At 49.4% G+C, this 61388-nt stretch overlaps 1 protein-coding gene across 1 annotated transcript; it reads right to left on the bottom strand.

Annotated features, from left to right (window-relative positions):
• Positions 1-9997: 9997 nt before the first annotated feature.
• LOC128973652 (macrophage mannose receptor 1-like) lies at positions 9998-61035 on the bottom strand. Its single transcript, XM_054390011.1, has 30 exons — positions 60975-61035; positions 56723-57121; positions 53463-53636; positions 51604-51768; positions 50291-50407; positions 49156-49299; positions 47095-47277; positions 43942-44096; positions 42352-42465; positions 41544-41659; positions 40362-40510; positions 39044-39243; positions 38008-38129; positions 36609-36696; positions 35318-35462; positions 34818-34853; positions 34560-34729; positions 32546-32613; positions 30428-30528; positions 29033-29175; positions 27313-27427; positions 25468-25616; positions 22762-22864; positions 20866-21098; positions 19268-19433; positions 17892-18044; positions 16987-17103; positions 12608-12775; positions 11618-11659; positions 9998-10239 (listed from the first exon to the last, which is right to left on the bottom strand). The coding sequence occupies exons 1-30, from the start codon at positions 61033-61035 to the stop codon at positions 9998-10000; spliced, it is 4338 nt and encodes a 1445-aa protein (XP_054245986.1).
• Between the last annotated feature and the right edge of the window lie 353 nt (positions 61036-61388).

Below are 61388 nucleotides of genomic sequence, written 5' to 3'. Positions count from 1 at the left end.
GGGGGGATGGAGTAAAACTGGAAGTGGGGAGATTCAGATTGGATGTTAGGAAGAAGTTCTTCCCCAAGAGGGTGGTGAGAGACTGGCACAGGTTGCCCAGGGAGGTGGTGGAAGCCTCATGCCTGGAGGCTTTTGCAGCCAGGCTGGATGTGGCTGTGAGCAACCTGCTGTAGTGTGAGGTGTCCCTGGCCATGGCAGGGGGGTTGGAACTGGCTGATCCTTGAGGTCCCTTCCAACCCTGACAATTCTGTGATTCTGTGAATCACATTTGCATACACTTTGACAGAGGCAAGAAGGAGGCACTCACCTGCCAGCTGCCAAGTGCTGTGAACAAGAGAAAGGACAAGCCAGAATCTGGAGAACACAGTTGTAAATGAGGTTTTCTTCTCTCCCCTTCATCCAAAGCTGGACAATGAGAGCTGCAGGTGATGAAGTCCAGATGGAGAGAAGACAGCAACTGGTGCTCCTCAGAATTTGAAGGCTGTGTGGTTGGAGAGAAAGCTCTGAGTCCTAAATGAGGAAACGTTCTGTCACACGCCACAGTCAAACCAGGACCACACAGCACAGATTTTGCTGTCAAAAAAGGAGGACTTCTCCCTGAGGGCAAACCATGCTGCCTTGGGAGAGAAGCTGATATGGGGACTGCCCAGGGAGGTGTTTGGGTCCTCATCCCTGGAGATCCTCAAGGTGAAGCTGGACAGGGCTTTGGGCAACCTGATCTAGTGCAGGATGTCCCTGTTGAGGGACAGGCTGGCCCCATGTGCCCAAAGCTGAGTGGGAGGGGAAGGGGCTTCCAGCTGAGAGACAGCACCTGAGGCTTCACACCACAGACATTGCCTAGCCCTGCCTGGTGACCCAAGAGCCTTTGAACCTCAACATTTTGGCAGAGGTCCAGCAGAGCACTGCCTGCTCCATGCCTGTTGACTTAGAGATGCCCTCATTACCCTTTTGTACTACCCTTTAGCTGCTTCTCGTTAGCTGAGCCTCGGCAATCATTGGGAATAACCAACCTGCATCTTTGGGCTATTGTTTAAATAATGGATTTTGTAAGGAAAAAAAACCTGCTCCAGCCATACTTCCTGGATAAGATATAGTTATAAAAATAACTGGGAAAATGCCTGTTCTTTGTATTCTCTCTCTGATGAGTCATTGTTTGCTTCCTTTGCTTTATCACTCTTTCCTTCCCTAGAAAAGAACACTAATAATAATAATAATAATAGCAAGAAGAAGATAGCACTTTCCAGAAAGAAACCCTTCTAAATATTTCCCATGGCCTAACACTTCAAGGAGCATCTGGGTGATGCTCTTGGTCATATGGTTTAGGCCTGCGAGGAGCAGTGAGCTTCTCCATTCCAACTCAAGATGTTCTATACTCTATTTATCTTGGAGAAAAGAAGGCTCAGGGGAGAGCTCATTGCTGTCTACAACTACCTGAAGGGAGGTGGCAGCCAGGTGGGGGTTGGTCTCTTCTCCCAGGCAAGCAGTGACAGAAGGAGAGGACACAATCTCAAGCTGCACCAGGGGAGGTTTGGGATGGATGTGAGGAAGAAATTCTTCCCAGAAAGAGAGATTGGCCATTGGGGTGTGCTGCCCAGGGAGGTGGTGGAGTCACCATCCCTGGAGGTGTTTAAAACAAGACTGGATGAGGCACTTGGTGCCCTGGATTAGTTGATTAGACGGTGCTGGGTGATAGGTTGGACTGGATGATCTCTGAGGTCTTTTCCAACCTGGTTAATTCCATGATGATCATTCTCTACACCCTTTGAATTCCTTTTCTCGTGCCAATTCCCTGCTACATCTAAATGCATCACTTGAACGTTGGAGAGAAGCAGATGGAAGCAGAAGGGCTGGCCAAAATTATTTGTAAGAGTGCTTCCCTCCCCCACTACCTGTGGGTTAGTGAGGTCCAGAGCACGATGCTTGCCCCAGAGCATCCAACTGCTACCTCCTTCCCTGATGAAGAGCGCTGGGCTAGCTCATTGAAACTCTGTTCTCACCCTGAAAGGTTGGACGAGATGATCCTTGAGGTCCCTTCCAGCCTAGCATTCTATGAATCTACGAAAAAAAGTGAGAAAAGTGAGGAAAAAAGTACTCACCCTGGGCACTGCAGGCAGGAAGACTGAGTTACATCTGCTGCTGTCAGGAGCCTGGGGAATTTGTTTCACTAAAGCATAGAAGAGAGGAAAAGGAAACTCAGGAACTTGCAAAGCCAAATCTTTCCCTTCCTACCTCTGCTAAGAGGATGGAAGAGGAAGAGGAAAAAATAGTTCAGCCTGTGAAATGAGCTGGGCATCTGCAGGCAGACCTCCATGGACAAACCCAGAATCTCCGTGGTGAGGAAAAAGACTCTGCACTTCCAAACCTGCTCTGATTTTCACTGTACCCAGCCACAGGGGAAGCTAAAGGTTGCTGTTCCTGTTCTCAGCTCTGCCCTTGTGCAGCCTATCAGGCCCTCCTTCTCTCCAGTCCCATAGGCTGGGGACTGACCTGTTGGAGAGCAGCTCTGGAGAAAGGTATCTAGGGGTCCTGGTGGAGGACCATGGGCCAGCAATGTGCCCTTGTGGCCAAGAAGGCCAAGGGCATGCTGGGGTGCAGTAGAAGGGCTGTGGTGGGTAGGTCAGAGAGGTTCTCCTCCCCCTCTACTCTGCCCTGCTGAGGCCACATCTGGAATATTGTGTCCAGTTCTGGGCCACTCAGCTCAAGAAGGACCTCAGGGAACTGCTTGAGAGAGTCCAGCACAGAGCCACAAAGCTGCTGCAGGCAGTGGAACATCTCCCTGGGAGGCCAGGCTGAGGGAGCTGGGGCTTGGAGCTTGCAGCAGAGGAGCCTGAGGGCTGCCCTCATTGCTGGTGATAAAGATGTGCAGGGCTGGAGCCAGGCTCTGCTCGGGGATGTCCAAGGACAGCACAAGGGGCTATGGATGGAAACTCCAGCACAGGAGGTTCCACCTCAACATGAGGAAGAACTTCTTCACTGTGAGGGTGCCAGAGCACGGGAACAGGCTGCCCAGAGAGGTTGTGGAATCTCCTGCTCTGGAGCCCTTCAAGTCCTGTCTGGATGTGTTCCTGTGTGACCTGCCCTAGGTGCTCCTGCTCTGGCAGGGGGGTTGGACTGGATGATCTCTGGAGGTCCCTTCCAACCCCTAACCTTTTGTGATCTTCTTTTGACATCTGCACAAAACAATGCTGCTGTGAAGTCTAACTGACACCTGGAGGAAGGTGTTGAGCCCCTCAAGTACAGCACTTTGTGCCATCACACACAACATTAGACACTGCTGGCATGATCTGAATGTCCTGGTAGAGATCTGGTAAGCCCTGGTCAAATCTTCAAGTCCCAACCTCTTCGTACTGAAGGCCTCATTTTCTGCAGCCAATGTCACACTGTTTTCAGTTAACATTTACACCTAACCATTCATCTGAGTGCATCATCCATCAAAGGACGCTTCGGTGGATGCTCTTCCTAGCACTGCATGCACAGAGTGCTCTCTGTTTAGCTCTGGAGCCCTCTCAGCACAGGAAGGACATGGACCTGATGGAGCAGGTCCTGAGGAGGGCCAGGAAAATGCTCAGGGGGTTGGAGCAGCTCTGCTGCAAGGACAGGCTGAGGGAGCTGGGGGTGTTCAGCCTGGAGAAGAGAAGGCTCCAGGGAGACCTAATAGCAACCTGCCAGTACCTGAAAGGGGCTACAAGAAGGCTGCAGAGAGACTGTTTGCAAAGGCCTGCAGGGACAGGACCAGGGGCAATGGCTCCAAACTAGAGCAGAGCAGATTGAGATTGGATGTGAGGAAGAAGTTCTGCACCATGAGGGTGGTGGAACACTGGAACAGGTTGCCCAGGGAGGTGGTTGAGGCTCCATGCCTGGAGATCTTCAAGGTGAGGCTGGACAGGACTCTGGGCAACCTGATCTAGTGGAGGATGTCCCTGCTGACTGCAGAGGAGTTGGACTGGATGAGCTTTGGAGGTCCCTTCCAACCCAGACCATTCTGTGATTCCATGATTCTCACTTTAGCATCAGAAGAAACTCTGCTTGCACTTTCCTGAGAGAAGCACTTCTCTCAGAATGCACTTCCTGCTTCTCTTCTGTTGTTGGTGTCAGAACACAAGAGAATCTGCTTATTCAGGCAGGATTGAAATCCTTCCTAAATTTCAAATTAGAATCTTTCTGAAGCTTACCAATGTGCTGACAGTTTGTTTTGCAGCAGACCTTAGTGTGACAAGGGAGTGACACAGCTCAGCAGGAGAACACGACGTGTCTCTGTGCTGAAGCTTTAAGTACTTGCTGATTATGTAAAGCTCTGAAGGAAAATGCAATTCTGTCAGCTAACAGCTTGCCCACTGCAGCAACACAGCAGATATGCAGAGATGCTGCATATGAAGAAGTTTAATTGACATTTGGGCAATTACAGGGTCACAGAGTGCATCAGGTTGGAAGAGACCTCCAAGCTCCTCCAGTCCAACCCTCCACCCAGCACTGCAGGCTCAACACCAATCCATGTCCCTAAGCACCAGCTCCACACAGTGCTGAAACACCTCCAGGGATGGTGACTCCAGCACTGCCCCGGGCACAACATTCCAATGGCTGAGAACCCTTCCAGGGAAGAAAGATTTCCTAACATCCAGCCTGCACCTCCCCTGGGGCAGCCTGGAACCATTTCCTCTGCTCCTGTGGCTTGACACCAAGGAGCAGAGGCTGCCCCCTGCTCACTGCAACCTCCCTCCAGGGAGCTGGAGAGAGCACTGAGGTCTCCTCAGCCTCCTCTTCTCCAGCCTCAACACCCCCAGCTCCCTCAGCCCCTCCTCTAGCCCAGGGGCTCCAGGCCCTTCTCCAGCCTCCCTGCCCTGCTCTGCACAGGCTCCAGCCCCTCAAGGTCCTTCCTGCAGGGAGGGCCCAGAGCTGAACACAGCACTGCAGCTGTGGCCTCCCCAGTGCTGAGCACAGGAGGATGATCTCCTCCCTGCCCTGCTGCCCACCCTGCTTCTGACCCAAGCCAGGATGCCATTGGCTTTCTTGGCCCCCTGGCACTGCTGCCTCATGGTCAGTGACTGCCACCCAACACCCCCAGGTCCCTCTCCAAGCTGCAGCTTTCCAACCACACATCCCCAAGTCTGGAGCTGCCCATGGGCTTGTTGTGACCCAGGTGCAGGACCTGGCCCTTGGCCTTGTTGAACTTCATCCACTGAGCCTTGGCTCATGGCTCTCACCTGTCCAGATCCTGCTGCAAAGCTTCCCTAGCCTCTGGCAGATGGACACAGCCACCCAGCTTGTGGTCCCTGCAAACTGACTGAGGATGCCTCAATGCCCTCATCCAGGTCATTGATAAAGACATTGAAGAGCACAGGCCTCATAGCTACCAAGAAGGAGGAGCAGAGAGCCTCTCTGCTTTTCTTGGCTCCCAGAGCCTGGTTTTCACTCACAGACAGCTGTCTTGGCATGGCACAAGGGTTAGCTCTAGGGACATGAAGACTCTCACTGAGTAGTCCAGGGGTTGGACGGGATGAGCTTTGGGGGTCCCTTCCATCCCTAAAGAGCATTCTTTAGGATTAAAGGGCAGTAAAATGGTTGCCCTGTGTGCACCTTCCCGAAATGAGAGCAAACATTTCATCAGAGGAACCAGAATCACCACCCAAGGCCTTCAAGTGCACAGGCAGTGCAGAGTTGTGCACAGGCAATGCAGAGAGTTGTGGCCTGCAGAGTGTCACTGGAAGGGAGAAAGCTCAGAGTCAGACAAGGACACAGCTGAGAAGGGACAAAATGAAGCCTTCCTGTGTCCGGGTGTGGTGACATGGGGACAGCTTTATGCTTACGGAGCAGCTCAAACCTTTCCCATTGACCCCAGAAAGTCTGGCTCCTGCCTGCTGGAATCTGCCCTGATGTCACCAGTTCATCCCACAACTATTTCCCTACTCCCTTGGGATTTAGAGAGCTTCCTGGCAGTTTGTTCCAAACCCCTCTTCACTTCCTTTTTCAGTTTCCTAGTTTCAGAAATGCAAATAACAAACCCAAACACTTCCACTTCACAATTTCTTACATTCCTGCTCTAGCCAAGGAGCTGCAGCTAACATTTTCTGTTCCAAGTTCCTGCTACTGATATTAATAAGGAGTTTATCTGCAGACTGATATTGTTCTAGAGGAGGAGGATGTTCCATGGCTGCTTATCAGTCCTTGGAAACTTCCCTGAGCTCACTGCTCATTAGGCAGCTTGCCAGTCTTTGGCCTATTGTTTTCTGGCAACCATTTCTCTATCCAGACTCTGGGACCTGCAGAACCAGTTTAGAGAAGTCAGAATGGCATTTTATGGCAAGGGTTACAGCAGTGGATTCATCTTTTTGATCTGCTCAGAATTGTTCTAATCTCACCTGAAACCTCATCCACTGGTACACTGCAATGCCAGAAGGATCTACACACCACAGAAGGCACTGGGTTGGAAGGGACCCTCAAAGGTCAACTTGTCCAACCCCCTGCAGTCGACAGGGACACCTCCAACTAAAGCAGGCTGCTCAGGGACACAGCAAGGCTGATCTTGAATGTCTCCAGGCATGGGGCCTCAACCACATCCCTGGGCAACCTCTTCCAGTATTTCAGCACTCTCATTGTGCAGAACTTCCTCCTGATGCCAAAGGACTCTAACCTCAGCTTTCTTCTGGTGATGGCAGGGAGCTGTGAGCAAGCATCACTCCTGAAAATGTCCTAAAGATGTCCTAAAGTTCTAATGCCCTTGTGCTGCCAAGGAGCCACAGCTCCATAATTTCTAGACATAACGCCCTGGATTCAGAGAAGCTGCTTTGCATTTCCACCAGCACCACTCCTCCTGGAGTTTGCAGTTCAGCAAAGCCCTTGCAGTTTTCTAGAAAGGACCAGCAAAAAGGATTAGAGACCTAGAAGACAGACAGTGAAGTAAAAAGGGACGAACCAAAGTTGCTGTCAGAAAACATGGAGAGGAGACGTGACAAGAGCTACAAATGTGGTGTGCATCTGTCTCAGAAACTGCTGGAGCAGCACAGAATCTAATCATAGAACCAGAGAATGTTAGGAGAGAGAGCTCCAGAGGTCATCCTGTCCAACCTCCCTGCCAGAGCAGGAGCACCCAAGGCAGGTCACACAGGAACACAGCCAGGGGGGGTTGGAAAGTCTCCAGAGAAGGAGACTCCACAACCTCTCTGGGCAGCCTGCTCCAGGCCTCCAGCACCCTCACACCAAAGAAGTTTCTCCTCATCTTCAGGTGGAACCTCCTGGGTTGTACCTTTCGGTCCTTGTCCTTTCACTGGGCACCACCAAAGAGAGCCTGGCCCCTTCATCCTGACCCCCACCCCTCAGCTATTGATAGACATTGATCAGATCCCCTCTCAGCCTTCTCTTCTCCAGACTAAACACCCCCAGGGCTCTCAGTCTCTCTTCACAGCAGAGCTGTTCCAGATCCCCTCATCATCCTCATGGCTCTCCATTGGGCTCTCTCCAGCAGGTCTCTGTCTCTCTTGAACTGGGGAGCCCAGAACTGGACACAGGATTGCAGCTGTGGTCTCAGCAGGGCAGAGCAGAGGGGGAGCAGAGCCTCCCTAGCCCTGCTGGCCACACTTTTCTTGCTGCACCCCAGGATCCCATTGGCTCTCTTGGCCACCAGGGCACATTGCTGTCCCATGCAGAACTTGCTCTCCACCAGCACTCCAAGGTCTTTCTCCATGGAGCTGATTTCCTTCAGGATGACTCTTCATCCATGCTAGTGCTTGGGGTTGTACCTCCCCAGACGCAGGACTCTGCACTTGTCTTTGTTGACTTTCATGAGGTTCCCCTTGGTCCAGCTGTCAGCCTATCCAGATCTCATTGACTGGCAGCACAGCCTGAAGGTTTCCACCCATCCCTCCCAGTTCTGTACCATCATCAATCTTTTTGGATGTGAGGAACAAGTTCTGCACCAGGAGGGTGCTGGAACACTGGAACAGGTTGCCCAGGGAGGTGTTGGGGCATTCAAGGTGAGGCTGGACAGGGCTCTGGGCAACTTGATCTAGTGGAGGATGTCCCTGCTGAGTGCAGAGGGGTTGGACTGGATGAGCTTTGAGGTCCCTTCCAATCCAGACCATTCTGTGATTCTATAATTCTTAAATTACAAAACTTTTATTAGATACTAATCAGGGCAAATTTCCCAGTGCTGGGGTGAAGAAGCAGTGAGAGACACTGGTTTAGAGGATGAGAAGGACAAATCACTGCTGCCACAGAAGAACCAGGAGTTAAACCAGGACCTGAACCAGGAGTTAAACCAGGACCTAAACCAGGAGAAGTGGCTGCTCATTTGTGCATAGACACTGAAGTATCTCAGGCCTCCCTCCTGCTCTTCTCCCCTGTGTGACAAATTGTTCTCTTTAAGAAGATATCAAAACTTTTCCTTGGAACCAGCCTTTTAATGCCCATTTGAGTGAGCCAACATGGAATAAAAAGTTATTTACACAGATTTCATACACAGGCTAAATAGTTGAATGTAAACACCATTAAAATCTGTCCAAGATTATAAAAAATACCAAATTAAATAAGGACCTTCTCTAGACTGAGAGCTTCGAGACATTTGATTGTTTATGTTTGGCATAAAAAGCACAGGAAAAGGAAAAAAAAATACCTCTCTCTGAGCCCAGCTTACAGATTTTATGAAGCCAGAGAATATCCCAGTAGAGCAGTCTGACATCCAATGTTATCAGGTCTGTCACCATGCAAGTCTGGAATGATACTCAAAGAATGAAACCAGATTTGGACAGGGCAGGGTTTGGAGAGCAATCAGAGAAGGTTTCCTGATGGGAAGTCTCATTAAGGCTTGAAAAAAAATGGTCTAAATAAGGTAGGAAATTGCCACCTGCCAGTGCCTGAAGGGGGCTACAAGAAGGCTGCAGAGAGACTGTTTGCAAAGGCCTGCAGGGACAGGACCAGGGGCAATGGCTTCAAACCAGGCCAGAGCAGATTGAGATTGGATGTGAGGAAGAAGTTCTGCACCATGAGGGTGGTGGAACACTGGAACAGGTTGCCCAGGGAGGTGGTTGAGGCTCCATCCCAGGAGATATTGAAGGTGAGGCTGGACAGGGCTCTGGGCAACCTGAATCTAGTTGGGGATGGCCCTGCTGAGTGCAGAGGGGTTGGAGTGGATGAGCTTTGGAGGTTCCTTCCAACCCAGACCACTCTGTGATTCCATGAAATCTTCAGCAGTGTTGGGAATGTCAATAATAATCCTGTGTAACTTGTCCAGATATGAATTCAGTTTAATTCATCCCTTTTGCAGAACCCTAGGAGGTTCCTACTGTGTTATTTAAGCAACAAAGTATTTCTGTTCACAACCCATCCCAAACTCTTGCTGCAGCTCACCTTTCAATGCTTACATTACTAAACTACAGCAGGAGAGAAACAATTTACACTTCTCTTTCCATCAGAGGAGGAAAATATGTTAATTCAGATATCACAAGCAACAGGAAGAGTTTCTGTGGGTACCTCAGTAGCCAAAGGGAGATGTGGAGCCCCAGCAGTGAAGCAGGCTGTCTGGCTGAGCCAGGGAGCTGGGCCTGCCTCAAGAAGAGACCTGTGCCAGGGCAGCTTGGAGGTCCCATCCAAGCTGTGCAGTTCTGAGAGTCTGTGCTGGAGATCAGGGTAGAAGTTTCAGGATATGTTTTTGGGAGATCTGAATATGCTTTTTCGAGAAGGCTAAGCTCACAGCATTCTCATAGCTGCCTGCTGTGGCCCAGTGATGCTGGACCCTGCAGAGGCTGGAAATCCCTGCGTATTCCCTTACACAGCCTAGCTCCAGCTCTACATCTAGTGCTCAACACTCCTCCCAGGTGCTACAGTCTGTGAGCAGGCCTCTGGCCCTGCCTTGCAAGACTACTTGCTCCTGCTGCTGCAGAAAGCAAGAAGCATCCTGTGCAAAACCAACAGGAATGTCCAGAGGAGAAAAATGCTGTGGCACCAGAGTTCTTGTATGCCACTGCTCCAACTCCTTCCAAAGCCAGGCTCAGCACCACCCTGCCAATTAAACTGTGGCCTGCTCGTTTTCCTCAATGTTGGTCACCAGGCAGTTGGATTCCTGGGTGCCCAGCTCGGCCCCACCGCGGTAGATGGCATTGCCAAAGCCAGATGGCATCTGTGGGTCCTGCCTCCGCTTGTAGAAGAAATAGAAGGTGAGCCCCATGCCTGTCAGCAGCAGGAACAGCAGGATCACAATCATCCCCCCCAAGGTGTTTGCAGACGAAGAAGCAGCTTCCTGTTTTGATGCTGTGAAAGGGAAAACAGAATGATTGCTGCAGGTGGGCAAGAGACTGCTGTTGTCTGCAACTAATATTTCATTAGAGAAACTGAGCTCACAGAGTGGCAGACTCACAGGGCACATCAGTTTGGAAGAGACCTCCAAGATCATCCAGGCCAACCCTCCACCCAGCACTGCAGGCTCAACACCAAACCATGTCTCTAAGCACCAGCTCCACACACTGCTGAAACACCTCCAGGGATGGTGACTCCAGCACTGCCCTGGGCACAACATTCCAATGGCTGAGAACCCTTCCAGGGAAGAAAGATTTCCTAACATCCAGCCTGCACCTCCCCTGGGGCAGCTTGGAACCATTTCCTCTGCTCCTGTGGCTTGACACCAAGGAGCAGAGGCTGCCCCCTGCTCACTGCAACCTCCCTTCAGGGAGCTGGAGAGAGCACTGAGGTCTCCTCAGCCTCCTCTTCTCCAGCCTCAACACCCCCAGCTCCCTCAGCCCCTCCTCTAGCCCAGGGGCTCCAGGCCCTTCTCCAGCCTCCCTGCCCTGCTCTGCACAGGCTCCAGCCCCTCAAGGTCCTTCCTGCAGGGAGGGCCCAGAGCTGAACACAGCACTGCAGCTGTGGCCTCCCCAGTGCTGAGCACAGGAGGATGATCTCCTCCCTCCCCTGCTGCCCACCCTGCTTCTGACCCAAGCCAGGATGCCATTGGCTTTCTTGGCCCCCTGCCACTGCTGCCTCATGGTCAGTGACTGCCACCCAACACCCCCAGGTCCCTCTCCAAGCTGCAGCTTTCCAACCACACATCCCCAAGTCTGGAGCTGCCCGTGGGCTTGTTGTGACCCAGGTGCAGGACCTGGCCCTTGGCCTTGTTGAACTTCATCCACTGAGCCTTGGCTCATGGCTCTCACCTGTCCAGATCCTGCTGCAAAGCTTCCCTAGCCTCTGGCAGATGGACACAGCCACCCAGCTTGGGGTCCCTGCAAACTGACTGAGGGTGCCTCAATGCCCTCATCCAGATCATTGATAAAGACATTGAAGAGCCCTGGTGACTGTGACATTACTGAACCTGCAGGTAACATTGATGCACATTATGCATGGAGAGAGCAAAACTAGGCTCAGACTCATCTCTGTCACTTTTCAGAGCAGTATATTGTACAGTAGAATACTACCAATAAAGCAAAAAACACCAAAAGGAAGGACAAAAAAAAAAAAATCAATAAATCAACCAGACTGAGCAAGGAGCTCTCAAACAGACTTAAAAGAAAATCATCTGTGACAGCTAACTGAGCACTTAATGAACCTTTGCTGGAGGCAGTGTTACCTGCAAACAGCAAATATCCATAGACTTATTGACATTTGTAGTTACTGGGTTTCTGAGATGCCAACTTACCTTTATTGGCATGCGATTCGTGGGCTGGCTGCTCTTCAACAACTTTAAAATGAAAACAGGTTTGTGTTATTCACAATTTGCAAGGCATCAGTCAAAGATTAAATACAGCGTGCAGAAAGCGTTTTTGCTTTGTGTTCCCATCAAATTTAGAAGAATCACAGAGTCCTAGAATGGTTTGGTTTGGAAAGGACCTTAAAGATCACTGAGTTTCAACCCCCTGCCCTGGGCAGGGACACCTCCCACCAGCCCAGGTTGCTCAAGGCTTTGTCCAACCTGTCTCTGAACACCTCCAGGGAGGGGGCATCTACAGCATCCTTGGGCAACCTGTTCCATTGTCTCACCACCCTCACTGCAAAGAATCTCCCCTCTTTCATTCTGAAGCTTTTACCTCTCATCATGTCACTGCACTCCCTGATAAAAAAGTTTCTCCCCAGCTATCCTGCAGCCCCCTTCAGGTACTGGAAGGCAGCTGTAAGGTCTCCCTGGAGCCTTCTCTTCTCCAAGCTGAACAGCCCCAACTCTCCCAGCCTGTTCCCTCAGCAGAGGTTCTCCAGCCTTCTGATCATCTTCATGGCCTCCTCTGCACCCACTCCAGCAGCTCCAGGTCCCTCTTGTGCTGGGGGCAGTGCTGCAGGTGGGGTCTGAGCAGAGCAGAGGGGCAGAATCCCCTCCCTGTGCTGCTGCTCTCCCTGCTCTGGATGCAGCTCAGCACACAGCTGCCTGCTGGGCTGCCAGGGACCACTGCTGGCTCCTGGGGAGTTTGTCACCAACTGACACCCCCAAATCCTTCTAATTGAATCTTCTCTCAAATCATTCTTTGCCCAGCCTGGATTTGTGCTTGGGATTGTCCTGCCCCAGGTGCAGGACCTTGCACTTGGCCTTTTTGAACTTCCTGAGTTCCATTTATGCACCAATGCATAATTAGTTAGGCTTGATGTATGTTAACCACTGCTTCTGAAATGACCCAGGGCATGGAAACTCAGAACTTACTCTTTGGGATTTTGCAAATGAAATTCTGGTCAACAGAGCAGTAATAATTCCTCCAGGTTCCACTTGACACATCCATGTCCACACAGTGTTCATCAAAAATTGTTGTAGGCTCTCCTTTCTCCCAGTTGACAAATTCTAGGTCACTTCTGTCTGCCCATATCCACTCCCCTGAAATTAAAAATATTGCCTGTTAGGTTAGTAAAGTGGGGAAGCCTTTCTAGGCAGCTAGGCACAATGACATTGGTCATGGAATTTATTAGTTCATTAAATCAGGATCACAGAGGGCTCATTTCTCACTCTTTGAACAGCCAGAGGTGTTCAGATGGAGTGTGCCAAATCTAAACACTCAAAGAAAAACTCCCTTAGTCACCTGTGTAAGAGACTAAATCTTGTCTCTCTTGATGTGAATCAACAAAGATCAAATCACCTTTGCTCCTCCAGACAATAGCTGATGTGTGTTGGGCAGACACCACTGAATAAGGGCTCTCTGGAACGTGCATAGACAAGATCATCTCTACCCATCAGCTACCCTGGAAAGGGAGGATGGTGAAAAGGACAATGGAGTCACCACCTGGACATAGACCTAAAAACCTGTGAGTGAAAAACTGTATAAAAGGTCTGGGCAATGCCTGCTCAGGAGAAAAAAAATGAAGAAGAAAATACAAGGAGTGAAAAGGACAGACACAGGAGAAAAGACATCTCCAGGTAGCCTGGAGGCAGCAGACCAGGAGGAACCCTCTGTCCATGTCCTAAGTTCTGCCTGCTGCAACTCATGAGCTGAAGAGGCTGCTCAGAGCAGGACTTGGACTTGGACTTTGGGATCTCTCCCTGCCCTCCTCCTGTAGAGGACAGCACAGCCAAAAAGGATGATATCTCCTCCAAGCCAAAGCAGCAGCACCCTTCCTCCACAGACCCAAACCATCTTAGGGAGTAGGGGAGTAGTAATACAATTCCTTTCCTCTTCTCTCTCCCTCTTCTCCCTCCCTCCCTATTTTCCCCCTCTCTGTTCCCCCTTCTTCTGTTCTGTCCACATTATTCCATCAATAAATCTCCTGGCTTTTGATATTTTGGCCTTATTTGTGTCTCTAATTTCATGACAGGGGAGTATTCAAAAGAATTTAGTCTTTTTCCCTCTCTGGACTGAGACAGTCTGTTGTATGTTGAGGGCAATCCAAAGTTAATTGGTGTAACCACAAAGAAAAGTCCTGCAGAGGCTGGAGAGTGCCAGGGGCACAGGCAGCTTGTCCCAGGCTATTGCAGTCTGTTATTCTATTCTGTTCCCTGTATCTCTCTGCTGCAGGCAGTGCACAGCCAAAGCTCTCTCTCCTCTCCATCTCTTATGGTGTGTGGGGCAGAGGCTTTCTCCTGGCTTTGCCTGGTAGCCAATTTCCAGCTCCACCACAAGAGCCTGGGGAAGCCTGGGGCTGGGGAGGAGCAGTTTGGCTGCTTCTGGGCTGCTGAGGCTGAGGGGGGGTGGAGGTTTCTGGAAGGCTCTGGAAGATTCTGTCCTGGTAGGCCCAGGTGAAAGACTGAGCCTAACCTGTGAATGTCTTCCTTGTAACTGAATGCCTTTTGTATAGATTTGTAAATAGGATTTCCATTTAAACTTCCAATCCAGAGTGGAGCAGTTTTATTTCATTCCTTGGGAAGGGCTAAAAGATCTTCTCTGACCTTTGGACCTGGGCAGCTCCTGGCTCAAAATTAGGACACCATCAGGGCCATGGTGTCAGAGGCTGGCCAAGGGCTTTTAGCTGAAGCTTGTGCCCAGGACTCACCCATGCCTGGGAGCTTTATTAAAAAACAGAGCATCTGTGCTAGCCACACACTGAAGTCCAGGGATTCAGCTCAGTTTTTCTTCACATGTGAATCCAAGATCAGTGAAGATGCTTTAGGAGAGCTGAATCAATTCACTTTCCAGCCAGAATCAGCTTTCTTTTATAACAACTCATAGAATCATAGAATCACAGACTCACAGAATGTTAGGGGCTGGAAGGGACCTCCAAAGCTCATCCAGTCCAACCCCCTGCCAGAGCAGGAGCACCTAGAGCAGGTCACACAGGAACACATCCAGGTAGGTTTGGAATATCTCCAGAGAGGGAGACTACACAACCCCCCTGGGCAGCCTGTTCCAGGACTCTGTCACCCTCACAGTGAAATAATTCTTCCTCCTGTTTCCATGGAACTTCCTATGCCTCAGCTTCCCCCACTGCCCCTTGTGCTGGCATTGGGCATCACCCAGCAGAGCCTGGCTCCAGCCTCTGGGCACTCCCCCTGCACATCTTTAGCACCAGCAATGAGGTCACCCTCAGGCTCCTCCTCTCCAACTACAGAGCCCTCAGCTCCCTCAGGGAGCTTGTGAGGAAGATGTTCCACTGCCTTCATAATTTTTGTGGCTCTGTGCTGGACTCTTTCAAGCAGTTCCCTGAGGTCCTTCTTGACCTGAGGGGCACGTTCCTTGCTCCTCTCCTGCTAAGGCCAGTCAGGTGGGAATAGTTGCATCCCTGCTCCCTCAGAGCCTGCTTTCACAGTAGCATATCCTGCTAGAACTCATCACTGCCTCAAAGCCACTTCCTCTGTCCCCCCGCCTGCAGCTGCTCTCGTGTCTTGCCTCTGCTGGCCCTGCAGGTGGCAGTGGAGTCAGGCAGCTCAGGAGCAAACCGCTGCTTTTGTGCTGGTAGTGTTCAACCGGAACAGATCAACCTGATCCACTGTGCAGCAAGATTTCTGCTGTTGCTGCTGGGGACGGACAGGCACTTGGGCAGCCGTGGTCAAGGCCATCACTGTAACCCCATCTAGACTCACTCTGGTGATGTACCCCCACAGCCTGCCAGGAAAAACAGGCTTCAGAATTACAATGACATGGGAAACAGGACTGAGTCTACAAACAAACAAATCCCCCAAACCAAATCCAAACACAAAACCCAAAGCAAACCAAATAATCCAAACAAAACCCACAAAAACCCAGTGACAACAAGAAAAATCCAAACCTAAAGCCCAAAGCAAACCAAAGCAAACCAAAGCAATCCAAACAAATCCCACAAAACCCCAGTGACAACAACAAGAAAAATCCAAACCCAAACCCAAAGCAAAACAAAACAACTCAAAGACCACAAACAAAAATCCATCAACAACAATGAAACAAACCCAAAATAAAAAAAAAACAAAGCAAAGCAAAACAACCAAAACAAATAAATCCCCCACCCAAACAAAAGCCACAAACAAAAAACATCGACAAGGACAAAACAAATCCAAACCCAACCTGCAAAACCACAAACAATAGCAAAACAAAAAAACAAAACAAAACAAAACAAAACAATCCAAACAAAAACCACAAACAAAAACCCAGTGACAACAACAAAAAAATCCAAACCCAAACCCAAAGCAAAACAAAACAAAACAAAACAAAGCAACCCAAACAATGACCACAAACAAACAAAAGCCCATCAACAACAATGAAAAAAAAAACAAATCAAAAACCAGAGCAAAGCAAAACAACCCAAACAACAAAAAAACACAAACAAAAGCCACAAACAAAAGCCACAAACAAAACCCCACTGACAACAACAAAAAAATCCAACCCCAAAACCAAAGCAGAGCAAAACCAAAACAACCCAAACAAAACCCAACTGAACAACCAAAACCCCATCGACAACAACAAAAAAATCCAAACCTGAAACCAAAGCAAAACAAAATCCACAAAGAAACAAAACCCCCACTGACAACAGCAAAACAAACCCAAAGCCAAAGCAAACAAACCAAACAAAAGTCAACCAACCCAAACCTCACTGACAACAGCAACAGCAAAAAAAAAAAAAATCCTGAAATTTAGATTCACAGAAATCACAGAAGCACAGAATCACAGAAAATATCCAGCTGGAAGAGACCTCCAAGATCATCCAGCCCAACCTTTGGCCCAGTTTAGGGGCAGTCCTAACCCATGTCCCTAAGTGTTGCCAGGCAGCTCAGATATCTGCTATCCCTTGAACTGTTCAGAAGTCAATTTGAGTAGGAGGCTATCTCAGCTTGTAAGTACAAGATGAGGTTTTTCTGACCTGAATAATGCTGGTTAAAGCCCAAGTAATTTGAGTTTAAAAAGGAACAGGGAATGTTTAAAACACCTCCTGCAGTGATAAGCTAGAACCTGTTCCAGACTGTAATGGACTCCAATTACACTACAGGTACACGAAAGTTAGGCTTTGTGGTGACCTCTCTCTCAAGTATTTTAGCAGGAAATCTGTTAAACATTTAGCAGTTGGTTTATCTCTGATTGTTTCTTTAATATTTAGTATTAATATTTGACATGCTAATGCTATTTTGTGTTGGATTAATTACCCTTCTTTTTTTTTTTTTCATCTGAGTGTGAACCGTGAAATAATTACCATCAACGTTTTGGAAGAGTCCTATCCACATTTTTCTGAAGTCATTTGATAGTGTGGACAAATGAATTAGGAGAAAGTTCATTTCAGCAGAATCTTCTATGGAGACCAGAGAAGCACCTAAAGAAAAGCAATTAAATATTAAACGTATCCTTCCAGCAGGATTTGCCATTAGAAATTAATTCTCTCAGTGAACAATCAGGATGCTTGGTGATCAGATTTTTCACATGGTAGAAGAGCTTGAATTGGAGTTACCTGGAGCTTAGAACTGCTATACATACACACTCATACAGCCACAGAGTCATCAAGGCTGGAAAAGACCTTTAAGATCAATCAGTCCAACCATAACCCAACTACCATGACCACTGAACTCTATCCTGAGGCACCACATCTACAGCTTCTGGAACACCTCCAGGCATGGGCACTCCACCACCTCCCTGGGCAGCCTGTCCCAACCCCTCACCACTCTTGCACCAAAGAAATTGTTCCTCCTCTCCAACCTACCCTTCCCCTGGCACAGCTTCAGCACATTTCCTCTCATCCTAGCTCTGGTGACTTGGGAGAAGAGACCAACCCCAGCCTCACTCCAACCTCCTTTCAGGGAGCTGCAGAGAGCAATGAGGTCTCCCTCAGCCTTCTCTTCTCCACACTGCACAGCCCCAGCTCCCTCAGCTGCTGCTCCAAACCCCTCAGCAGCCTCAGTGCTCTTCTCTGGACACCCTCCAGCCCCTCAAGGTCTTACCCTGTGGCACCAGACCTGACCCCAGGACTCAAGCTGTGGCCTCAGCAGGGCCCAGCACAGGAGCACCATCACTGCCCTGCTCCTGCTGGCCACACGCTCAGCTCTGGATTAAAAAACCAAACACAAAAACCACCTGTGCAGCAGCCTGGCACAAGAAGGCCCTTACCCATCTGGATGCAGGTCATGGAAGCATCAGGCCAGCTTTCCTCAGAGGTGGTGTGTACGTAGTAGCAGTGACCACGGAAGGGAATCCAAGATCTGCCACGCTTCGGTTCGGGACACTTGCCAGGAAGCTGTGGCGGTTCAGTAGGGATTAACTCTATTCAGAAGACACAGGTTTTAAGAACCCAAGGGAAACACAGAATCGCAGAATTGTCAGGGTTGGAAGGGATCTCAAGGATCATCCTGTTCCAACCCCCCTGCCATGGGCAGGGACACCTCACACTACAGCAGGTTGCTCACAGCCACATCCAGCCTGGCCTTGAGCACCACATGCGAGCTGTGAAGTATGTCAGCAGAAGCCTCCCAGTATCATATACATGTGACAAATCTAAATTAATCATTTTGGCTGCTACATTGACTAAGTTTATCCCCCAATATCACAAAAGATACTTTTACAAGTAAAAATATATCATTAATATATCAATAATTAGGCTAAATTTGATGAATTCTGCACTTCTTGACCAAATAAAAAGGTGCAGAAAAGGGTTACTGCAGGTGGCAGGAGGTATTGCACTTGTCTTTGTGATGTGTGTGTGCTGAGTGACTTGTAAAACATAACACCTACTGCACCTGGATCACAGGCTCACAGGATGTTAGGGGTTGGAAGGGACCTCAAGGAATCTTCCAGTCCAAACCCCTGTGAGAGCAGGACCATAGAATCCAGCACAGGTCACACAGGAACACATCCAGACAGGGCTGGAAAGGCTCCAGAAAAGGAGACTCCACAACCTCTCTGGGCAGACTGTTCCAGTGCTCTGGGACCCTTACAGTGAAGAAGTTCTTCCTCATGTTGAGGTGGAACCTCCTGTGCTGGAGTTTCCATCTATTGCCCCTTGTCCTATCCCAGGGCACAAGAGAGCAGAGGCTGTCCCTGTCCCTTCCCTCCTAACCCCCAGCCCTCAGTTATTGATAGACATTGATCAGATCCCTCTCAGTCTTCTCCTCTCCAGACTAAACACCCCCAGGGCTCTCAGCCTCTCCTCCCCAGGCAGTGCTCCAGTCCCTTCAGCATCCTTGGAGCCCTCCCTTGGACTCTCTCCAGTAGATCCCTGTCCCTTCTGAACTGGGGAGCCCAGAACTGGATGCAATATTCCAGGTGGGGCCTCACTAGGGCAGAGTAGAGGGGGAGGAGAACCTCCCTGCATCTGCTGCACCCCAGGATCCCTTTGGTCTTGGCCATAAGGGCACATTGCTGTCACCTGGGAGCTCCCAAGTTCCCAGGACATACAATCGTTGCATCTGTGGGGATGCTAACTTCAAACATAGCCATCAGTTTAAACTCCAGCCTCCCAAATCTAACATCTCCCATGGACAACTTACCATCAGATTGCTTACAGAGAGAGAAAAAGGTCTCATTGCAAGAGGCTGTCTTCCAAAACCCATCCAAATCTAAGTAGACACAGGCTGTGTTCTTGTTTGGCTCCCCACTGGCCCAGTTGTAATACCTGCTCCTCCTCCTGTCTGACCATACATACTGACCATGAGTCTGAAAGAAAATGGTCATGAAGCTTATTGTCAAGGATCAGGTGGGAAGAACACCCAACTTGTCCTTCAAGGTATGTCAAAATATGGGAGAATCAGAATCACAGTTTCTGAGACAGCATTAATTATCATGGAATCACAGAAGTGTCAGGGTTGGAAGGGACCTCAAGGATCATCCAGTTCCAACCCACCTGCTATGGCCAGGGACACCTCACACTACAGTAGGTTGCTCACAGCCAACAACCACCCTGGCCTTAAAAACTTCCAGGGATGAAGCTTCCACTAACTCCCTGGGCAACCTCTTCCAGTGTTTCACCACCCTCATGGGGAACAACATCCTAACATCCAATCTGGATCTCCCCACTTCTAGTTTTGCTCCATTCCCCCCAGTCCTATCACTCCCTCACATCCTAAAAATTCCTTCCCCAGCTTTCTTGAAGCCCCCTTCAGATCCTGCAAGGCCACAATGAGGTCTCCTTGGAGCCTTCTCTTCTCCAGATTGAACATCCCCAACTCTCTCAGTCTGTCTCCCTAGCAGAGCACCTCCAGCCCTCTGCTCATCCTCGTGGCCCTTTTCTGGACACCTTCCAGCACCCCCAGATCTTTCCTGGAACAGAGGCTCCAGAACTGGACACAGAGCTCCAGGTGTGGTCTCAGCAGAGTGGAGCAGAGGGGGAGAATCACCTCCCTTGACCAGCTGGCTATGCTTCCCTAAATTCCATGCCTAAATTCCTTAAATTCCGTACGCTAAATTCCATCCCTTGCTGTGGTGGGTTGAAAATTCCCCTCCAACATTAACTTTGCCAGACCAGCTCAGTTGAAAGTAAATGGAAGCTGTATTTACAAGCAAAAACTACAATGGACTGCAATGAATGTGTACAAAATATACAATATTTACAGGGATTTACAACTAAGAAACAGCACAAGGACCACCCTGGCCAAAGACCAGGGGAGCTAATAGCTTCTCCCTCCCTGCCTCCCCTTTCCCCCCTGTACAAAAGAGACAAGAGACAGAAACAGAGATATTAGACTTAGCCAAAACAAGGCAGCCAAGGTCAAGCAGAAGCAAGTTAGTGTCTCCCAGAGCAAAGAAGAAAGAGATGAGAGAGGGATTGTTTTGGGAACCAAACCTTATGGGAGATATCTCTCCAATGGATTGCTTAGAACTATCATTATATTCCTTTTTTACACCCAACAGTGATTTATTTACATTTTACTACTTTCTGCTCAAGATCTGTGAAAATTTTTAAAGGCATAGCCTAAAACTACCCCACTTGCTTCCATAGCAAATGATCTGATTGTACTCACTCAAAGAGACTCAGGTGGGAGCAGGCAGCCCCCATGGCAGTGGATCCTGCCAACCTCTGAGCTGACTCTGGCTGACCTGTGCTGAGCTGGGGTAGCAGAAGTGTGTCACAAGCATTCGTGGGACTCACCGTGTTGCTGCTAAGACCAATCCATGCAGGTTCCCCATGCTTTAGTGTTTGTAGCCAGAGGTAAGCTCCAGCATAAGGATCCAGAACGCTGGCAAGCTCTGCAAATTGCTCTCTGCAGTTCCTCTCTGCCTCTTGCCAGGACATCTTGTAGTTGATGAGTGCGTAGCGCTCGTCGCCGTAGCGGTTAAAGCCAAACAGCGGCACTGCGGCCTGGGACTGTGGCAGCTTGGGGTCTGCAACAAGCAAGGGGAGAAAGGCAAGTCAGACACTTGGGATGGGTTAGACAGAGAGAGAGAAGGCCTGATCTGCTGGAGCAGTCAAGAAGTGTAGAGAGGCAGGAACACCACATCAAGATGTGTCCCAGCTGTGCCTGCGGTGATGAGAGCTCTCATTCCGTCGTCTGTGGCTACATTTTCTCATCCTTCTCAGAAGGGCCTTTGAGCACAAATATCTGTATCATCTCCAGGAACATGCCTTGTAAGCTCTGGGTATTCCCAAACCATCCTGGGATGATGTGGGGAGTTAAAAGGAATAATTCCTCCATTTCTCCCATGCTGTGTTAGCATTTGCTTTAGTTCTGACAAGGCAGAGGGTACAGCAAGCAGCCTATGAGCAGGCAGAGGGATGCAGCTGCTGCTGCTGCAATGGCCTGGGTAAGAGTATAAAGGAAATCTGGTAGAGCAGTGCTTGACACAATCACAGAACCACAGAATGCTGGAAGGAACCTCAAAAGCTCATCCAGGCCAACCCCCCTGCCTGAGCAGGAGCACCTAGAGCAGATCACACAGGAACACATCCAGGCAGGTCTTGAATTTCTCCAGAGAGGGAGAGTCCACAACCCCCTGGGCAGCCTGTTCCAGGACTCTGTCACCCTCACATGGAAAAAATAATTCCCCATTTCCACAGAACTTCCTATGCCTCAGCTTCAACTACTGCCCCTTGTGCTGGCACTGGGCATCACTGAGAAGAGCCTGTTTCAAAATACAGAAGGTGAAGCTCTTTTAGCAGCAGAATTTCAGTGATGAGGAATTTGCCTGTGTAAAGACAAGGAACTGTTCTCTCTCTTCCCCACCTGCTTACCAGAATATGATGATTCAGAACTTTATTTACTTACTTATTGTCCTAGACCTTAGGATAGGAAAGGTGGAGAGTTTTCTTTAAAAAATAAAATGTGCTCCTTTTTTAAAAATGGTCCATGGAGTATCTGATACTGACAGGCTCACAGGATGTTAGGGGTTGGAAGGGACCTCTGGAGATCTTCCAGTCCAACCCCACTGCCAGAGTAGGGCCAGAGAATCCAACACATGTCACACAGGAACACATCCAGACAGGGATGGAAAGGTTCCAGAGAGGGAGACTCCACAACCTCTCTGGAACCTCTCTGGGAGCCTCCTCCAGGGCCTGTGACCCTCACAGTAAAGAAGGTCCTCCTCATGTTGAGGTGGAACCTCCTGTGCTGGAGTTTCCATTCATTGCCCCTTGTCCTATCACAAGGCATAAGTGAGCAGAGGCTGTCCCTGTCCCTTCCCTCCTAACCCCCAGCCCTCATATATTGCTAGACATTGATCAGATTCCCTCTCATTCTTCTCCTCTCCAGACTAAACAGTGCCAGGGTTCTCACCAGCTTCTGCTCCAGTACCTTCATCATCCTCATAGCCCTCCCTTGGACTCTTTCCTGCAGATCCCTGTCCCTCTTGAACCGGGGAGCCCAGAACTGGATGCAGTATTCCAGGTGTGGCCTCATCAGGGCAGAGTAGAGGGGGAGGATAACCTCCGTTGATATGCAGTTTACTTCCACTTAAAGACAGGATTGAGTTTGGGAAAGTCACCTTTAACTCCTCTTTTACATTGTCACAACAAATCAGCTGCACTAGAAAGCAATGCAAGAAAACTCACCAGAATTTTTCTGGCAGATGTAGCTCTTGCTTGTTTTGCACTCCTCATCTTTCCATTTCCCTGCCTGTTCAATGGGGCTCTTAATCAGAAAGACACAGTCATCCTGCAGAGGAAAGGAGATGAACAAGGAAAAGCTGTGGAGAGTCAAGGGAACCTTCCTGCCTCATCTGCCACACACAGGTGAATCATGAAGGTCATAGAATTGTCAGGGTTGGAAGGGAACTCAAGGATAATCCAATTCCAAGCCCCTTGCCATGGCCAGGGACACCTCACACTACAGCAGGTTGCTCACAGCCACATCCAGCCTGCCCTTAAAAACCTCCAGGCATGAGGCTTCCACCACCTCCCTGGGCAACCTCTTCCAGTCTCTCACCACCCTCATGGGGAAGAACTTCTTCCTAACATCCAATCTCAGTCTCCCCACTTCTACTTTTGCTCCATTCCCCCCAGGTCCTATCACTCCCTGACACCTTAAAAAGTCCCTCCTCAGCTTTCTTGTAGCCCCCTTCAGATACTGGAAAGCCACAAGAAGGTCTCCTGGGAGCCTTCTCCTCTCCACACTGAACAGCCCCAACTCTCTCAGTCTGTCTCCAGAGCAGAGCACCTCCAGCCCTCTGCTCATCCTTGTGGCCCTTCTCTGGACACCTTCCAAGTCACATCCACACAAACTCATGTAGGCAATGGTCAGGAGCAGCAACATGGCATTAAGCAGTGACAGCTCTGTCCCAGGGAAGTTCACAGCTGGATGATGGAAGGAGAGGCAAAGTGCAACACAGGGGCAGGATGTGGGATGTGTGGAATCTCTGGGTATCCCCTGGATAGGTGTGTGTGTGTGTCAGCCTGTGCTACCTTTGGCCCACAGGACATTTCAGCTCTCTTGCTGCTTTCCTGGAGGTCATGGGGAAACTCTCCTTCAGCTCTGAAGCTTGTATGGAGAGCTGAAATCTTCTTCCTGCCACACTTCAGCACTAGGAGCCAATGTTGTCACCACAGTGCAGTAATGTAGAGGTAGTGGTCAGGCACAACCTTTTGTTAGGACTGCAGTTTGGGCTCTTAACTTCTTCCTTTTCCTACCACAGCATAAGAAGCTGCTGCTTGGCTTTCTGCACCAGTAGGCAGCAGCTCTCCCCATCTCATATTAACATAACTTCATCCTGCCTTGGTGAGACCACACCTGCAATACTGTACCCATTGTGGGCCCCCCCTGTTCAAGAGAGAATTGGGGGTTGGAAAGGACCTCCAGAGATCATCCAGTCCAACCCCCTTCCAAAACAGGTTCACCCAGGGCAGATCACACAGAAAGACATCCAGGTGGATTTGGAAAGTCTCCAGAGAAGGAGACTCCACAAACTCTCTGGGCAGCCTGCTCCAGGCCTCCAGCACCCTCACACCAAAGAAGTTTCTCCTCATCTTCAGGTGGAACAGTCAAAACCCATCTGCACGTGTTTGTCTTTGTCCTGTCACTGGGCACCACCAAAGAGAGCCTGGCCTCTTCATCCTGACCCCCACCCCTCAGCTATTGATAGACATTGATCAGATCCCCTCTCAGCCTTCTCTTCTCCAGACTAAACAGCCCCAGGACTCTCAGTCTGCTCAAGTCCCCTAAGCATCCTCATAGCTCTCTGTTGGACTCTCTCCAGCAGGTCTCTGTCCCTCTTGAACTGGGGAGCCCAGAGCTGGACACAGTACTGCAGGTGTGGTCTCAGCAGGGCAGAGCAGAGCAGGAGGAGAACCTCCCCAGACCTGCTGGCCACACTCTAGTTTCACATAATGCTCCAAAACCTGTGTCTGGATTCACAGAGAAGCAGCTACAAAGCTGTGTGAAGGCTGATGCCCCACCTGACTGCTGTGCTTTTCAAGGAGCAAGGTTACAAAACTCTTCATAAAGGAGACTTTTCTAGCAAAGACAGTGGTAGCTCCACAGACAAGACCAAGTGCAAGGTCCTGCAGCTGGGTCGAGGCAATCCCAAGCACAAATCCAGGCTGGGCAGTGACTGGCTGGAGAGCAGCCCTGAGGAGAGGGACTTGGGGGTGCTGGGGGATGAGAAGCTCAACAGGAGCAGTCAATGTGCACTTGCAGCCCAGAGAGCCAAGCAGAGCCTGGGCTGCATCAGGAGAAGTGTGGCCAGTAGGGCAAGGGAGGTGATTCTCCCCCTCACCTGGAGTACTGCATCCAGTTCTGGAGCCTCTATTACAAGAGGGATATGCTGGAAGGTGTCCAGAGAAAGGCCACCAGGATGAGCAGAGGGCTGGAGCACCTCTCCTATGAGCACAGACTGAAAGAGTTGGGGCTGTTCAGTCTGGAGAAGAGAAGGCTCTGAGGTGACCTTCTTGTGGCCTTCCAGGATCTGAAGGGGACTACAAGAAAGCTGGGGAGGGACTTTTTAGGATCTCAGGTAGTGATAGGACTAGGGGGAATGGAATAAAGCTGGAAGTGGGGAGATTCAGACTGGATGTGAGGAAGAAGTTCTTCCCCATGAGAGTGGTGAGAGCCTGGAATGGGTTGTCCAGGGAGGTGGTTGAGGCCCCATCCCTGGAGGTGTTTGCAGCCAGGCTGGATGAGGCTCTGGCCAGCCTGATGTAGTGTGAGGTGTCCCTGCCCATGGCAGGGGGGTTGGAACTGGATGATCCTTGTGGTCCCTTCCAACCCTGACTGATTCTATGATTCTATGAGTCTATGATGTGCTGAAGATAGTTGGTGCTTGCCTTGCTGTAGTAGCTGCGGGAGCCTTTAGCCCAGTTGGTGTAGGAGACTGGGCTGCCATCTGTCCACAGGTAGGTGTGCTCTTGGTTGATGTCATTCAGCCCAATCCAGGCATCAGTCACTGCCTTTTTCAACAGAGCCATGAGGGAAGCTGAAGGAAAAACAAAGGCAAGTTGTACAAGGAGGGACAGGAGCACACCTTGCCCGATGTGACTGGCACCAGCAGCAGGAGTTTGGGTGTTAAAAAATGATAAGAAAATAATAAGAATAAAATAATGTAAGGAAATAGTAAGGTTTAAATAATAGGATAAAATGATAAGAATAAAATAATGCAATGAAATAGTAATGTTTAAATAATAGGATAAAATGATAAGAATAAAACAATGCAATGAAATAGTAAGGTTTAAATAATAGGATAAAATAATAAGAATAAAATAATGCAATGAAATAGTAAGGTTTAAATAATAGGATAAAATGATAAGAATAAAAAAATGCAATGAAATAGTAAGGTTTAAATAATAGGATAAAATAATAAGAATAAAATAATGAAACAAGAATCAAGTAATATAATAAAATAAGACAATAAAATAATAAGAAAAAATAGAATAGAATAGTAAGATTTAAATAATAGGATAAAATAATAAGAATAAAATAATGAAAGAAGAAGAATCAAGTAATATAATAAAATATGACAATAAAATGATAAGAAAAAATGTAATAGAATAGTAAGATTTAAATAATAAGATGAAATAGTCAGAATAAAATGAAATAATGAAAGAAGAAGAATCAATTAATAGAATAAAATATGACAATAAAATAACAAGAAAAATATCAAAGAATAGTAAGATTTAAATAGTAGGATAAAATAATAAGAATAAAATAAAATAATGAAAGAAGAAGAATCAAATAATGTAATCAAATATGACAATAAAATAATAAGAAAAAATATAATAGAATAGTAAGATTTAAATAATATCATAAAATATTACCAAAAAATAAAAATAATTAAATAATAGAACAAAAATACTGTAATAAAATAGTAAGGATTAAATAATATAATTAAAAATAAGAACTAAATAACGTGCATTTAAAAAAATAATTCATAGAATCATAAATCAACCATGTTGGAAGAGACCTCCAAGATCACCCAGTCCAAGCTATCACCCAGCCCTATCCAATCAACCAGACCATGGCACCAAGTGCCTCATCCAGGCTTCTCTTGAACATCTCCAGGCATGGTGACTCCACCACCTCCCTGGGCAGCACATCCCAATGGCAAATCTCTCTCTCTGTGAAGAGCTTCTTCCTAACCCCCAGCCTAGACCTCCCCTGGCACAGCTTGAGGCTGTGTCCTCTTGTTCTGGTGCTGGTTGTCTGGGAGAAGAGCCCAACCCCCACCTGGCTACAACCTCCCTTCAGGTAGCTGTAGACAGCAATGAGGTCTGCCCTGAGCCTCCTCTTCTCCAGGCTAAACACCCCCAGCTCCCTCAGCCTCTCCTCACAGGGCTATGCTCCAGACCCCTCCCCAGTCTTGTTGCCCTTCTCTGGACATGTTCCAGTACCTCCCCAGCTTTCTTGGAGCCCCCTTCAGACACTGGAAGGCCACAGGAAGGTCTCCTCAGAGCCTTCTCCTCTCCAGACTGCACAACCCCAACTCTCTCAGTCTGTCTCCAGAGCAGAGCAGCTCCAGCCCTCTGCTCATCCTCGAGGCCCTTCTCTGGACACCTTCCAGCACCTTCTTGTAACAGGGGCTCCAGAAATACTACCAGAGCATGCAGAAGCTGCACCATCTGCCTTCACCTGGCTGTCAGGAATTACTTAGTCTCAAAAATCTTAGCGCTTCATACCTTGTGTTTCCTCTTTGGAGATGGTAGCCAGGTTTCCTCCAAGACTAATGCAATTGTTCCTGGCAGTGTGCCACATCAAGGTGTCGTTGTCATTAAGGCCAAACAACTTGAAACACTGGAAAAAAAAAAAGAAGAAGGGCTCCAAATCTGTTTTAATTCCTGGTGAGGGCTGTTGTGGCTTGGATTTGCATCCCAGCTAACTGGAAATCTACCCCTGGACTAAATTTGCCACACTAGCTCAGAAGTCTGGGAGCAAAGTGAAATTATATTTACAAAAGTGGATTCAATATCGAAGTATAAAAGGCAATAGACATATACAAGGTGTATTTACATATATTCACAGCTCAACAGCATTAGAAGTACCTCCTGCTACAGACTCCCATGCCCCTGGCAGCCCAGAGGGCTGTATGAACAGCCATCCAGTTGTCTCTGCCTCTCCCTTCCTCCCTGTACCTCAGACAGTCAAAACAGAAGACAGCTCAGACTTCATGCAAGGTAAGAAATAAGGCAGTCAGAAGCAAAGCAGAAGAGGCAGCCTGGAGAGGAGGAGAAGAAGAAGAAGGCAAACTTTGTGTTTCTAAACTAAATAGGAATTTGCAGAGCCAATGAAATGCTATTTGCTCAGCCACTTAGAAAAATTCGCCCAGCCCCTGGACTGAATTCTCTGAAAGAACCTAATTGTTATTTACAATTTAAGCAGAGCTTAGAACTGTCGCAAAGGCATAGCTGTCAGTGACAAACAAATAAACTGGATATTTTGAGGGAAAAAAAGGGGAGATCAGCTGCTGTAATAGTCTGTAGGTCTAGCTTGCCTTTAGCAAAGAGAAGATCTGTACTAGAAAAGCCAATAGAATATAACCCCTAAGATTCAGGCACTTAGAAGGATTATGTCAGGCTAATGACTTAAGCAGAAATTATGTCAAAGATTCTCAGCTCCCTCAGCCCCTCCTCTAGCCCAGGGGCTCCAGGCCCTTCTCCAGCCTCCCTGCCCTGCTCTGCACAGGCTCCAGCCCCTCAAGGTCCTTCCTGCAGGGAGGGCCCAGAGCTGAACACAGCACTGCAGCTGTGGCCTCCCCAGTGCTGAGCACAGGAGGATGATCTCCTCCCTGCCCTGCTGCCCACCCTGCTTCTGACCCAAGCCAGGATGCCATTGGCTTTCTTGGCCCCCTGGGCACTGCTGCCTCATGGTCAGTGACTGCCACCCAACACCCCCAGGTCCCTCTCCAAGCTGCAGCTTTCCAACCACACATCCCCAAGTCTGGAGCTGCCCATGGGCTTGTTGTGACCCAGGTGCAGGACCTGGCCCTTGGCCTTGTTGAACTTCATCCACTGAGCCTTGGCTCATGGCTCTCACCTGTCCAGATCCTGCTGCAAAGCTTCCCTAGCCTCTGGCAGATGGACACAGCCACCCAGCTTGGGGTCACGGCAAACTGACTGAGGGTGCACAAGGAACTCCACACAAGGAAAGCTGCTCAGTCAGCCTGGGCACCACAAACACCAGCAAAAATATAAGCTGAAGTTTTCTTCTTGCATGTCTCCTCCTTCACAACTGCTGTGGTCCCTACAGAGACTGTACCTCCTGTTTCAGTGATCACAGTTAACTAGACATGATCAGAACATTGTGACACCTGAAAACTCTGCTGCAGCTGAAAAGCTGAACCAAGGATAGTTTTCATTCTGCTGTTTTTGAAGTACAAAGCATTGGCACTTCATACTGCACCTTGTTATCCAAGAGGAGCCAGTCCTCAGGACAGCCACCCTTTGGTGGTGCTGAAGTGGGAGCAGCAGTTGGCCGGACAGTCGTGTTCAGCCTCTCACAGATGAATAACTCAACACTGCCACAGTTCAGATCATTCCACCTGCCTGAAACCAAATCAGAACAGAAGGAAAACAGCTGAAAGGGAGATGAAAAGTGTCCTTTCCTAAAGCAAGCCTGTCACAGGAAGGAGAACTAATCACAGGAGTTGTTTTTCTCTCCCCTGGAAATGATGAAGTAATTTCTATGTATGTTCCTCGGAAATATTCAGGTTTCCAGCAACACTCAGCATCTTCAGATTTTGTCTGAGAACAGAAATATTTCAACAGGGCAAAACCAGAGACCCAGGGGAGGTTTATTTCAAATGTTCAGTTCACCTCTCTACCAGCATCACTCTGCCTGTGTAAGGTGCACTTGGCACATCACTACCTCAGCTCCTCACAATCTTAGAGTCTTCTGGGTGTCTTTTCCCCCCATGGGGGTGTGATGGAAGAATATAGCATTAAGATCATCATCCCCATTGTATGGATCAGGAGTGAATAAGGAAAAGGGATTCATTTTGTTAGCTTCAGGCAGTTCCATGGTAATTACCTTCAGCATGGCTGATCACAGCTTATGTGTGTCATTGTAATTCAGAGTGTCACAGATTGCATCACGTTGGAAGAGACCCTCCAAGGTCATCTTCTCCAACCCCCTGCAGGCAGCAGGGACATTTCACACTAGAGTAGGCTGCCTAGGGACACAGCAAGGCTGATCCTGAATGCCTCCAGGGACAGGGCTCAGCCACATCCCTAGGCAACCTGTTCCAGTGTCTCACCACCCTCACTGTGCAGAACTTCCTCCCGATGTCCAACCTAAATCTGCCCTGCTCCAGTTTCAAACCACTGGCTCTCATCCTATCACCACAACCCCTTCTAAACAGTCCCTCCCCAGCATTCCTGTAGGTCCCCTTCAGATATCGAAATGTAGCTCTAAGGTCTCCTTGGAGCCTTCTGTTTTCCAGGCTGAAAAACCCCAACTTTCTCATTCTGTCCCCATAGGAGAGGTGCTCCAGGCTGGATATTAGAAAATCTTTCTTCCCTGGAAGGGTTCTCAGCCATTGGAATGTTGTGCCCAGGGCAGTGCTGGAGTCACCATCCCTGGAGGTGTTTCAGCAGTGTGTGAAGCTGATGCTTAGGGACATGGTTTGGTGTTGAGCCTGCAGTGCTGGGTGGAGGGTTGGACTGGATGAGCTTGGAGGTCTCTCCCAACCAGCTGTGTTCTGCTATTCTATAATATCATCCTTCACCCAGCCTCGCACATGCAACCCTCCCAAGCTTTTACCACCCCACGCAGACTGGGTGTTGTTAGAACACTCACCTGTTTGGGTATACATGACGACACAGTTTTCATCATTATTTGCAAAGTTCGGTTCATTTGGAGCCCAAGCAACATAGTTCACTGGACTTCCATCCATCCACCTGAAAGAAGCAATGTGCGGGCAGAATAATTCCTTGTTGGAATTGATACTTCAATATAAAGGACAGAACAGAGCTTTGTATTTTAGGTTTCCCTATGTCCTAGCTTCCAAACACAAGTCCTCTGTGAAACAAAGCCAAGACTTCCACTTGGAACCAGTAAAACATCTCCATACTCCAGCTGCCTACTCTGTTGACCTGGGCTAAGTCTCAACAAATCATCCAAACTGATAGTCCCAGCCTTTCTTGACTTCCAAGTATTGATAGCCTGCAGGAAACACATCAATGTCTCACTGGGCTGAACTTTCTCTGGAGCACAGAAACGGAAGCCAGAGCCTACATCAGTAATTTTCTGGGTCCAAAAGCAATAACAGAAGATCCTGTAGGGTAAGGGAGAGCCTTGAGCCACGTGCTGGGGTTAAACAGAGGAAACCTTTCTTGTTCTGCAGCTATTGCTCTCAGTTGTGCAATAATAATTCCCCAGTTTGGTGAGCCACAAATTTATTCTCAAAGAGTAGCCAAGGAAAAAGTGTAAAAGTCACAATGTGCTGGAAAAACTCAGGTGGGGAATCTGCCAAGACTGGGAGAGAGCCTTTGGGCATCAACCCCAGGGCAATGTAATGTTTTTCTGCTCTTGAAGACCAGGCAATTGCATTTGTGATTTTGCAAGCAAACTTAAATCAGGAATTCACCACCTGCTCACACTTGCACATCTCCTGAGCCAAGCAGGAAAAACACAGTAGGTGATAAATGGGGGGAAAGAATATAAAGACAAATAGTGGCACTATCATCCAGCTGGACAGGGTGAAACTAGTGAGGGAGCAAGGGTGGATGGGACAAACAAGTGTGTTCTGAGCAGTGGATGTGAGGCAGGAAGCAGGAACTCCAGGAGAATGAGAATATCCAGTCTCTGAGGCAACAGAAGAAAGGATGAAATGAAGAGGCTGAGACTCATCTGACCAAGCTTCAAATCCCAGCAGAAGACAGTAGAAAATGGGAGGCAGGAGGTGAAAAACTGCAACAGAAGAAATGTGTCTGTAACTTATCTAAGGCTCCACAGGACATGCTCAGGGCACTCTGTTTCCAAAGACACTTGTAAAGCAGTGATCACAGAATCACAGAAGTTTAGGGGTTGGAAGGGACCTCCAGAGATCATCCAGTTCCAACCCCCCTGCCACCTCACACTACATCAGGTTGCTCACAGCCACTTCCAGCCTGGCCTTAAAAACCTCCAGGGATGAGGCTTCCACCACCTCCCTGAGCAACCTCTTCCAGTCTCTCACCACCCTCATGGGGAAGAATTTCTTCCTATCATACTCAGTCTCCCCACTTCTAGTTTTGCTCTATTCCCCCCAGTCCTATCACTCCCTGACTCACTAAAAAGTCCCTCCCCAGCTTTCTTGTAGTTCCCCTCAAGTACTGGAAGGCCACAAGAAGGTCTCCTGGGAGCCTTCTCCTCTCCAGACTGCACAACTCCAACTCTCTCAGTCTGTCCTCATAGCAGAGCAGCTCCAGCCCTCTGCTCATCCTCGTGGCCCTTCTCCGGACACCTTCCAGCACCTCCAGATCCTTCCTGGAACAGAGGCTCCAGAACTGGACACAGAGCTCCAGGTGTGGTCTCAGCAGGGTGGAGCAGAGGGGGAGAATCCCCTCCCTGGCCCTGCTGGCCACACTTCTCCTGATGCAGCCCAGGCTCTGCTTGGCTCTCTGGGCTGCAAGTGCTCACTGCTGGCTCCTGGTGAGCTTCTCCTCCACCAGCACCCCCAAGGCCTTTTCTTCAGGGCTGCTCTCCAGCCAGTCCCTGCCCAGCCTGTGTCAATGCTTGGGATTGCCCCAGCCAAGCTGCAGGACCTTGCACTTGGTCTTGTTGAACCTCCTGAGGTTGGCTTGGGACCAGCTCTGCAGCCTGTCAAGGCTGTAGGCAGCTTGTGCCAGTCATTGAACTTCAGGGGTCCTTTACAGACAGCCCTGCCAAATACTGACATTGTAGCTCTGACCAACCTCAGCAGCTTTTACTTACCGGAAGGTCTTGTCCAGGCTCACACTTAAGCCAATATAAAAGTTGCTTTCCCGGTTTTTATAGAAAATCTAAACCACAAAAAAAGTAAAAAGAAAAGAAAAACCAAAAATTTAATGAGCTGTAAGAAAAGAAGACTCCAAATACGAGGAGCAAACCCTCAGAAGCTGCTTTAGTTTCAGCTGTAGAGTTGCATCGTATTCAATGAGCAGGGAGTTGTGTGTCTGAATTGAAAATGCAGAATTTCCCTCCAAAACAGAATAATTTTAATGAGCTGTAAGGAAAGAAGATTCCAAATAGAAGGAGCAAGGCCTCAAAACCTGCTTTAGCTTCAGTTGTAGAGTTGCATTGCATGCAATGAGCAGGGAGTTGTGTGCCTGAATGGCAAAATTCTGAATTTGCCTCCCAAAAAACAATAATTTTGATGAGGTGTAAGAAAAGGTTTCAAACAAAAAACAACAAAGCTTCAGTTGTAGAGTTGCATCGTATGCAATGAGCAGGGAGTTGTGTGCCTGAATGGCAAAATTCAGATTTTTCCTCCAATTACCAGTATTTCATTTTATTTAAAAACAAAACAAAACAAAAAAGGAAAACAAAACAAAACAATAAAAATAAACAAAACAAAACAAAAAACGAACCACACACACACATAAAAGAAACCCCAACCAAAAAACCCAAACAAAACTGAACATCAGATGGGATGAGATGAAATGGAGCAAGAAATATGTTAAGAAGCTAAGAATGAACTCTTATGCAGGCTATAAAATAAAACAAATAAAGAGTAAGAGCAGAGTGAGAATTTATGAAGGCAGAGCAAGAATTTGCCAAAAGGCCACAAATAAATGGTGAGGTTTAGTCATTAACCACATGGAAGAAAGGATGGAAACATATCAAACTGTTTCCAAAAGAGTCTATCATCATCTGGTTCTTCTCTTCCTATCAGAAAATATTCTGCCTTAAACCTTTTAATGAAAATCTGAAATCTGTTTTGATAAAAAAAAAAGGGTGGGGGGAGGACAAAGCTTTTCTTGGGCTCTCTGAAGGGAATGAGCAGGAAAGCAAAATGGACTCAGGAATTGTAGCTTTCAGCTAAACAAAGGAAGGGTTTGGAAAGCTGCATCCTGAGAGTGTTGCTGAAAAAGAAGCTGAGGAGTTGTCTAAATGCAGCAATTGATCCAAAGAGTGACTATGGTGAAGCTCCCAGGTAAATGCACCTAGGAATCATTCTATGGATGAGAAGCTGGAGTGTGGGCAGTGTGAGCTTGCAGCACAGAAGGCTAATGGCAGCCTGGGCTGCATCCAAAGCAGCATGGCCAGAGTGGAAGAGAAGGGATCCTGCCCCTCTGCTCTGCTCTAGGGAGACCTCACCTGCAGTGCTGTGTCCAGCTGTGGGGCCCTCAATATAGGAAGGACATGGACCTGATGGAGCTGGTCCAGAGGAGGCCAGGAAAATTGTCAGGGGATTGGAGCAGCTGTTCTATGAGGGCAGGCTGAGGGAGCTGGGGGTGTTCAGCCTGGAGAAGAGAAGGCTCCAGGGAGACCTAATAGCAACCTGCCAGTACCTGAAGGGGGCTACAAGAAGGCTGCAGAGAGACTGTTTGCAAAGGCCTGCAGGGACAGGACCAGGGGCAATGGCTTCAAACCAGAGCAGAGCAGATTGAGATTGGATGTGAGGAACAAGTTCTGCACCATGTGAGGGTGGTGGAACACTGGAACAGGTTGCCCAGGGAGGTGGTTGAGGCTCCATGCCTGGAGATCTTCAAGGTGAGGCTGGACAGGGCTCTGGGCAACCTGACCTAGTTGGGGATGTCCCTGCTGACTGCAGGGGGGTTGGACTGGATGAACTTTGGAGGTCCATTCCAACCCAGACCATTCTGTGGTTCTATGATTCTAGGAGAGGTGGCACTGATATTTTGTTTTTTATGATGGGGACCACTTTCAAGCATCTCACTAGCCACCTGAAAAAGGTGTCTGGGTGCATTTTGGGTGCTTTTTGGAAGTAAAACATATTTCTTACATATTTCCAAAGGAAAGTTCTTTCACTTTCACTCTCAATGACAGCAAGATCACCACCATTCTTCCTGCAAAAATCCCGGGCTTTTTCCATAGGCATCGACTCCTTGCTGAAGTAGTATTCCTTGTGTTTATGTATGATCCAGTCATCCTCACTAACAATATATTCATCATCTGCAAGGGAGAGCAGTGGGCAGTCTGTCACAGCAATTCCCATCTTTACATGGTGAGTTATTTCTGTTATTGGGAGGGCAAGACTTACTGAAGGTGGAATTAGGCTCTGGTTTCAGTGGAGCTCCTGTAATGTAAATCCAGATTTGAGTGCATTGCATCTTCCAGACATCTCTCCATTAAATACATTTATGCACTTCTTAGCATTTTAATTCCAAGTCATGAAATCACCCTGAAGGGTTACTCAATATGTTTATTTTTGTCAGAGAATTTCTCAGAATATCTGACAAGCAAAGTGCTGCGCTCAGCAAAATACCAGGGCACAGCTGACCACAAGCTAAGCCTTCAGAAACCATGCCCAGCTTTGGGCTGCTGTATTTCACTTTCTTGACGTGTTTTAACCACATCTGAAGCTCACACATGCATCTCATGGAGGAACTCAGAGTTCCAACTGATTTTGTTTAAATTCATAAGTGTTTCATCGTGCTTGAAGGCACAGCTGGCTGTAGTATGTGCAGACAGCATGCTCTGGCCTGGCAAGGGTGTTCTTATCTATCACTAGAAGTGGCATAAGGAAGAAAGTGACCTTACCTTTTTTTATTTGGCAGACATAGTCCTCCATATGTTCACAGAACAAATCATTCCAGTTCATGTTGTCATAGCCATTAAACACACCACATTTTTCATTCCCATCGTAGTTGTTGGGCTCTCCACTTGACCATTTCTCAAAATTTACCTACAGTGGGAGCACAGTTTTGTTACTCTCTTCTTTTTGAATGTGAAACAAACCTGTTATAACCCTGCTAAGGAAGAACAGCCTTCCTTTGATTTCATGGTGTCTTGGTTTGAGCTGAAACACCTCCAGACTGAGGACAGAAGGAATTTACCCCAAAGGAGTAAACAAACACACACAGAATTGGAGGTTAAATAGAAATACTATTTACAAAAGTAAATACAAAGGTACTGTGGCAGGTTTAGGCTGATGCCTAGGAAATTTTTCACAGATGGAGTAGAAAGTGGTAGAATATCAATAAATTACCATTGTATGTAAAAAAGGAAAATGATAAGGTCTAACTAATCCCTTTGGTCTGATAACTAACATGAAGTTAGTTGTATAAACTATTTCTGTCTCTATTTCTTGGGGGTGCTGGTGCTGCTTGCAGTCCAGAAGGCAAGTGGCAGCCTGGGCTGCATCAAAAGCAGCGTGGCCAGAGATGGAGAGAGGGGATCCTACCCCTCTGCTCTGCTCTGGGGAGATCTCACCTGCAGCACTGCCTCCAGTTCTGGTGTCCCCAGCACAAGAAGGACCTGGAGATGCTGGAGAGGGTCCACATAAAATGCTCAGGGGGTTGGAGCAGCTCTGCTACAACAGGCTGAGGGAGCTGGGGGTGTTCAGCCTGGAGAAGAGAAGGCTCCAGGGAGACCTAATAGCAGCCTGCCAGTACCTGAAGAGGGCTACAAGAAGGCTGTTTGCAAAGGCCTGCAGGGACAGGACCAGGGGCAATGGCTTCAAATCAGAGCAGAGCAGATTGAGATTGGATGTGAGGAACAAGTTCTGCACCATGAGGGTGGTGGAACACTGGAACAGGTTGCCCTGGGAGGTGGTTGGGTCTCCATGCCTGGAGATCTTCAAGGTGAGGCTGGACAGGGCTCTGGGCAACCTGATCTAGTTGGGGATGTCCCTGCTGAGTGCAGAGGGGTTGGACTGGATGAGCTTTGGAGGTCCCTTCCAAACCAAACCATTCTGTGATTCTATGAAAACAGATTGGGTAGTAAAGACTTGACATCACTTGTGGCTTTTATAGGAGGAGCTGTGAGAGTTTCTGCTAAGATATAGATGGAAAAATAGAGGAAAAGATGGAACAGAAAATTATTTACTCACTGGTGAGCCATCACTCCATACAAATCCACCACTGGAATCCAAAGCACTTAAACCCATCCAGAAAGAGCTATGAAGATAATCTCTGTCTCTGAATGATTATAAATGCAGACAGTCAGCCAGATTGTGAAACACAGAAGGAGAAAGCCTAGCAGTACCTCAGTCTCACTGCTTCCATGCTTGAAATATCACCTGAGACAATCATGCATAGGAATTCTTCAGCTGCCACGTGGGGAAAAGCATCCTGGCACTGCATGTGGCAGGAAGCAGGGAAACACAGAGCTACATGGGAAAGGTCCACAAGTACTGAGTTAAATGAAATGATATTTGAAGGGCTGGGTTCCACCCAGTGACTCAGGCCATCAAGATTAGCCCTGTGTGTGCTCACAGGCTTTATTTATACACAATATGGCACATGACTATGCCAGCCTCTCCATAGTCTCCCAATTTTTCCCTTCAGGAAGGGGGAGCAAAGCAGCACAAACTAATCCTTTAATCATGAGTATTTTACCTACTGGTCAACTATAAATTATTTTAAAGCATCAATCTTATCTCTTTGAATTTGTGATGGTTAAGAGGCTAGGTGCTTTTAAGTACCACAAAGTTACAGACCCCCAGGAGCTCCAAAGTGTGCAGGAAGTGGACCAGGAGGTGTATTTCATTCCCCTAAGTCCTGCATCCCTAGAAAACTGGCTGCAGAGTCAGTTTTCTGCCTTTTTTTTCCCTCCCTCCCTCTCTGCTCCTGGGAGGATGCCCAGGCTGTTATCTCTTGTTGGGAAGCCCTGGTGCTGGCTTTGGCAATGCTGCCAGTTAGGCCTGCAGCTGCCAAGCTGAATTTGGGCTGCATGACAATGGTTTGGTATGGAAGGTAGAGAGGCATGGTGGGGTGAGAGGGCAGGCATCAAGACCTGGGTTTGTTGGCCTGGTTTAAAGGGAGGTTTGTGTAAAGCTTTGGCTTAATGTGGTTCTGTGTTAAGCCCAGACTATGGATTTTGTGCATTTTATCTGCTTTGTACTGACGTGTGTAGTTGGGAATGGCCTTTTCCATTTCACCTTTCCAAACCTTTGTGTGAGTGTTTTTCTTTTACCCCTTTTGGAAGAGGTGAAAGAGTATCTGTCTCACTCTAAATAAGACAGAACTAAACTCAGCTGAATTCAGTTTATCCATGTCCAGGTTATTCCAATGTATAGCCATTGTCTTCCCAGGGGCCTGCACAGAAACACTTTTGCTCTCCTCTTTCTGCCCATGTCCTTCTGCCACATTGCAATAACATTCCCTGTCTTTGCAAAGCAGAAATTGATCACCAGAAATCCTTTATGTCTCATAGAAAGCTAAGTTTTTTTAATGTTTGGGAGGTTGGGTTTTTTTCCCCCTATATTTAAATGATGTGCAGATACTTACAAGTCAGCTATGAGTTTTTGTTCTTCTTCACTATGGATGCATGCCAGGTCTCCTCCAATGGCTCTGCAAAAATCTCTTGCACCAAACCATGTTTGCATTTTCTCCCTTACTCCCCGAAAAATCTGCAAGAAGTGAGCAGTTAAGGGCTGGGTTGGGTATCACACAAGTGGAGAAAAAATATTCTGGGCTTCCCCCTTTCTTCTGCTCTCCAGTTCTATCACTTACTGTTTAATTCTGCAACCATAAGCCTGTGGTCATTTATCAGATGTGATTATTGCAATAGTTAGAGCACATCTGGAATACTGTGTCCAGTTCTGGGCTCCCCAGTTCAAGAGGGACAGGGAACTGCTTGGAGAGAATTCAAAAGGCTACAAGGATGATGAAGGGCCTGGAGCATCATTCTTATGAGGAGAGGCTGGGAGCCCTGGGGCTGGCTAGCCTGGAGAAGAGAAGGCTGAGAGGGCATCTGATCAAAGTCTATCCACATCTGAGAGGTGGCTGTCAGGAGGATGGAGCCAGGCTCTTTTCAGTGATACCCAGTAATAGGATGAGGGGCAATGGACCTAAACTCAGTCCCAGGAGGTTCCATCTCAACATGAGGAGAAACTTCTTTGGTGTTAGGGTGCTGGAGCTCTAGAGCAGGCTGCCCAGAGGGGTTATGGAGTTTCTTCTCTGGAGACTTTCCAAACCCACACAAGAACCTGTGTGACCTGCTTTGGCAGGGGGGCTGGTCTGGATGGTCTCTAGAGGTCCCCTCCAACTCCTAGTATTCTATGAGAGTATTCTAGGAGAGTATACTCCTAGTATTCTGTCATAGAGTCTATGATCATCTCAAAGTCCCTGTGGCTCCCAACTTCAGTTCAACCTCCATTCAGCATTTTCTGGCATTTCCCACCCAAACACTTGGGGGTGGCTGGAGACTTGTTACCAGAGATGACCTCCCACATAGGCAGGGTAAAATCCACCTTCCATGCATGCACAGAAGCTGTTCTCCTTTGACAGGACAAGCACTTGCATTTGGAAATCAAATACCTACCTTGAAGCAGGAGCTGCTGGAATGAACAGTGTGCCATCCCTCTGGGCACGATGGGAGAGAGGGCAGTGTTGGAGGAGGTGGGGGTGTCACTCCCTCCACCAGCTGCTTGCAGAGAAACATGTTTGTTTCCTCACAGTTCAAGACATCCCAGAGCCCAGCTGAGGATCCTGTGACCATGGCCACGCAGCCAGGCTCCCTTCCTTCATGAAATACAACATTTTTAAAGGTCATTGATAAATGGATGCATCTTCTCAAAGAACACACTGCTCCCTTCAGAGGCACCTGGCCCCAGAGAGCTCACAGGCATTGCAATTTCATCAAAAAAAGAAATATCATCGAATTCCTTTCATGTTACTCTATGAGTCACCTCTGAAAAGCATCAGAGAGCAAATGGTACCAGGAGACACTCCAGGAGCTGTCCAGCCTGGAGAAGGGAAGGCTCTGGGGAGACCTCATAAAGGCCTTGCAGCACCAGAATGGTGCTACAGGAGAGCTGGAGAGACACTGTTTATAAGGGTATGTGGTGACAGGACAAGGGGCAGTGGTTTTAAACTACAGCAGGGTAGGTTTAGAGTAGATATTTAGGAGAAGTTTTATTCTGGAGCTCCTACAGCATGAGGGTAAGAGGAGCCCTCAGCACAGGAGAGACATAGACCTGCTGGAGAAAGGACAAGAAAGAACCTGGAGAACATAATTGGACCTGGACATTGGAAGGTGTCTGGAGAAGGGCCATGAGGATGAGCAGAGGGCTGGAGCTCCTCTGCTATGGAGACAGAGAGATTTGGGGTTTCACTCTGGAGAAGAGAAGGATCCAAGGAGACCTTATTGTGGCCTTTCAGTACTTGAAGGGGGCTACAGGAATGTTGGTGAGGGACTTTTTAGGGTGTCAGTTAGTGATAGGACTGGGAGGGAATGGATCCAACCTAGAGGAGGGGGCATTGAGGTTAGACATCAGGAAGAAATTCTTCACCATAAGGGACACTGGAACAGGTTGCCTAAAGAGGTGGTGGAGGCTCCAACCCTGCAGGTGTTCCCTGGCCATGTTGGATGGGGCCTTGAGCAACCTGATCCAGTGGAAGGTGTCTAGAACTAGATGATCTTTAAGATCCCTTCCAACCCAAACCACTCTGTGATGGTATGATACAGTCCCAGGTGGTTTCCTGGAGGGAGTTACCACGCTCCCTGATTTAATCCCTTTAGCACCACCAGAATGTCACTCTGTCTTTTCTGCCACTTTATGCCAGACCACTTCTCAGTGTTGAAACCCTCACTTTCTTGGTGGCCAGAGCAGAAACTGAGTAGTCCCTGTGGCACACACCTGGCATTCCCATGTTCCAGTGAGTGAAGGTGACCACATCCCCATTGGCCCAGCTGAACGTCCCCTGCTCCTCTACGTCTGAGAGACCAATCCAGAAATATTTTGCTGGGTTGAATCCAATTACAGAAGTCAAAAAAGCTTGTTCATATCTGTGAAGAATAAGCACAAGACTCCATCACATCTCCATTTGTTAATTTCTTCCAACAGTTTATGTTAACACATCAGGTAAAATCAAGGTGATTCATTAATTAGGTAGGAAGAGATAAATATGGATGGAAGCAAGGGTAATGATCTTACTTTTGTAGTTCTAATTGTCATGTGCATCAAGTTTTATTTGGTATTTTGGCAATAGAAATTATGTTTAGAATTTAGAGTGGTTCCATTCCTCTTTTGGAGTGCTCAATGAGCAACCAGTTCTTGTGTAAGAGCATAGCTGTTATTCACCTGGGATAAACAAGCATCCTACTGAGCTTTATGGTGAGGTCTGCATCTTTAAATCTTATTATTTTGGGGGGGGTAAAAAAAAAAATCTACTTTTATTCTAAAAAAGGGTAAGATTCCAGATCTGCCTGTTGCAAAGAAAAGGCTGGAAAGCTCCAATCCAGAAGTAAATAGTTTGGTGCTAACCTCTTTGTTTTTAATGCAATATGCTTTAGAACAATCTGGCAACTCAGAGATGTTGGGGAGTTCACTCAATTTTGTAACTCCTGGGGTCAACAACAGTGCACATGAGCCATAGCAAGGACTTGAGGAGGTTCCATCTCAACATGAGGAGGAACTTCTTCACTGGGAGGGTCACAGAGCACTGGAACAGGCTCTCCAGAGCGGTTGTGGAGTCTCCTTCTCTGGAGACTTTCAAGACCCATCTGGATGTGTTCCTGTGTGACCTGTGCTGGATTCTATGGTCCTGCTCTGGCAGGGGGCTTGGATTGGAAGATCTCCAGAGGTCACTTCCAACCCCTACTATCCTGTGATCCTGTGAGCCTGTGACTTGAATGTTTGTGTTAATGACATACAAAGCTCCTGATGTATTTTTAGATCCTTCTTCAGTTCCACCACAAGCTTCCCACCAAAGGAGAGGTGTCAGAGCAGACACCAGGAGTAACTGCTCAATAAGAGGTTTCTGTTTGGCTCTTCCATCCTGATTGCACATAAGTAAGGACAAGAAGTATGCTTCCATACCTGTCTGTCACAGTAGCCAGGTAACCTTTGTTTTCTTCACAGATTTTTTTTGCTTCTGAGAATGTTGCTGGTAGCTGCCCCACAGAGTAGCAGTAAAAGCCATGCTTCATCCAGCCCTGTTGGCATCAAGAGGCAGGGAGGAGCTGTCAGGTGGCACTGTGCACTACACTTCCAAACACCACACTAACACCACACCCCGAGGCAAAATTTATCTCAGAAGCCATGAGAAGAAACAAAGATGATAATCAAACATAGCTTCTGTAACCACAGCTCTGTGTGTTGCCCCCTGATGAAGGACACAGAGGTGGTCTTTGGTTACGACTTGGAGCTGACACACACGCTCACAGCTGCTGTGCAGCTCCTAGTGCAGAGCCTGCTCTGCCTCCTGTTTAGGTAAGTGTAGCTGTTGCAAAAGGCTACAAACACTCTGCAAACAGCCAGTTCAGATATTCCTGCCTCCTCTGTTGGATTAGCTCATCTGAGAAGGCTGTGTGCAGCCCAAGACCAATGAGTTACAGCATGAAACTGGTGTGCTCTGCACAGAGAGGCTTTCCTGGGTGAAGGGACCAGCTCTGCATTAGGAGAAGTGAAGTAAGGAGATAGGGAAAAAAAAAAAAAGTCAGCCCCCATTTCTGTTAAATAAAGAAAGAATTCCCTCACTTTCCTAAGAAGTCTCACTACACACAAAACTAAGAGTTTTCTAGGGCTCCACCAACAGCAGTCAGCATAATTGGCTTCTGTGAGGCTCACCGTGATGAGAGTGAAAGCAAGACAGAGACACCTCTCACTGCTTTTGCTTTGCACTTACTTTCTGGCAGCCTGGGTGGGTAACTTCACCTGCCCCTGACTCTTCTGCCACAGGTTTCCTTTTACAGAGGTAACCCAGTTTCATTTCACAAGGACTGTCAGCCCAGGAGCCATCCTGTGCATGGTGAGAAGAAGCAAAAAAGAGAAGTGAAACCAGCTCCAACAGGAATATTCACCACCATCAGAGAGAACCCTGCCTTCTCTCTTCCTACAGCTGAGGCTCTCTGGGCTCTCTTCCTTGCCTTCCTGCTTTGTCTAGAACTCCAAACAGGGATCACAATGAAGACAGTGAGGGCTATGTTTCCTCAGAGGTGTGGCAATGAGGGTTGCTTGTGTTAAAGGCTCAGTGAGTGACGAGAGCAGGAAGGAAAGATGCTGATCCACTCTGCAGCAGAGGATTTGTAAGGTTCATATAAAAAGAAGACAAAAACAAGAAAATGATGGGCAAACTAAACATAAAACATCAAATACTTCTTCATTTTTTTTTTTCCATGCAACTAGAGAATGTCATTTTATGTGGAGTATGAAACAAGGGTGAATTTTTTGCACCTCTTTTTTTTCTGTCTCTAGTAGTATGAGGCTGCAAAGTAGCTCTAGTGAGCCTGTACTTTAGGTGGTGTGGGGAAACAGCATCAGAATCACAGAATGGCTCAGGTTGGAAGGAACCTCAGAGATATCTACTCCAACCTCCCAGCCATGGGCAGGGACACCTCTCAACTAGACTTGGTTGCTCAAGGCCTCATCCATCCCAGCCTTGAACACACCCAAGGAGGAGGCATCCACATCCTCCCTGAGCAACCTGTTCCAGAGTCTCACCACCCTCACATTGAAGACCTTCTTCCTCAGCTCCAGTTTAACCCTTTTCTGCCTCAGCTTCAAACCATTTCCCCTTGTCCTGTCTCTAGACAGCCTCAGGAAAAGTCCCTCTGCAGCCTTCCTGGAGGATCCCTCCAGATACTGGAAGGCAGCTCTAAGGTCCCTCTGGAGTCTTCCCTTCTCCAGGCTGAACACCCCCAGCTCCCTCAGCCTGTCCTCACAGCAGAGCTGCTCCAGCCCTTGGATCATCTTTGTGGCCTCCTCTGCACTCACTCCACAGCTCTGTGTCCTTCTTCTGCTGGGGACACCAGAACTGGAGGCAGGATTGGAGGTGAGGTCTCAGCAGAGCAGAGTCAGGGGGCAGAATCCCCTCTCCTGCCCTGCTGCCCACACTCCTCTGGCTGCTCCAAGGGCTGTCATCAACCACGTTGATTGTGGATGCTGAGTTACTTCAAGCAGTCTCAGATGGAGATGTATCATAACTGCTGCAGAGCAGACCAAGCCTCAGCTCAGTGCTCTTTTCTTGCTCCACCACACATCTTCAAGACATGGACGCCATTCTCCCTCCACCCTGAGTCATTCTGAATTAAGCCAAGTTCATAAAAACCTTTCAAACCCTTCTCTCTTTTCACTTCTTATCTTTTGGGTTTATTTTTTGCACTTTGGGGGGTTTGTTTGCTTTTTGGGTTTTGTTTGGTTTTTTTGTCTGAGATGTTTTCCTTTTGGGAGGCAGAAAGGACAGAGGAAAGCATGGAAGTGGGAGAGGGATGTTCACCTGTCCCTTCATGAGGATGCAGTCTGCCTTGTCCCGTGTGTGGGCTGGCTCTCTCTGGTGCCACTTGGTGTAAGTCACAGCTGTTCCATCACTCCATTCAAAATACATTGGGACCCTGAAGTCATTGAGACCAATCCACAGCTTATCATCTGGCTCTGGGAACACAAAGGTAATTGCAGGTGTGGGGATGGCTTCAAATGGAACTGCCACAGACTCACAGAACACCAGTGTGGCAGTTTAGGCTGGGTGCCCCCTGCCACTGCTACATGAGATACACCTCTGGTGTCCTGGGTGCCCACCCAGAGGGGTGGACACAGGAAATGGCGTATTTCTACCCATAAATCCTGCGCCCTATAAGGCCATCTGCAGAGTCATTCTCTTCCTCTTTCTTCCCTCTGCTCCCATGGGAGATGTCCTCTCTTATCGGGTAATGCCGGGGGAGTATCCTCAAGGCCTCTTAGGCCTGTCTAGGCCTAATGCCAGGAGGAGAATGGAGGGGGGGCAGTCTCAGACCTGGCCAGCCTGAGACTTGCCTAGCAGTGGGAGGGGGGGGAAGGAAGAGCCCTGAGGGGTTGGGTAGACCCTCAGGTGGGAGGAAGGGAAGGATTGGGAAGCTTTTGGGAATTCTGTGAGGGGTTCTGTATGCTTTGGGATACTCTTTGTCACTATGCTTTGTAGCTTGTAGTTCTCTGTAGCTTCACCAATTCGTTTTTCCATTTAAACTTTTTCCATCACTCTCCAATCCGTTTGCGTGTGTCATTCTTTTGTCCCTTTCGGGGCAAGAGATGTTCTGGCTGGCCTCAAACCAGCACAGATTTTTGGTAGCAGAGGATGGTTCCTGCGGGGCTCTGCAGGTTGGTTTGGAGAGGTGCAGGGGTGGAAAAGTAAAAATGGTATCTGGGCGTTGTTGTTTTGGTGGCTGGGCTCAAGGCTTTGTGCTGGCGCGATCGTGTGAGCGTTTTATGGGTTCCGAGGGGACGCCCTGGTGCATGGCGGTGGCGTAGAATCCCGTCTGCCCTTCCAAGCGGCAGCGGTGATTTTGTAGCCATTTGCTTCGGGGGAAAAGCTTAAGAATGCGGTGCCTGTCCCTTTCCCTTTTGTTCCCCGCGGCGCCAGCGGCGAGCAGAGCGGCGCGGAGCCGAGGAAGGGGGAGGGACAGTCGGAAGCAGACCAGGGTCGGCTTGTCCCGCGGCGGTGGGGGCTAGCCGCAGCGGGAGGTGAGCGATGGCTCCCGTAATCAAGAGGGCGAGCGGTGGCTCCAGTTCAAAGGCTGCTTCCGAGGGCCCAGGGAGCGAGTATAGCTTTGGCTGGAAAAGCCGCTCGTGTGGCCCGAGGGGTGGCGGCGGTTTGGATCTGTACCGCGGCTGCAAAGGTGACGGCGGCTCTCGCTGTTATCTCTCCCTTGACTTTCGGACGCGTTCCGAAAATGGCGCCTAAGCACCTGGCTCCGCCTCTCTTCTCGGCGGGTTGCAGTGCAGCCACTCCCTCTCCGGGGGAGGGCTGTGTAGCCGGATGCCTCCACGCCTCGGTGCGCTTATCGCTCAGGAGGTGCGGCGGCGGCGTGCCTGCTGCCTGGAAGCGATCAGCACTTGCGTTGGGAAAGGTCCGTGACTGAGAAGTTGTGAGGTTGTTTCCAGGTGGCCAGGATGTCCGTCGGACCCATGAAGAGTTCACCGTGCAGAAGAATGAACTCTGCGTCGCTGGGAGGTTCCACCAATGAGGGAGAAGAGCTGGACTGAAGTGTTACCTGAGCCCGAGAGACTCTTCGGAAGGACGCCCAGATGAGGACCTGGACTTTGCCAGACGTCATCTAAGGACTGTTCTGATTTGATGATATGTTTTGGGTGCAGGAATTATGGGTATGAAATAAGGGGTGGAATGTGGCAGTTTAGGCTGGGTGCCCCCTGCCACTGCTACATGAGATACACCTCTGGTGTCCTGGGTGCCCACCCAGAGGGGTGGACACAGGAAATGGCGTATTTCTACCCATAAATCCTGCGCCCTATAAGGCCATCTGCAGAGTCATTCTCTTCCTCTTTCTTCCCTCTGCTCCCATGGGAGATGTCCTCTCTTATCGGGTAATGCCGGGGGAGTATCCTCAAGGCCTCTTAGGCCTGTCTAGGCCTAATGCCAGGAGGAGAATGGAGGGGGGGCAGTCTCAGACCTGGCCAGCCTGAGACTTGCCTAGCAGTGGGAGGGGGGGGAAGGAAGAGCCCTGAGGGGTTGGGTAGACCCTCAGGTGGGAGGAAGGGAGGACTGGGAAGCTTTTGGGAATTCTGTGAGGGGTTCTGTATGCTTTGGGATACTCTTTGTCACTATGCTTTGTAGCTTGTAGTTCTCTGTAGCTTCACCAATTCGTTTTTCCATTTTAACTTTTTCCACCACTCTCCAATCCGTTTGCAAGTGTCATTCTTTTGTCCCTTTCGGGGCAAGAGATGTTCTGGCTGGCCTCAAACCAGCTCCTCCAGTCCAACCCTCCACCCAGCACTGCAGGCTCAACACCAAACCATGTCCCTAAGCACCAGCTCCACACACTGCTGAAACACCTCCAGGGATGGTGACTCCAGCACTGCCCTGGGCACAACATTCCAATGGCTGAGAACCCTTCCAGGGAAGAAAGATTTCCTAACATCCAGCCTGCACCTCCCCTGGGGCAGCCTGGAACCATTTCCTCTGCTCCTGTGGCTTGACACCAAGGAGCAGAGGCTGCCCCCTGCTCACTGCAACCTCCCTTCAGGGAGCTGGAGAGAGCCTCCTCTTCTCCAGCCTCAACACCCCCAGCTCCCTCAGCCCCTCCTCTAGCCCAGGGGCTCCAGGCCCTTCTCCAGCCTCCCTGCCCTGCTCTGCACAGGCTCCAGCCCCTCAAGGTCCTTCCTGCAGGGAGGGCCCAGAGCTGAACACAGCACTGCAGCTGTGGCCTCCCCAGTGCTGAGCACAGGAGGATGATCTCCTCCCTGCCCTGCTGCCCACCCTGCTTCTGACCCAAGCCAGGATGCCATTGGCTTTCTTGGCCAAAAGGGAAGGCACATCTCGTGCCCACTTCTAGGTGAAGAAGACTTTGTGAAAACCGGTGAGGATCATGGTCATCATGATGACATCAACAGTAGCACCAATCTAATGCCAGACAGAGCAGTGACCTGCAGGAATACTCACTGTAGCCAAGCTGGGACACTGTAAAACTCTGCTCCTCAACATTGTGGATACTTGCCAGCTCTCCTTCTTCTTTCCTACAGGAGGTTTGGGCTTCTTTCCATATTTTGGGCGTTCTGTAAAGTCTATAGCAATGTCCTGCATAGGCCACCCATCCCCTGGGGCACTTAACAGGCTTTAAGTCACCTAAAAAAATAATGATTTCCAACAATTAATGAGCAGCCCTGCTCAGTGCTTTCTTTTAAATCAAAAAGAAGATGGTCTGTACTGAGATGGAAATATTGGAGTACATCCTGGCAGAGAGAGAAGCAGAAGGCTCAGGAGCACAGAGAATACCAAACAGATTTTTGCATCCCATTTGTGTTGGGAGGCCCTACTAACACTCTTGCAGGATTAAACAAATGCTGAGCAACTTGGCATGCCGAGTGCAAGGCACAGCTGCAGGTTAAATCCCTCTCAGTGAGGCTCTGGGTGCAGCCATTTCTTACAGCAAAGAGCCTCTTCTCCCACACAGGGACTTCAGCTTGGGCCAAAGGGCTCAGCTGCTTTTACTTGGTGTGAATGTGGCACAGCCAAACCTTTTCCACTGCTTTGAAGGTTCATGTGGTCTAGACCTCTCACGTGGTTGACCACACTGGTCACTGTTCCCTTATCATTGTTTTGACCTGTGCAAATTTGCAGCATGGTTGAGAGGTTAGCACAGGTAAGAAACCATTCCCAGTGAGCTGTCTGGGTGCAGCCAGCATGTACAAGATCCCAGCTGTGAGTTGCTATCCTTCCCCTGAGCCAGACAACAAGGTTATCTACTAGTAGTACATATGTAGCTGAGGGAGTTACTCTGCAGTTAGCTGCATGCCAGCAGTTCCCAGCTGAAGAAACTGCACACCTGCCCCTGCTTGTATACAAGACCTACCTGGCCTTGGGTGGGAAAGGAACTCAGAAAGGTTCCTTTCAGAACAATGCAAAAGAATCAGAGAGAGTAGGGGCAGCAAGACCACCTTCTAGCAGTGCACATCTCCAGTGGAGGTTTTGGAGCACAGGATGTTTGTCATGGTTTTGTGCCATGGATACCAGGACTAAACTCAGAATCCTGCCTTCTTGAGCACCCTGGGGTCTTTGCACAGATTCACAGACTCACAGATTGCATCAGGGACCCTCAAAGGTCACCTCATCCAACACCCTGCAGTCAGCAGGGACACCTCATGCTAGAGCAGGATGTCCATGGCCAGTGCAAGTCTGATCTTGAATGTCTCCAGGGATGGAGCTTTAACCACATCCCTGGGCAACCTGTTCCAATGTCTCACCATTGTGCAGAACTGCCTCCTGATGTCCAACCTAACTCTGCCCTGCTCCAGTTTCAAACCATTGCTCCTCATCCTATCCCCACAGCCCCTTCTGAACAGTCCCTCCCCAGCCTTCCTGTAGGTCCCCTGCAGATAATGAAATGCAGCTCTAAGGTCTCCCTGGAGCCTTCTGTTCTCCAGGCTGAACAGCCCCAACTCTCCCAGCCTGTCCCCATAGCAGAGGTTCTCCAGCCCTCTGATCACCTTTGTTGCCCTCCTCTGGACCCTCCCCATCAGCTCCAGGTCTCTCTTGTGTTGGGGACCCCAGAGCTGGACACAGCACTGCAGGTGAGGTCTCCCCAGAGCAGAGCAGAGGGGCAGGATCCTCTCTCTCCACCTCTGGCCATGTTGCTTTGGATGCAGCCCAGTCTGCCATTGGCCTCCTGTGCTGCCAGTGCCCATTGCTGGCTCCTGTCCAGCTTCTTCCCCACCAGCCCCCTTAAGCCCTTCTCTGCAGGGCTGCTCTAAATCTCATTATCCCCCAGCCTGGATTGATATCAAGGATTGCCCCAACCTAGGTGCAGGCCCTTGAACTTGTTCTAAGTGAGGAACAACATCTTGGCATCATCTTTAAGGTGAGCCAGCAAACTGAAGTCTTTTTCTGTGACCCAGGTCAACAAGTGCACTGCTGCTGCTTTGACAAGACACTGTCCTTTCACATGTGGCATCCTCCCAGCATTTCTCACTCACTGCAAAGAGTCTGATTTTGTTACCAGCTTACCTGAGGCAATGGTGGAGGAATCCCAGGAGGAGTTTCTCTTTTGGCAGATGTATCCCAGCTTCCGATTGCATGCCAGGTTCTCCCATTTGCCATTCCTGCCTTGAAAGGTCCCACACACTTTTACAGATTCCATAGAGGGACTTCCTGAGGAAAGAGTCACAGAATCCTTCTGGTAACACTGAGGAGTTTCACCTCCTCACAGAAGGGAACACATAAGAGTCCCAGCTGCAAAGCCACTGGGGTGTTACTGGTAGTCAGGCATTGGCACAGACTGCCCAGGGAGGTGGTGGAGTCACCAACCCTGGAGGTGTTTAAAGGTGGTTTGGATGTGGTGCTTGGGGATATGGCTTAGGGCTGAACCTCATAGAGCAGGGTCAGTGGTTGGACTTGGTGATCCCAAGGATCTTTTCTGTGATTCTGTGATTCTCTAGAGTGAGAATTGCCAAGAGAGTAGCACTTGGATGGCTCGATAAGGCCAAGCACCAGCCTTACCCATCTTATCCTCTGCCCTGCTCCCCCCTCCTTCAGAGCAATTCCATGTCCTCAAAGTATGTCAGCAGGCAGAAAAAGGTCTAGAAAAGCTTTTCTTTAAGGCACAGTTTTGTATGAGATTGCAGCACTGCAAACAGCTAAACATCCCTCACTGCTGAGTGTTGGCCATGAAATACCTGCTTAATTCCAGGAGAGTGCATGCCCTTTGGACCACTGGCTCCAGAGGGGGCCACCAAGATGGTCAGAGGGCTGCAGCACCTCCCCTATGGGGACAGGATGGGAGAGTTGATTTTGTTCAGCCTGGAGAAGAGAAGGCTCCAGGGAGACCTTAGAGAGGCATTCCAGTACCTGAAGGGAGCTACAGGAGAGCTGGGGAGGGACTTTTGACAAGGGCTGGGAGTGACAGGGTGAGAAGAATTGAGTCTTGAGGAGGGCAGATTGGGAAGGCAGATTGAGACTGGAGATTAGAAAGAAATTCTCTGCAGTGAGAGTGGAGAGACAATGGAACAGGTCGCCCAGGGAGGCTGTGGCTGTCCCCTCCCTGGATGTGTCCAAGGCCAGGTTGGACCAAAGTCATTAGGTAAGAGGAATCTGGGGCAGAGAAGAGCATTTTGAGCCAGACACTGAGCATTGTTTCACTCACCTGGAGCCCAGTTTAGGTATCTGAAGGGAGTGCCCCCAGTCCACCGCCAGCCACTGTCAAGGGCATTGAAAAGGCCAATCCAGAGGTTGGCATTGACACCCAGGTCACTGGTGAGCCCTAAATGGCCCAGAGAAACAACCAGGGAAGTGAGTCAATAAAACTAGAAAGAAAAAGGTCAAACACAGAAAAAGAAGGTCACAGTAGATAGCTGCTTTTTTTTTTTTCAATGCAGGTTAGATTTTTTTCCACTATTTTAGTATTTTCTGTGAGAAAGGGACAAGCTCTGCTAAAAAGGTAACCAGGACCAGTTTGCCCAAGGTAAATGTAAGTATCCATGAAGCCTTGGTAGGTTTGCTGATGGCAGTAAAGCTAGGAGGGAGTGTTGATCTGCTTGGAGGTAGGAAGGCTCTGCAGAGGGATCTGGACAGGTTGGATCAATGGCTGAGGCCAATGGGATTCAAGTGCTGGGTCCTGCACTTGGGTCACAACAACCCCATGAATGCTCCTGGCTTGGGGCAGAGTGGCTGGAAAGCTGCCTGGCAGAGAAAGACCTGAGGGTGTGGACCAACAATGGCTGAGGATGAGCCAGGTTGTGCCCAGCTGGCCAAGAAGGCCACCAGCATCTTGGCCTGGATCAGCAATGGTGTAACCAGCAGGGCCAGGGAAGTCATTGTCCTCATAGACACAGGTGAGGCCACACAGGTGAGGCCACACCTTGAGTGCTGGGTTCAGTTTTGGGGCCCTCAGTCCAAGATGGACATTGAAGTACTGGAGTGTGTTCAGGGAAGGGCAGCAAAGCTGGGGAAGGGTCTGGAGAACAGGGCTGGGGAGGAACAGCTGAGGGTGTTTAGTGTGGAGAAGAGGAGGCTGAAGGGAGATCTCGTTGCTCTCTACAGCTCCCTGAGAAGAGGTTGGAGCCAGGTTGGTCTCTTCTTCCTAGCAACAAGTGACAGAACCAGAGGAAATGGCCTCAGGTTGCCCCAGGGAAGATTTAGGTTGGAGATTAGAAGAAACCTCTTCCCAGAAGGGGTTCTCAAAGCCTGGCACAGGCTGCCCAGGGGGGTGACTGAATGTCCATCCCTGGAGGTGTTTCCAAGAGGTATAGCTGTGGTGCTGAGGGCCATGGCTCAGCCCCAGCCTTGGCAGAGTCAGAGAATGGTTGAGCTGGGTGCTCTGCAAGGCCTTTTCCATCGAAATGGAGCTGATGATTCCACATCAAAGCTCCTAGAGCTGATGATTCCACATCAAAGCTCCTGGAGCTGACCTCCATTTCAAAGACATGCATTCATCTGTTTGGGTGTCTCTTACTGTACCTAACAAATACATCTCCTCCCGGGGGTCTGTGATGCTCAGCAGCTCTGCAGTCTGCTGTTGGCAGCTCTTCCTCGCTTGGTGCCAGGTCAGGAGCGCCCCTGCGTTTATCTGGTAGTGGATCTGGCTCACAGGATTGATTTTCCAGAGCTTCTTGTGGAGGATGTCTACAAAAACATAGCAACAGCACTTTGACAACAGAACACAGAGAAGGAAATCTTCATCTGCTCAGTTTTTTACCTAAATTCACCCTCCTTAAGTGTACTTTCTTAAGTATGTCCAGTGAGACTGAGACAGGCTGAGAGTTGGATAGGGACAAATGGAATGAAATGCAACAAGGGCAAAGGGAGAGTCTTGCACCTGGGAAAGAACAACCCCATGGAGCAGTACAGCCTGGGGACTGACCTGTTGGAGAGCAGTGAAGGGGAAAAGGACCTGAGGATCCTGGTGGATGGGAGGTTGAGCATAAGCCAGCAATGTGCTCTGGTGGGCAAGAAGGCCAAGGGCATCCTGGGGTGCTTTAGAAGGGCTGTGGTGAGTAGGTCAAGAGAGGTTCTCCTCCCCCTCTACTCTGCCCTGCTCAGGCCACATCTGGAATATTGTGTCCAGTTTTGGGCCCCTCAGCTCAAGAAGGACCTCAGGGAACTGCTTGAGAGAGTCCAGCACAGAGCCACAAAGCTGCTGCAGGCAGTGGAACATCTTCCTCATGAGCAGAGCCTGAGGGAGCTGAGGGCTCTGCAGCTTGGAGAGGAGGAGCCTGAGGGTGACCTCATTGCTGGTGATAAAGATGTGCAGGGGGAGTGCCCAGAGGCTGGAGCCAGGCTCTGCTGGGTGATGCCCAATGCCAGCACAAGGGCAGTGATGGAAGCTGAGCCATAGGAAGTTCCATGAGGAAGAATTTTTTCCCTATGAGGGTGACAGAGCCCTGGAACAGGCTGCCCAGGGGGTTGTGGAGTCTCCCTCTCTGGAGATATTCAAGACCTGCCTGGCTGTGTTCCTGTGTGAGCTGCTCTAGGTGCTCCTGCTCTGGCAGGGGGTTGGACTGGATGAGTTTTCAAAGTCCCTTCCAGCCCCTAACATTCTGTGAGTCTGTGATTAATGATATATTCATCCTATACTGAATTATTTCTCCTTACAAACCTCATTTTTTCTACATTGGCCGTGTTTATTGCTAGAACTCAGCTACTTCTCTCACAGTTCAGCCCACATTAACCTACTCATGGGTCAGTTCTACCTGTACACACCTGTTTGTGATTCCCCAGAGAGTAAATCTTGGGCTTCAAGCCCATCTCTTACCTTGGGCGCCTTCTACACCCTCCCAGAGCACAAATGATTGTTTGCAGTCAGATGTGCAGGGGGTGTGAAGGGACAGGGAATTTGTGCTGGGTTACTGCAGTGGTTTGTTGGTCCAAGCAGCACTGGAGCACTCAAGGCAGGTGAAGAGCATTCTTTGTCCTGCACCCTTCCATTTGCTTCTATTCTCTGCTCATCCACTGGCTCCTGCTTCCCTGTCTCTCACCTTCCTCATCCACTGCACTTCTTTCTGCCTTCCCCTTCCCCTGACTTTCTTCTCTCCTGGTCTTAGGAATTTTCTTTTCCTTTTCCATCAGCTCAAATCACCACCCTCAGACTATTCCTCATATGTAGCAGGCTTGGGAGCCCAGCAGGACCCATCCTCAGATCTCTGCTGGAGCAGCAGTGAGTGAAGAGCAGGTGCCTCATTTGCCATGCACTGAACTAGACCAACCCGAATCCAGATCATTGTCCAGTGACACTTCCATGTCCCAAGCAGAGTTTTGACAGTGAGGGTGGATTACACTTTTTTTTTTTCCCCTGAAATCTGTATAAATAAAAAAATTACCTTTTAGTGGGCAACTTCCAAAGATTTGGTCTTTGTCAAAGTCTGCAGTAGCTGCACACCAGAGGGAGCTTGGATCCTCAGCCCCAGGGATGCACTCAGCATACCACTTGCCATGGAACTTGAAAGGGAACACACAAGGTGCACCAAAGGCATTTCCTCCCAGCGTGTAGATATCTGCAGAGACAGACACACAGCAACAGTCAGCTGCCAGCAGGTGTTCACCACAGCATCTTCTCACAGGCAGCTCTCCATGGACACAGCTGATGTGTGCGAGAGCTCAATGCATCCTGGCTTTGTTATTCATAGAATCACAGAATCAGCCAGGTTGGAAGAGACCTCCAAGATCACCCAGTCCAAGCTATCACCCAGCCCTATCCAATCAACCAGACCATGGCACCAAGTGCCTCATCCAGGCTTCTCTTGAACATCTCCAGGCATGGTGACTCCACCACCTCCCTGGGCAGCACATCCCAATGGCAAATCTCTCTCTCTGTGAAGAGCTTCTTCCTAACCCCCAGCCTAGACCTCCCCTGGCACAGCTTGAGACTGTGTCCCCTCCTTCCGCTGCTGGTTGCCTGGGAGAAGAGATCAACCCCCACCTGGCTACAACCTCCCTTCAGGTCACCTCAAGGCTCATTGGGTGGAGTTCAACAAGGCCAAGGGCCAGGTCCTGCACCTGGGTCACAACAAGCCCACGGGCATCTCCAGACTTGGGGATGTGTGGTTGGAAAGCTGCAGCTTGGAGAGGGACCTGGGGGTGTTGGGTGGCAGTCACTGACCATGAGGCAGCAGTGGCAGGGGGCCAAGAAAGCCAATGGCATCCTGGCTTGGGTCAGAAGCAGGGTGGGCAGCAGGGCAGGGAGGAGATCATCCTCCTGTGCTCAGCACTGGGGAGGCCACAGCTGCAGTGCTGTGTTCAGCTCTGGGCCCTCCCTGCAGGAAGGACCTTGAGGGGCTGGAGCCTGTGCAGAGCAGGGCAGGGAGGCTGGAGAAGGGCCTGGAGCCCCTGGGCTAGAGGAGGGGCTGAGGGAGCTGGGGGTGTTGAGGCTGGAGAAGAGGAGGCTGAGGAGACCTCAGTGCTCTCTCCAGCTCCCTGAAGGGAGGTTGCAGTGAGCAGGGGGCAGCCTCTGCTCCTTGGTGTCAAGCCACAGGAGGAGAGGAAATGGTTCCAAGCTGCCCCAGGGGAGGTGCAGGCTGGATGTTAGGAAATCTTTCTTCCCTGGAAGGGTTCTCAGCCATTGGAATGTTGTGCCCAGGGCAGTGCTGGAGTCACCATCCCTGGAGGTGTTTCAGCAGTGTGTGGAGCTGGTGCTCAGGGACATGGATTGGTGTTGAGCCTGCAGTGCTGGGTGGAGGGTTGGACTGGGTGAGCTTGGAGGTCTCTTCCATCCAGATGTGTTCTGTGAGTCTGTGATTCTCTATTTCTGAGGATTTTCTTTGTGTTTCTGTGAGTCTGTGAGTATCACAAAACCTTCCAAAGGTGGTGTGCCAATCAGGTGTGACTAGACAAGAAACAAGATTCTGAAAAACAAAAACTTAACTGACCCTAGGACTCATTTCTGCCTCACATTTTCTTAGTTAGCAGTCTCATGATTCAGCTTGGCAGGAGAAGTAGATTTTTTCTTCTCCTGTTCTTAGTTGGAAATCTCATGGTTTCTAGATCTCCTTAGAAATCTCATGGCTCAGCATCCTTGGATGATGCTCAGGGTGGGGTTTTTAGAGGGCAATTTTTTTTGTCCTCTGTGACTGAAAAGGCTTGGAAAGGAGATCAGAATATTTTTTTTCATCCTCAGGAGAGGAATTTAAATCTTAAATGTGGAAGTGACTCTGCTGGGAAGTGACCCACCCAGCTCTACACAGTCTAATTTGCTGCTCTCTGAACAAAATGATGACAAACTTCAGTGTGGGGCACAGAGGAAAAAAAAACTCATCCTTTGTTATTTAACTTCCCACTCTAGCAGTGCCAGAGTAGAAAGGAGATTGAACATTTGAGCCTGGATGATCACTTTACATAGCCCAAGAGGGATAATAATGCAGAAAAAGGAGTTCTGACTCTCCAGTACTAGGACTTGCTGCACCCCAAACCATTTCCCTTTTCCTTTTCTTCTACTCTTCTTGCCAGGCCTGGGAAACACCACACAGACACTGGTGAAAGTGGATTACAGCTCTGTGAATCAGGAATCACCTGCTCAGAGAGAGTTCATTGCCAAACCAAGTGACTGCAACAGTGAGGAGTTAAATACAACAATCACCTCCTCTTTCACAAATTGATTGGGCGTGTTGGGAAGCAGCCATAGATTGCCTCCCACTGCTGCTCTCCAAACAGAATCCCCCCTCTCCCTTGTGGCCACAGCATAGGCCTCTGCCACTTGATGAAACTGAGAGCAGCCCTGCAGAGAAGGGCTTGGGGGTGCTGGTGGGGGAGAAGCTGGACAGGAGCCAGCAATGGACACTGGCAGCACAGAAGGCCAAGGGCAGCCTGAGCTGCATTCAAAGTAGTGTGGCCAGAGCTGGAGAGAGAGGATCCTGCCCTCTGCTCTGCTCTGGGGAGACCTCACCTGCAGTGCTGTGTCCAGCTCTAGGGTCCCCAGCACAAGAGAGACCTGGAGCTGATGGAAAGGCGAGAGTAACAAAGGTGATCAGAGGGCTGGAGAACCTCTGCTATGGGGACAGGCTGAGAGAGTTGGGGCTGCTCAGCCTGGAGAAGAGAAGGCTCTGGGGAGACCTTAGAGCTGCATTTCAATATCTGCAGGGGACCTAGAGGAATTCTGGGGAGGGACTGTTCAGAAGGGGCTGTGGGGATAGGATTGAGGGACAATGGTTTGAAACTGGAGCAGGGGAGATTCAGGTTGGACATCAGGAGGAAGTTCTGCACAGTGAGGGTGGTGAAATACTGGAACAGGTTGCCCAGGGATGTAGTTGAGGCCTCATCCCTGGAGATGTTTAAGATTAGACTTGATGTGGCCCCAGCAGCCTGCTCTAGTTGGAGGTGTCCCTGCTGCCTGCAGGGGGTTGGACAAGATGCCCTTTGAGGGTCCCTTCCAAGGCAATGCAGACTGTGACTCTGTGACATAACTGCAGGTTTCATTTACAGTCCTGTTGGCCCTGGATCTCCACACCCTCTCTGCAGCCATCTCTGCTGCTGATGTCAGAGTAGGAAAGAGTTTGCTGTGTGACAGTCAGGCATTGGAATGCTTTGTAAAGAGGGGCAGCCAAGCTACCCAGCAATAGCTTGCCTGTGTTCAGTGCTCAGTACTCACCCTCGTAGCGCTGAGAGCACACACTCTCTGCAGTCCCCCGGATCTTCCACCTGCTCCCTCTGCCTGAGCCTTTGGCCAGTCTGATCTTCTTCCCCTTTCCTTTGCCATAGTTGAAGAAGAAATCCTTGCCATGGGTTGCAAGCATCTCATTTCTGCATTCCCACCACTGGAGCTCGTTGGTTCTGTTACAAGGTTCCAAAGTGATAGCAGCCTCCTCCTCCTTGGCAAAGACCCCCAGGCACAGCTTGAGGGCCACACTCAGCAGCTGCACAGCAGAGACCCATCTGAACTTCTGAAACTCGTTGTGCTCATCACAGGTGGTGGTTATGACTGAGCTGGAGTTCTGAGCTTGAGCACAGAGCTTGCTGTCTTCATTGTACAGTGAAAATATTCCACTATCTGTAAAATAAAATGAGGATGCAAACATCTGAGGAAAGGTTGTGTAGGAGGTGAGTCATAGAATCATAGAATTGTTAGGGTTGGAAGTGATCTCAGGGATCAGCCAGTTCCAACCCCCTTGCCATAGGCAGGGACACCTCACACTACAGCAGGTTGCTCACAGCCACATCCAGCCTGTCTGCAAAAACCTCCAGTGATGAGGCTTCCACCACCTCCCTGGGCAACCTGTTCCAGCATCTCCATAGCAGAGCAGCTCCAGCCCTCTCTGGACACCTTCCAACACCTCCAGATCTTTCCTGGAATAGAGGCTCCAGAACTGGACACAGTGCTCCAGGTGGGGTCTCAGCAGAGTGGAGTGCAAGGGCTGAATCACCTCCCTCACCTTGCTGGCCACACTTCTCTTGCTGTAACCCAGGCTCTGGTTGGCTCTCTGGGCTGCCAGTGCAGTTACTTGCTATTTGACAGTCTGCCACACCAAAAACATGAGTGTAGGATGAATATAGTCCACAGACAAAGAAATCAAGGGAGGCTAATCATCAGTGTGAAGGGCATTCATCAAAACATTCTTAACATGCAAGCAACACAACTGACAACAGAAATTGCTCCTTCAAGTGCACTGCTCTCAAAATGCCATTCACAAATGGCCTTTGTTGCATTTCCTGAGTTATTCAATGTTGCACCACTACACAGCATATGAAACAGGCTTCAGTTTTAAAAGGGAAAGTGACTTTTTCAACTCTAGAGCTGTTAGAGCTGGGTTACACACCCGGAGTTCAGTCCAGAAGGGCATTGCTCCTCAGGCAAGCAGGTTGGTTTGCAGGTTTTGGGGGGGGGGGGGGGTGGGGGTGGGGTGGGTGTTTGTTGTTGTTGGATAATTATTTTGGCAATCGATGGCAACTGCAAGAGGTCATTTCTTTAGAGTTCCACTTGTTTCTGAGGAGAGAAGCCACAGCTTGCAGCATCATCACTTCTGTTCCGAGCTCAGCTGATCTGAGAATCCCAAGTGCGATTGTAAACAGCAGTGTGAGCCCCTGCACAGCAGGGCTTTGTCTGAACACCACCGTCAGAAAGGGAGCCACACTCCAGCCTGCTGCTCACCTCCCAGCCCTTAACTCCCCTCCAAGCAACAGCAACCTCACCCAGGGCACTCTGCTGTGCAGCTTTAGAGGCAGCCAAGCTTTCTCACCAGGGGTGGAACACAGAATCACAGAATGGGTTGGGGTTGGAAAGGACCTTCAAGATCATCCAGTTCCTACCCCCTGCCATGGGCAGGGACACCTCCCACCAGCCCAGGTTGCTCAAAGCCTGATCCAACCTGGCCTTGAACACCTCCAGGGGGGAGGCATCCACAGCCTCTCTGGGCAACCTGTTCCAGTGTCTCCCCACCCTCACTGGCAAGAATTTCTTCCTCATCTCCAGTCTCAGGCTCCCCTCTTTCAGCTCAAAGCCACTGCCCCTCATCCTGTCCTCTCATCTTGTCAGAAGTCCTTCCCTGGAGGTCATCCTGGAGCATTCCCAAGCCAGGATGCCCAGAAACCATGGCCCCATCCTAGGCCAGCCTGGCCACACAGTGCAGTGAATGCAGCACTGGACACCTCTCCTTCTCCCTGCCCTCACCCTGCTCAGCACCACACAGGTCTGTGAGGGTCCCACAGTTAACTGCAGCTTCATCCCACCCTGCCCCCATCCCAGAGCTGCCAGGCAGCAGTGGATCAGCCTCGGTGATGTTTCCCTGGAAGGCTGCAGACCTGAGCAAGGCAGATCCCCGGCACAAGTCTCCTGCTGCAGTGGTATTTGAGGGGGTTAGGAGAGGATAACCCTCCAAGAGCTGGCTTGGCCTGGCTCAAACACATACAAGGGAAAGTCCTGTAGTGGAGCTGGACTGGATGATCTCGAAGATCTTTTCCAACCTGGTTAATGCTGTGATGCTGTGTGAATTAGAACAGCACTGGCCAGTCCCTGCTGCCATTCAAGCAACAGCACTGAGCTCCCACAGTTCTCTAGCTGGAAGGAAAGAGCCTCAGACATTAGTATCTTTTTTTTTTTTTTTCCTTTCAGGAGAGTTTGAAATCTATCAGAGAAAAAAATTAAGGTCCATCCTAAAGCCATCCACTTGGAAACAGGATTCCAATATGCCACAGGGTAAGAAACCCAAAGCACACTTCAGGTAGTGCTCTGTGCATGCTGAGAGGACTCTGCCAAGCACACCTCAGGCAGTGCTCTGTGCATGCTGAGAGCACTCTGCCAAGCACACCTCAGGCAGTGTCCTGTGCATGCTGAGAGGACTCTGCCAAGCACACCTCAGGCAGTGTCCTGTGCATGCTGAGAGCACTCTGCCAAGCACACCTCAGGCAGTGCTCTGTGCATGCTGAGAGGACTCTGCCAAGCACACCTCAGGCAGTGCTCTGTGCATGCTGAGAGCACTGTGCCAAGCACACCTCAGGTAGTGCTCTGTGCATGCTGAGAGCACTCTGCCAAGCACACCTCAGGCAGTGCTCTGTGCATGCTGAGAGGACTCTGCCAAGCACACCTCAGGCAGTGCTCTGTGCATGCTGAGAGCACTCTGCCAAGCACAGCTCAGGCAGTGTCCTGTGCATGCTGAGAGGACTCTGCCAAGCACACCTCAGGCAGTGCTCTGTGCATGCTGAGAGCACTCTGCCAAGCACACCTCAGGCAGTGTCCTGTGCATGCTGAGAGCACTCTGCCAAGCACACCTCAGGCAGTGTCCTGTGCATGCTGAGAGCACTCTGATAAGCACACCTCAGGCAGTGCTCTGTGCATGCTGAGAGCACTCTGCCAAGCACACCTCAGGCAGTGTCCTGTGCATGCTGAGAGCACTGTGCCAAGCACACCTCAGGCAGTGTCCTGTGCATGCTGAGAGGACTCTGCCAAGCACAGCTCAGGCAGTGTCCTGTGCATGCTGAGAGGACTCTGCCAAGCACACCTCAGGCAGTGTCCTGTGCATGCTGAGAGGACTCTGCCAAGCACACCTCAGGTAGTGCTCTGTGCATGCTGAGAGCACTCTGCCAAGCACACCTCAGGCAGTGCTCTGTGCATGCTGAGAGGACTCTGCCAAGGACACCTCAGGCAGTGCTCTGTGCATGCTGAGAGCACTCTGCCAAGCACACCTCAGGCAGTGCTCTGTGCATGCTGAGAGCACTCTGCCAAGCACACCTCAGGCAGTGCTCTGTGCATGCTGAGAGGACTCTGCCAAGCACACCTCAGGCAGTGCTCTGTGCATGCTGAGAGGACTCTGCCAAGCACACCTCAGGTAGTGCTCTGTGCATGCTGAGAGCACTCTGCCAAGCACACCTCAGGTAGTGCTCTGTGCATGCTGAGAGCACTCTGCCAAGCACACCTCAGGCAGTGCTCTGTGCATGCTGAGAGGACTCTGCCAAGCACACCTCAGGCAGTGTCCTGTGCATGCTGAGAGCACTGTGCCAAGCACACCTCAGGCAGTGCTCTGTGCATGCTGAGAGGACTCTGCCAAGCACACCTCAGGCAGTGCTCTGTGCATGCTGAGAGGACACTGTCAAGCACTCTGGGAAGTTCTAATCTCCACTGGTGTAATTTCAGACCAGCTTTTGCCTACATTCAGCTGCCTGATTGTGAAGAATCAGCACTCTGCTATGCCCACACACATTGGCACATTTCTTTCACTCATACCCTACCTTGAAAACTGGGGTTAGGAAACAGAATATCTGTACAGATACCACCAGTCTTGAGGGCTGAATAAACCTGTTCCAAGTAACACTCTGACAGCTCTAAACTCATTTGTGTGCCAAGAAGGCCATCAGGAAAGCAGGAGAAAGAACTTACAAACCTCCCTGCTCAGCAGAGGACAAAGACTTACCAGACATTTGAAGAGAGGTACTAAAGGAAATGAGAAAAACCAGAAGCAGGTAGACAGCCATGGCCAAATATTTCACCCCCTACTCCTCAAAGTGATGCTGAAGACCAAATCTGTGCCTTGCCAGCAAACCCTTCTGCAGTGAACCAGATGAACAAATCCTTTTTGGTTTTTAAGAGGCAGCAGATACAGGGAAGTTCTGAGCTGCAAATAAGGAACTGCACTGTCACATGAGTCATTTTGAAATATGCCATTAATGGATAAATTTTGCTTTCTGACCTGGTTTCCCTACTGTGTAGAAGTTTCCTCTTCCATGGAAATACAAGAACCAAGAGGTAAGATCTTAGTGAGGATTTTTGGAGACACAGCTTCCAGTTCAGGATCATTGTCTTGATGCAAAGGTGGCATGAATATGCC

The sequence above is a fragment of the Indicator indicator genome, chromosome 20 (assembly GCF_027791375.1).
Source record: "Indicator indicator isolate 239-I01 chromosome 20, UM_Iind_1.1, whole genome shotgun sequence".
Classification (NCBI taxonomy): domain Eukaryota; kingdom Metazoa; phylum Chordata; class Aves; order Piciformes; family Indicatoridae; genus Indicator; species Indicator indicator.
Note: the sequence above shows the minus strand (reverse complement) of the source record. Positions and strands in the feature narration are given on the sequence as shown.

Excerpts from the sequence above, each read along its gene's own strand:
- LOC128973652 (XM_054390011.1), bottom strand. The coding sequence starts at position 61,035 with ATGGCTGTCTACCTGCTTCTGGTTTTTCTCATTTCCTTTAGTACCTCT. Across the intron at positions 41,660-42,351 it reads CCCACCCAGGCTGCCAGAAA|GGCTGGATGAAGCATGGCTT; the intron begins GTAAGTGCAAAG and ends TGATGCCAACAG. Across the intron at positions 29,176-30,427 it reads CGTCATGTATACCCAAACAG|GCAGGTGGAATGATCTGAAC; the intron begins GTGAGTGTTCTA and ends ATTTGGTTTCAG.